This window comes from Rhinolophus sinicus, chromosome 15 (assembly GCF_057876585.1).
Source record: "Rhinolophus sinicus isolate RSI-liver-muscle chromosome 15, RSI-T2T, whole genome shotgun sequence".
NCBI classification, from domain to species: domain Eukaryota; kingdom Metazoa; phylum Chordata; class Mammalia; order Chiroptera; family Rhinolophidae; genus Rhinolophus; species Rhinolophus sinicus.
In genome coordinates this window covers 91,649,295-91,721,383 of record NC_142515.1, presented here as the reverse complement: position 1 = coordinate 91,721,383, position 72,089 = coordinate 91,649,295, and the positions used below count along the sequence as shown (strand labels likewise).

Sequence of the window (72,089 nt, the reverse complement as noted above, 5' to 3'; positions counted from 1 at the left end):
GAAACCAAATATGTGAACAGCTGTGGGTAAGGCATATTGCAAAAAAAATACTGATCCACCTCTTACGACCTTGTATGCCTGCAGCCACGGCTGCCAGCTGCACAGTTGCAAGAGCCCAGGAAAGACTGTTGAGGTGCTCTTTGTTGTTTTTTGTTTGTTTGTTTGTTTGTATTCTGGAATATAAAGCTCTTTTCAATTAGAATATAGTTGACATACAATATTAGATTAGTTTCCGGTGTATAACACAGTGATTTGACATTTATATACCTCATGAAGTGGTCATCATGAGAAGTCTAGTAACCATCTGTCACTATACAAAGTTATAGCGATATCGACTGCATTCCCTGTGCTGTCCTTTACATACCTGTGACTTATTTATACCTATCGGTTTGTACCTCTTAATCCCCTTCACCTTTTTTTGCCCATCCCCCCACTGCCCCACCCTCTGGCAACTATCAGTTTGTTCTATGAGTCTCTTTTGTTTTGTTTGTTCATTCGTTTAGGTGTTTAGATGTCACATATAATGAACGAAATAAATCAGAGAAACACAAATACGGTATCATTTCACTTATAGGTTTGAGGTGCTCTTTGAAAGGATAACTTGGGGAACTCATCTGTTCATTCTTAAAATATGCACATGGATTTGGTTAGTTGTCTCCTCTTTCTGATCACACGCCTAAGGAAATTAAGCGTGGACTCTATGCTCTAGGGACCATTTTTCAGGTTTGCAAGATCCACTGCCAGACTAACTCAACAGCTGTCAATCGCAAGAAGAGATGGTGGTATTCAGAGCAAGTAATAGTCACCTACACCCAAACAAGATTAAGATTCCTCCAGCGCCTGGCAGCCAGTGGTAGCTGCCACCTGCATGTACTGAGATGGAAGGCAGGAGGGAGATGTCAGTGGACCAGTGCCTAAAGTCAGCTTAAAGCCTGGGCAGAATGGGAGCTTGCACAGACCCCTAGTCCAGGTGACCCAAAGTAGCCTTCTCGTATCAACAGTTTCCCATTGAAATTTTGCCATATCCCTTTTTAAGGAAACAAAATATCCCAGCAGGATATCACTTTAAATGCATAACTTTGTGCCAGACTCAATGTGAGCATAATCCAGAGCTGAACTGAGAACCTTCTGCCCTTTGCATTCTAGACATAAAGTACTGAAATTACTGCACCCCACACACATTGCATCACACCTCAGTTTCCAAGGTTTGGAGAAGTCTAAATTCTGTTTCCTATCCACTCTCCTCCCCAGGTTTCTGTGAAATCACATAGCTGTACGGTCTTCAGATCTGCCTTCCCATCCACCTGCAGGCCTTTCGCCAGCATCCACAGGAGAGCCCGTCACATTAGGCTTCTCCAGTTATTTGGGATCTGGGTAGAGGTCATCACCTCAAGGGCACAGCATTCTGCCATCATGCTCATCCTGTCTGCCAAGCTGGCTCCCTCACTCCATTCCTCACAGCACAGCCTTCCTTCTGAATACCCCATCCCCCAGCAAACCATCTTTCCCCTCTGTTATGCAGAGTGTCTTTAGCCTTCAGAAACCTCAGCACCAACATGTAGGCCCTGAACGTCCAATTTCTATCCCAAGTGGGCTAAGAAGGCACTTTCCTAGAAAAGGAGCTGAGACACAATCTCAGAGGAACTACAAAAGGGAAACATCTCCTTTTAATTAAAGGAGGAGCATCTAGTTCAAGAAGCAGGAATCAAGTAACTCAGTGTTGAGTTTCTACTAGATGCAAGGTGCTTTGGTGTCTGGAGCAATATACAGTATGCCTGCCCTGGAGATGCATATAGTCCAGGTGGACAGAGTCAAAACAGGAAGAGGTCAGTTCAGGCTGTGAGCTTCAGGATGAGAAAAGGTTGACTACAAATGTGCAGAGGCCCAGGTCAGAGTGCCAAGCCAGGTAGCGTGGAGCTATTCTCAATTCAATGCTCATTATTCCACACATAGGTAAGCAAGCAATATGTTTCTCCTTAATGAATCATTACCATCCTTCAAAATAAATGTGAATGAACTTGGCAGTGAGAGGATGAGAGACATCAGAGCTGAAAAGCAATACCAAAGGTCAGAGGAAACGGTAGTTAAGAGTCCATGAGTAAGCTGACACAACCTCCCTGGAAAAGGACCAATAGTCAGAATAAATGACTCCAGAGGTAATTGAAAGATCCGAACACGCTAGGAGCTCAGGCTCCATCTAGAGGAGTGTAGCATGGGAGATGAGGGGGTGGCTGAAGTTAATGAGATATTGCCCCCCAGCACAAACTACAACTGAGAGCAGCAGGGATGGAGTTAGCAGGAACTACACCAGATCAATGACTTCACATGCATTATTTAATTTTCACCATCCATAAGGCAGATACAATTACATCTCAATTTACAGAGGTTCAGAGTGATGACATCACTTGCCCAAGATCACAGGGTTACCATTTAACAAAGCTGTATTTCAACCTTGGAGCTGCTATCTCCAGGGCCTTATAATGTGGTAGGAGAGACAGATACATACATGAATAACTCAAAATCAAGGCAGACCATCCTAAATATGTAACAAAAGAGTAAACAACATGCATGAAGACTGTAGGAGAGGGAATTGTTCATTTTGCCCTTTCTCTGCCTCATTGAAATGTGCACCGACCATGTCACAGGGACAAGACCTACAGCTAGCGAGGAAGAAGAGCAGGGATTGGATCCACACTATCAAAAACAAAGAGCGAAGGGTAGACATGTGAGAGACATCCAGATCAAAACTGCAATGAGACTGGTCTCCCTCCTGGTAGGTTCATTACTCAAAGCAAAAAAATAAGAAGAAAATAAAACATCCTCCGGTACATCACAAGGAATGAGAGAACTTTGGACTTGGACTAGGAGTTAGGGAAACTGAGTTTTCAAGTTCCTTTTCCATCAACTTGAAGTGTGGTCCTGAGCAAGGTAATATGATGTGTCAACTCTCTAGGCCCATGTCTTCACCTGAGGAAAACTGGATCATTCATGAGACTGGATGATTTCCATGTTCCCTTGGCTGCCATGAGCACCCAGGGTTTTCCCATGACAGTAATGCACACAGCAGGGACTATCCCTGCATATGTACCCAGAGAGAGGAGCTCACAGAGCATACGCCTCCTGCGTTTTTTCCATCTGACCACATCCTAGTGGGCAGTAGTGCTATTGTCAGGTTGCCCATCAGATAGAACATTCCACCTCACAGGTGGATGCATTTCAGTGAGTTGCCAATAAACTGCAAATAAATCCCTACCTCTAGGATCAGATAGTCTAAAATAGCAGAAGTATTAACAGACTCTTAATGTTTCATGCAGCTCCCCTACGGAACCAAAAGCAAGCGAGAATCCCCTTGCATGTTCAGCTAAGAGTCCCAAGTTTGGTATTTAAACTCCGGAATCCTCTGTGGCCTGAGTAAATGTAATTAAATCTAGGTTTTCCCCTACTGGACTTAATTATCATTAACTCGGCGATGGCAATAATATAATAATAAGTTCTTACGTCAGTACTTTTCAGCTTTCAAATGGCTTTGGCATGCTTTATCTTGCTTGAGTTTAATAATAACCATGCAGCATAAGTAGGGCAAGTATTATTATCTCCATTAATACTAATAATAGCTAACATTTAGGTAGCCTTTTGCATTCACAAAGTGCTTTCATACGTATTTTCCCATTGTGCTGGGGTTGAGTTCCTGGACACCTGCACATGTCTTGCTCATCTCTGTACCCTGCAGTGTATAGCACAGGCCCAGGCACACAGAAGCCACTCGGTATATGCATGTGACATTTAAATTAATTTGATCCTATGAAACCTACATCAGGTTAGTAGGCAAATATTTTTATCCCTACTTTTCAGATAGGGAAATTGAGGCTCAGAGAGTCCTAATGACATACCCAAAGTCTCACAGAGTGTCCAGACCAAAAAAAAAAAAAAAAAGTAGTTTCTAATTAAGTCCAAAATGTGCTCCTTCCTCCATACCAGTGCTTGTCAAACTTTAACATGTAGCAAGATCATCTAGAAATCTTGTTAAAATGCAGATCTGATTCAGTGGGTCTGGGGCAGGGCATGAGATTCTAAATTTCTAACAAGCTTCCAGGTGATGTGGAGGCTACTGGTTTGAGGATCACTTTTTCTTTCTTTTTTCTTTCTTTTTTTTTTTTTTTTAGTTTTTGTTGCATTTTTTTTTTCACTTCTCTATTTTCTTCCAGCTTTATTGGAATATAATTGACACATATCATTGTATAAGTTCAACATATACAACATAATAATTTGATATGCTTATAAATTGTTAAATGATTGCCACAATAAGGTTTATTATAAGATGAATCTATTGTACAGCATAGTGACTATAATAACAATACTGTATTATATACTTAAGAGTTGCTAAGAGGGCCGCTTTTTGAGAAGCAAGTGGACATAAGAAGAACAATTAAGTGACTTTCTGAAGGTCATCTTCTGAGTAAAAAGTAGAAACAGAATTAGGAGCTATTCTACTGACCCTCATGCTACCCTAAACTTGTTCTAGACATGTATCCTCATGATTCAATAAAATGGCACTCAGAGAGTGTTTCCCCACTTGCTCTCATCCCATTCGGTTGGAAAAAATTTCTGTATGTCTCACATTTAAAAATACTGAGTTTTAGGATTTAAAAAAAAAATTTATTGTTGTTTAAGGCGACATACACCAACAAGTGTGACTGGGATGAAAACTGCACTTGAGAAAATCCGGGTGGGTTCTTGTTAGGCCACTTGCACTGGCACCCTTCAAACCCTAGTATTCTATTCATTTTATCCTTTTGTGCCACGTTCCAGGACCATTAGGCAGAGATTCTCTCCACCCCTTTCGTCAGAGAGGCCCAGATTTCCTAGTGACCTAGAAAATCCCCCTCTGGGAGACATGAACAGAACAGGACCTGGTCCTAGGTAAGGTCATGCTTGAGTACCAGAAATTTTGATCCTGCCAAACTGGAAACACAAGACAGGAGTTAGTAACCAGGCACCAGACCAGGCTATCTGAGCTGGCTGAATAACCTCTCTGTGAACTTCACGTCTTTATCAATCATGCTGACCCATCACCAGCTCTCAGGCAGAGAGGTCAGGGTTGGGTTCCCCAGAGAAACAGAACCAATGGGATGTGTATACACAGAGAGTAGAAGATTTATTATAATACATTGGTTCACACGATTTTGGAAGCCAGTAAGTCCCGAGATCTGCAGGGTGAGCTGGCAAGTTAGACCCAGGAGACCTGATGGTTTCTCGTTCCAGTCTCAGTCAGAAGGCCTGAGAACCAGAAGAGTGATGGTGCAGTTCCAGTCCAAAGGCCAGTAGGCTCAAGACCCAGGAGAGCCAATGTCTCAGTTTGAGTCCAAAAACAGGAAAAAGCTCATATCCCAGGTTGAAAACAGACAGGCAGAAGGAATTCTCTCTTACTCAGGGGAGGATCCACCCTTTTATTCTGTTCAGGCCTTCAACTGATTTGATAAGACCCACCCTCGGTACAGACAGCAATCTGCTTGACCTGTGCTACCAATTTAAATGTTAATCCTATCGAAACACACCCTCATAGGAGCACCCAGGACAATGTTTGACCAAATATGTGGGCAAACCCATGGCCCGGTCAAGCTGATACATAAAATTAACCATCACAACAGGGCACCGACCACATCCACATGCTGTTCCATTACAGAAAGTACCAAAAATCCAAGACACCTTGATACCTGACACCATGCATTTCCTGTTTTGTAGGATTTCCCCCTCTTCCTGAAGAAATTTTCTCAATGTGACTACCTAGCTACAGTCTGTGGGTCTGCTAGTTATCATTGCCCAAGGCGTATTCAGCAGATACTGGCTCTGAAAGAGACCCCTAGGCAGCAGGGAGATGGGGCGACATGGCACATGCTCAAGACAGGGTGGGTGATTCCAGTATGAGATCCTTTCTATGTCTTCTTTACACTTTGGTAAGTGTACTAGTCAGTATTAGTTTCTCCAGAGAAACAAAACCAATAAGATTAGATAGATGATAGATAGATAGATAGATAGATAGATAGATAGATAGATAGATAGATAGATAGATAGATAGGATGAGATGATGAGATGAGATGAGATGAGATGAGATGAGATGAGATGAGATGAGATGAGATGAGATGAGATTTACCCATATTTTAAGAAATTGGTTCATGCCAGTTATGGGAGCTGACAAGTTTAAAATCTGCAGGGCAGGCCAGCAGGCTGGAGAACCATAGAAGAGTTGATGTTGTAGCTGGCGTCCAAAGGTCATCTGGAGGCAGAATTCCTTCTTCCTCAGGAGACCACAATCTTTTTTCAATTAAAGCCTTCAACTGACTAGTTGAGGCCCACCCACATTATGGAGAGTAATCTGCTTTACTCAGAGTCTACCGATGTGATCTCATCAAAAAAATGCCTTCACAATGACATTTAAACTGGTGTTTGACCAAATATCTGGGTACCTTGGCCCTAGTGAAGTTGACACATAAAATCAACCATTAAGTAAGGAAACCAGGAATACTTCTTATCCCTCTAATCCTGCCTTCTCTGTGTGGTTGTCTCAGCTTCCTGGGGAGTTTGCAGCCTGCTTGGAGTAGATGTTTGATCTTCCGAGAAGAAATATTAAAAAACAAGCATTCCATCAGTCTAAAGTGGTACCAGATTTTCTGTCTGAACAGGAAAATCTTCCCTGTCTTCCTAAATCCACTCTTTTCAAGGCTCATACCAACTATACCTCTTCTATTTGAAGAGTGGTCTCAAGGTTGACCTTGAGAATCCACCTCTTGCAGACTCACTGCAGGTCTGCAACAGGGCAAAACATCTCACATGAAACTCCCGCCTTTAGGGCTGTGTTTTGGTTTGGTTTGGCTCACAGATATCTGAAACAGCTCTCAAAACTTCATTTAGTTTATAATTCACTGTGGTTTGACATCTTATGTGGGGGAGAAGGATGACTTTCATTTAATATTAACCGAGCAGCTTTCCACCACTTCCTCTTTTCTATTGTTTCACTTTAATAAACATTGAATTTAACAAGTTGTTTAAAGTCGGCTGGGCTCTGAAGCATTCTTCTAAGTATTCTGCCTCACACATGACCTGAAGATTTTACTCAACATCTGTTTAGAAAAACACACACACATACCAAACACAGAAGACCCAAACAGACTATGCATTGTTTCTAATGGTCATAACATACTTGATGTTTCTGGAAAGGGAAACACTAAGCAAAAAATAAATAAAATTGTTTTCCCAAAAATTATTCATGCTGAACAAAAAAGAAAAAAGGATTGAAGTCAGAAACATTAACCCACAGCTGGTAACTCCCTTTCTAGCTGAGGAAGGATCAGTGATAAAAAACAACCCTTAGAATTTATTGGTTAAAATGGTTCCCCTCTCTACCAACTTCACACTAAAACATCACTAAGGGTACAGATAAATATGAGAACTTACTACACCAAAACCTAACGCTTAGAGACAGTATAATATCAGATTCTATTAGTAGTTTCCACTGAGTAGAGGTGGACTGGAACACCCAGTCAAGACTACTCCACATGGCAAAACCAAGTTTCACTCTTTGAAACAAGTAGGAAAGATATCGTACAGAAATAAATGGGCTGATAGAAGGAAGGCAGCAGTTCGTTGCCTTCCAGGAGTAAGCCTAACGCACTGTGTACTGGAGAGTCCGGAGACACCCTACAAGCGGAGCATGCTGGAAAGTGCTGTGCTTCCCCCATCCTCTATCAGTTCTGAGTACAAACCTAAAACACAGTGATCTAGAAACTTCTAAAATAAAAGAATAAGCAAAGATATACCAGGTGAATGGCAAAAAGTAAACTAGGGAGAGCTATGTTTATAGTAGAAAAATTAGAATTCATAGCCAACAGCATAAAGCTTTCTAAAGGAAGTTTTGTTACAGTGTTAAAAGGAAGCATTCACAATGAATATGTAAATGGTTGCTAGGTGTTTAGTGTTCAGCTGGACAATAAAATACTTTAGCTTCTTGTCATTACATTAAAAAGAAAGCCTCCTAGACACAAAAAAATGACCATTTCTTAAAGCACCTAAAGAAATATTCCAGCTTTACACTGAGAAAGGACCTCAGTGTTTCTGATCATTTAGTAGGAGGAACTAGGAAAAAAGTTGCTATCCTAAGACACAACAACCATGTTTTCTGTGATTCATAGTTTGAAACCTAGGATCTATCTAAATAAAGGGCAGATATGTTTTGTTCTGGAAGGCATCTCAAGGTGAGCCTCCTTCATCGTGCATATGTACTTTATTAAAGTACCTATTGTTTCACCACAGAAGCTCCAGATGCTGGTGAAGTCATCACAGTTCAAAAGCTGCAGAATGAGATGTCAAATAATCTCTCCAATATTGCAAGAAGCCATCTATTTCCACGGGGAAGGGAGAATGTGCCTCTGGATTTGGTCTATCATCGTAGAGCAGGAGTCACACCTGCAGGTAACTTACATAAATTAGTGAGCCAGATGGGACTTTTGGAACAGGCAAGACATAGCCTTCAGAAGGAGCAGCTAGTACTCAACTACTCATTACTGTGATGTGATGTGGTCCCAATGCTATATTAGATCCTCCCATGTATAAAGGAAGCCACAAATCCAGATTTTTATGATAATTCATTTAAACTAAGATGCACATTTTTTTCATATTTTAACATTTTTAAAATCAGGATATGTCTTACAAGCAATAATGTCTTGCAATTATAACTGACAGCATTTTTTTCTTCCTTAGTGCTATATAAAATAATGATACATCTTAAAATCAATCCTGGCATTTTACACATCTTAGATTTAATGGAATATGGGACATAAAATCTCCAGATATATAAATGTTGGAAACTAATTAATTCAAGACAAAAAAAAAAAAAAAAAAAAAAAACTGTGAAGGCCAAACAAAAATAACTGTGGAATGGATAAACAAGTTACCAGTTTCACAGTCTTTTTTTAAAAGACATTTTGATGTTCTCCCGCAATTTCTCTGAAGGACAGCTGGCAAACATTTTATTTGTGCTAAATTGTTATAATTGATAAAAATGAACTGATTTGTCAGAGACTGAGAAATTTGACCACTAAAAAAGTTAAAATATTCTAAATTATACGTAATAAGATTTAAGAGATCAAATTTTACCATACTTATATAGAATATACATTCTTGTCAAGATATCAGGGAATATTTATAAAAGTTAATCATACATTAAGATTTTTAAAGTCATTAAATTGCAAAACTCAAAAGTAGTCTAGACAAGGGGTCAGCAAATTATAACCCACAGGCAAAATTCAGCTCACCATCTGCTTTTGCAAACAAAGTTTTATTGGAACACAGCTCATTTTTTTTTCACATACTGTCTGTGGTTGCTTTCCTACTACAAAGACAGCGTTGAATAGTTGCCACAGAGACAGACTATACACCTGCAAAGCCATACCATCTGGCCCTTTACAAAAATTTGGTTATCCCAATCTAGATCAAAGTCTATCATCACAATATTATTTCTAAAAAAGAAAGAAAATTATAGCAACCATTTTAATTCATGGGGAGAAACCAATTTAAAAACTAGAAAACATTTTAAAGCAATTTTTGTATAAAATTGGAAATACAAACTACAACCACAAATTATTTGGAAAAATAATAAGGTACAAGAACTACACAATGAAACAAAATTTGGGGCTAACGTTGTTTTCAGAGTAAAATTTATACCATTAGAAGCTTTTCTGAGAGAACCCAAATCAACAAAATTATGAATGAAAGAGGAAACATCATAACAAATATTACAGAAATACAAAGGATCATCAGAAACTACTATAAACAATTACATGCCAACAAACTGGACAACCTAGAAGAAATGGATAAATTCTTAGATACAAACAACCTACCAAGAATAAATCAGGAAGAAATAGAAAATCTGTACAGAATAATTATTAGTAAGAAGATTGAATCAGTAATCAAAAATCTCCCAAAGTAGAAAAGCCCAGGACCAGATGGCTTCAGTGGTAAATTTTACCAAACATTTAAAGAAGAAATAACACCAATTCTTCTCAAACTCTTCCAAAAAATTGAAGAGGAGGGAACACTCCCAAATTCATTGTATGAAACTAGCATTACCCCGATACAAAAGCCAGATAAGGATACTATAAGAAAAGAAATCTACAGACCAAAAATCTCATTAAAATACTAGCAAAAAAAATTCAGCATCACATTAAAAGAATCATTCACCATGATTAAGTGGGATTTATTCCTAGAATGTAAGGATGGTTCGACATACTCTTTTGTGCTGGTATCAGCCTATTCATAGTGATGCTATCAGCGAGAAATTTCTGGGAGCACTCACCTGGGTCCACAGCAAGCCTCCACAGACATTTTCCCTTTTGCCACCAAAGTTGTGTCTGCACCAGCCCTGTGGTTCTTATCATGACTGCAAGACACACTTCAGCAATAACCATCAGGGAACTTTGGAAATGTGAGACCACAGCAAGGTCACAGGGTGGTGGCGGGTGTGGGGGGAGAAAGTGAGAGATAGAGAGAATGAGTCTAGGATTCTGCTTTTATTGAAATCGAGTGTAGGGTGTCTAGAATTGGACAGGTTCACTCATTATTGGCAAATTTTAAAAATCTGAGCAGAAATTAAAGGAAAAACCAGAAGTCAAACATTCAGTTATCTAAGTCAACCAGAGATCTCTAAAACAAAGGGAACTTCGGAGATGGGGTAGCCTGGTTCATTATCTAGTCTTGTGGCTGGCAACATATTTATTGATATATGTCAATAAGATAGCTGTCTTTGAAGTGGATGCCTCAACAATCAAAACTTTAAGGTCATGTACTTGCATTACCATGAAAAAAAACCTGTCAGGCACTTAACACTAAACACATACAAATCAATAAACGTGAGATAGCACATTAACTGAACCAAAAAAAAATCACATGATCATCTCAATAGATGCAGAAAAAGTTTATGAAAAATTTCAACATCCATTCATGATAAAAATTCTCAACAAATTACGTGTAGAAGGAATGTACCTCAAAATAATAAAAGCCGTATATGACAAGCCCCCAGCTAACATCATACTCAATGGTTAAAGGTCGAAAGTTTTTCCTCTAAGATTAGGAATAAGACAGCATGCCCGCCCTCACCACTCCTATTCAACATAGTACCGGAAGTCGTAGCCAGAGCAATCAGGCAAGACAAAGAAATAAAGAGCATCAGAATTTGAAAGGAAGAAGTGAAGTTGTCTCTATTTGCAGATTACATAATTTTATAGAGAGAAAATTCTAAAGACTCCATTAGAAGCTTTCTTACTAAATAATAAATCTTTCAGAATTTCAGGGAAAGATCATTCCTGTACTGTTTAATATGTACTAGACCATAGAAAACAATGGAAAGTTACTTGGTGATTTATTTCACCAAGTTTTACTTATCCTCTCTGACATCTGACCACTCAGAAACAAAGCTGAAAAGCAATCTCTTGGACAAAATATATAATCAAAAATCTAGAATAGAGCAGCAGTTAATAAATCCACCAATTATCAGAAAAATTCTTCTCTTAATAAAACAAGTATTATTCCAGGAATTTAAGAATGATAATAATATTAGAAATCTATTAATAGAATCCAGACTATTGATAGAGAAAACCAGAGTCTCTGTACATTGTGGACAGTGGTTTTGACTTAAGTACCTAAATAAGCTCTTACTCTTAGGGGAAAAGAGAATGCAATGAATTTAGATGACATAACATGAAGGAAAAAAAAAAAAAAAAAAAACAGTAACCTGGTAAATAGCTCAGAAGGGATATAAGGAAGAAGGATACTTTAAATATTAATAGTGTACTCTAACTAGATTAGGTTTGTACGGCAGGCCCTTCATGCTCACTTTTCCAATTCCATCAATCACTACTTCCCCACACCCTCATCTTCTTTTTCCCTATATTCAAATCAGACTAACCTACTTGGAATGTGCCATGTTCTTTTCTACAGCACTCTGGATTTTCCTTTTCAGAAACCCTCCTTTACTTCACAACTTGGTACTTACCTTTACCACTCAGTTGATATGTCACTTCTGGGAAACCTTCCTGCCCCTCTCCAAGGACATGTCAGATGTTCTTCTAATGGCCAGTTATGTCATATGGACCCCTTAACAACTTATCACATGTATTGTAAATGTCTGTTTCCCTCGTATACAGCTCTTGCAGGTGGGTACTTACTCTCATTCAGTGTTGTCTCCCCAGCAGCTAGCATTGTAACAGCATAAAAGAACGTATGGAATCAATAAAGTACCTTTAAGTTCTTTCTTACCCCTATGCTTTCATTGTGGCAGTACCTTCCATCCCACTTCATAGCCAACATTCTTATTTGTGCTTAAAAAATGAACTTCTTACAGATATCCCAGATGTTTACAGACAAGACCAAACTTTGGGCCTCTGTCCATCATTCCCCACCATCCCGAGCAGGCTGATCCAAACTGTTCCCCAAACACACCTTATACTTTCCTGACTCCACACCTTAGCTCCCATCATTCTCCCTTCCTCAAATATTTTCTGACCTCCTATTCATTGATCCAATTCCTCTCCATCCTTCAAGGACTAGCTGAGTTCCTAATCCCTATGACACTTCCTTGTACTCTTGTTTTTCTCAACGCTTTCGTTAGTTTATATTGGTATCACTTGTTAGCCACTTAGCTTATACAGACACACATACAAAAAAAATAATAATTTAAAATAAAGGTGTGTAGTCTCTGCTCTCTACATTATGTTCTCTATATTCATTCATCCCAAAGCTCTCTCTGCTAGGCCCCAGGGATACAGAATTCAAATAAGACTTGGATCCTTTCCACAAAGAATTCAGTCTGGTGTTGAAAAAAAACCATATAATTTGGCTATTACACTACAATATAAGAAAGACATAAACCCATAAACATGCTATAGCAGCCCAAATTGTGATACTAGATGATTGATAGATGAATAGGTAGAGAGACACATAGCTAAGTTCTTTGGAAATTACCTCTGTTAAAAAATGACAGAGAACTGGACACACAATCAACTAACACTAACTGTTGGTTATCAAAGAGGAAATAAGAAATCGCCATGGAGAAACCAGTAAGTCATGACTTTGTTCTTTAGCTGAAATCTCCAGAAATCTACTTTTTTCCTTCCATAGAATGCTTTCTTCCCAGTATTCTCAAGACAACACTCACCCTGATATATGTAGGTAAACAAATACCTCTCTATTTCCTGCATACATGCCTGGTCTCAAATCATATAGCTACCTAACAGTTTTCACATTTTCCACAAATAATTCTCTTTTCACTTCATATTAGCATGCTTAAACCCAAGATTGTCACTGTCAAAGCTTTTACTGTGACTGTGGCTCTACTTAAAGGTCAATGAAAAAGTTCAAGAAAAACAAACTTCATGGAAAGAAGCTCACCAGCAACTTCTGTAACATTGTGCTTAGCTCCTCTGAGGCTGGTCTCAGAAGGAGAATACGCACAAGGACCTCTGTCCGCCACCACCTGCTGTACTTGGAGGATGGGAGTTTAATGTTTTCAAGGGAGCCCATGACTATTCAGTGCTGCAAAATAAGAGATCTTGGGAAAGTCACTTTGAGTAAATAGAACTGAATTGTCTCAAATAAAAATTAATGGGATAACCAGATTAGTGTCCCCAACATAATGCTGTAAGAGTAAAGAGAAGAATGAAACTGAGGCTCACCAAGCTCACCTGAGGACCAGGTAAGGAAGAAAGTGGGTACGAGGGTATAAAAATTGGCCTCACCAACAAAGGGCTACCTACAGTCATGATACGTTCTTATATTGATTAAATCTTTGTCAAATTAGACCCATACAGAGTCAAAATGTAGATTGCCTTCTGCTGTTCTATTATTTCTCATCTTGAGCACTGCTATGGTCTGAATGTTTGTGTCCCCTCAAAATTCAAATATTGAAATCCTAATGCCCAAAGTGACGATATTCATAGTGGGGACTTTAGCAGGTGCATATTCCCTCATGAATGGGATTAAAGAGTTATGAAGGAGGTTCCAGAAAGATCCCTCGCCCATGTGAGGACACAATGAGAAGGAGCTGGCTGTGAACCAGAAAGAGGGCTCTCACAAGAATGAGAGCTCTCTCATGCTGGCACCTTGATCTTGGACTTCCAGACTCCAGAACTATAAGAAATAAATTTCCGTTTTTAACAAGCCACCCAGTCTGTGGTGTTTTGTTATAGCATCCCAAACAGACTAAAACAAGTACCTCACGATTAGGATTAGTCAATTGTAAATAAATTCTAAGCCTCTTTCTTCATTCAGCTGGCCCTCGTTAATCTCTACTATGACACCGTGATGCAGGATAAGTACCATAGCTAATCTGATACGATCTACAGTTCATTGGTATATGTTAGGGGTTACATTAACCTTGGAGCTGCCATGGCACATATTAGCATTTTTGCTAGAACTGTCTAGAAACAATTCTTTACTCCACCATTTCTCAAACTTGAGTAATATGCACTAGTCCTCTTGAAAGCACAGGAGAAAGGGAACACCATTCCAAACGGCTGCAGCCATGGGATGGGGCAGGCTGCCTGGTGGTGTCAGCAGAGACATGGCTCACAGGCACATGGAGAAAAGCATTGCATCCAGAGTTGCATCAAGATGACCTCATCCTTTTCAGTTCCATCATCTTGAACTTCTGCCTCGTACCCACTGCATCTATCCTAAACGGTGATAGTTAACAGTAGCAGTAATTAGAGAAAATTGTGTCATTGATATCATTAGCATCAAAGAGAAGAAACTTGCCCCCCTGGAATTATAGTCCTAGAGCTAAGCACCTTCAGTTCTTACATAAGGGTCTACCATCATCTTATTTTATGTATCACGGTCTGTGTAGAGGGTTTTCAAGAAGAACTTTCCACAAAAGGATGGGATATGAGACTGCAGCCCTCTTTCCTCAATATTTCCAGAAATGCTGGTGCAGCCGCTATGGAAGGCAGTGTGGAGGTTCCTCAAAAAATTACAAATAGAATTACCATATGACCCAGCAATCCCTCTCCTGGGTATCTACCCAAAAAATCTGAAAACATTTATACATAAAAACACGTGTGCTCTAATGTTCATTGCAGCTTTGTTTACGGTAGCCAAGACATGGAAACAACCAAAATGTCCTTCGATAGATGAATGGATAAAGAAGTTGTGGTATATATACACAATGGAATACTATTCAGCGGTAAGAAAAGATGAAATAGGACCATTTGTGACAACATGGATGGATCTTGAGAGTGTAATGCTGAGCGAAATAAGTCAGACAGAAAAAGCAGAGAACCATGTGATTTCACTGATACGTGGTATATAAACCAAAAACAACAAACGAACAAGACAAACAAATGAGAAACAAAAACTCAAGGACACAGACAATAGTTTAGTGGTTACCAGAGGGTAAGGGGGGTGGAGGGTGGGAGATGAGGGTAAGGGGGATCAAATATATGGTGATGGAAGGAGAACTGACTCTGGGTGGTGAACACACAATGGGATTTATAGATGATGTAATGCAGAATTGTACACCTGAAATCTACGTAATTTTACTAACAATTGTCACCCCAATAAATTTAAAAAAAAAAATGCTGGCAGCCAGGTTCTTGGCTTCCCTGGATAAAAAAGAAAGTAGGGGAAACCCCAAAAGCACAGACCTGGGAGATGGCAGTGTAGGTAGCTCAGCTACGACATTTGCTACTGAGCTGACCAGGAAGCTAGAGGTGAACATGAAACACCCAGAAAGCCAACTGGTCCAAATTCAACTGCAAAAGTAGGAAAGAGGTCGAAGGCATATAGGCTGTTTCCCAAAGATCCAGATGTGGTTTTGGATGAAAGGAATGCACCGGTCATTCTATATGGACCTGGTGACCACATTGGCTATGGCCCATAGGCCATTATTATCCTGGGATGTTTGATGGCCTATTCAGGTGAGTGGAGCTCCAAATGACAGCTTCGTGGGTTGAACCCCATTAAGAGAAAACTATCCAGAAAGAAAAGTTGAAAGCTCTGGCAGAGAAAAACCAAATGACAGCAATCTCATCAACTGAGAAATACAAAGTATAAAGCATCCACAAACTCAAACTGCCTCATGAGCTAAAAGGGGATTTGTATTATTTATTCACTTTTCAAGGTGGAGGGATTATATAATGATAAACATCACTTGTTATTGTTTGTGGATTTCCTTTTTAATTTTGCAAATGTGATAGTACTAGATTAGAAGGGCAACATCTATATCATCACAGGAAGTTGTTAAAAATTGGTTGAAAGAGAGGAACAAATACCTATATTTTATCCAAAGGCTTTCTCTTTTTCTAATTTTACTTTATTGTGATAAGAACACTTAGCATGAGATTTATCCTCTTAATACATTTTTAATTGTATGTTACAGTATTGTTGGCTATAGGTATAATGCTGTACAGCAGATCTCTAGTGTTGAAACTTTATACAAGTGTTGGCAAGGATATGGAGAAATTAGAACCCTTGTGCACTGTTAGTGGGAATGCAAACTGGTGCAGCTGCCACAGAAAAGAGTATAGGGTTCCTAAAGAAATTAAAAATGGAACTACCATACGTACCAACAATCCCATTTCTGGGTATTTATCCAAAAGAATTGAAATCAGGATCTCAAGGAGACATTAGCAATCCTATGTTCATTGAAACACTATTCACAACAGCCAAACCATGGAAACAATCTAATTCTTCAACAGATGAATGAATAGTGGTAGATACATACAAATATCATTCAGCCAGAGGCTTTCATATACACAAACAACAACCAATTAGAAGATACAGTAGAAAAAATTACGTATATAAAAAAAAATTCACAGCAAAGGTATACCAATATGTGAATTTAACAAGAAACGTGCTACTGAGGGATGCAAAAGAATGCTTAACTAAAATGGCAATATAAATTCTTGAATTGAATGACATCACAAAGGTAACAATCCTTGCTAAATTAATTTATAAACCAAATGAATAATGACATTTTTCAACAGTATGTTGATTTTAAAGTTGATATGAAAATAAATAATCAAGAAGAGCTATTATAATGGTGAAAAAGAAGGTTAATGAGGAGGAAATAGTTTTACCACATATTAAAATGCATTATAAAATTATAATTAAACAGTGGTGTACCAGTATGTGAACAGATAGTCTACTGAACAGACTAGAAAGTCAAGAAATATATTCAAGTACTAAAATACAATAAATTATATGAGGCATTCAAGTAAGTGGTTAAAAAATAAGGATTTTTGAAATAAATGCTTTGAGGACTACCATCTTGAGGGAAAATAAAATTGTCTCTATATTTCATAGCATACATCATAAAAGTAAATCTTAGATCAGAGATTAAAATCTTTAAAAATTAAAACCATAAATACTACTAGAAAAAAATATGAGGGAATTTTTTATTATAATCTCAGAATGGAGAGAGTTTTTCTAAATACAAACCAAAACTGAGAACTCATAAATAAGAAGACAGATCGAACCTCTGCTTCTGGCCATACGGAGTAACTGGTACTACACTAGTCCCTTCACCATTAACAACTAAAAAGCTGGACAACATATATGAAGCAATTCTTTTAAGGCCTTGGATAACAGAGAGGATAAGATTGCAATTTCTAGGAGATGGGAACCTCGGGCAATGAGCACAAATTGGCAGTCCTGCTGAGCAGAAGAGACAGAAACCCAAGTTCATATCAGTTGAAATGATGGATTCTACAGGGAAAGACACAAGAGAGAGGGAAGATATATAGAGAGTGGGCCTCTGAGAATCTGTGCTGGGTAACTCCATGATGATGGTTAAGCTGTACCTGCACAGAACAATTCCATTCAAGACTTACCAGATAGCAAGTTGCTTCAGTTGAGAGTAGAACTGAGATTCTGGAGGTTGGATTCTGTTGCAGTAAGAGCAGTACCAGGGAGTTCTGACCCTGCTGGAGTGTAGTGTCCTCATTAATAGCCACCATCAGGCTGAATTACCCAAAAAGCTTTCTTTAGGAGAAAGGATAATGCCCTAATGTAAGACTTATTCTAGGCCTTCCTAGAACCAACAATGTCTTAAACAAAGCCCTGACAAGATCTTTATGGAAGTGAAAGTTTGGAAGTTTAGATCTATATTGTTATAGGTCGGGACTGCCAAGACTTCTTGGGGCTCGGGAAATATCCACCCAAATAAAGACTAAAATCAAGCTTACGCAAATTCAAAAGGATCAGCCAGTAATTTCACTGCCTGCTAAAACATGCCTCAATAATCTGCACAGAAAGATAATAGAATACAGAGTCTCTACAGTGCATTGTTCTAAATGTCTAGCATTCAATTAAAAACCATTAAACACAAAAAGAAACAAGAAAATGTAACCTATCACCAAGGAAAAAAGGTAATCAGTAGGAACCAAAACCAAGATTGCCCAGATGGTACACTTGCAGGCAAAGACTCTAAAGAAGTTGTGACAGACTGTATTTTCTAAAGAATGTGACAACAATATCTCCTTCCTACGTGCTCTTCTTCAAAGTGACTGTGCTACTCTCTCATGGTCTGACCTTAGAACATCTTGACCAATAGAATACAGTTGAGGTGACATTATGAGATTTCTTTGGAAAGATTATAAGCCCTACAGCTCCTAACTGTGTCTCTTCAAACACTCATGCAGCTGCCATGGTATGAGAGTTCAATCTACATGGAGAGGTCACACGTAGGTATGTTTGACAACTCCACCTGTGCTTCCAGCTGACAGCCAGCATCAACTATTAATCAAGTGGATGGGTCATGTTGGATGTTTAGCCCAGCCCATCTAGAAGACAGAGTAACAGAAATTATTTAATCTATGGGAGAGTGAAAAAAAGATTGGAGAAAAATGAACACATCCTTAGGGACCTGTGGGAAAACATAAAATGGTCTGACATGGGCAATAAGAATTCCAGGAGGGGAATAGAACCAGATGAGGAAGAAAAAATATCTGAAGAAATAATGGCTGAAAATTTCCCAAATTTAATGGAAAACACTGACTTGCAGATCCAAGAAGCTCAGTAAACTTTAAGCAAGATAAACATAAAAAGAAACACTCTCATGTGGGCAGGTGGCCCACACTGCAATCTTCCTTAGAGAACTCTAGGGATCCATGGGCCCCAGGCATGTGGCAGCTGGACACAGTGTGCTCTGTGCTTTTTGATGAGCAGACCCAAGCTTACCACAGGCACCAAATCTGAATCTGCATTAACCTGCTGGACACCATTCTCCCCAACCTGGTGACTCCTTGAGACTTGGCTTCACCCAACTCGCATACCACCCAAGGCTCTTTCAGTAGCTGAGTCTTACAGGCAGCCTCAGGTGGAAGCAAGACCTAGGGGTACTCTGGGCCTCTTGCCAAGCTGCCCCAAGCCTGTACTGGTGACAGCTGGCCATGGTTTGCCACATGACCTCACCCATGCACTTCCAGGTCTAGCAGAGGCAGCTATCAATCACAGATCACTTTGTATCTCCTATAAGGCTAGTCACAGGCAGCAGCTGACCTTGGCCTACACTGGAGCCCCTCTGAAAAGGCCCAAGAATCAATATACCCAGTGCACGGCTCAGACAACAACAGAGCACTACCCAAATAGCCCCACAAGTGGCACACCCAAAAGGTGGTCCCACAGGCCTGCTGGGGTGAATCCTGCTTTATGGGTCAGCTCCAGAAAAACAGCCCCTCTACTATGATGGTCGCCAATCTTCACAGCCAGTCAACCTGAGGGTTAATCCCATCCACTGATGTGCAAACAGCATGCAAGTCTCAACTACAACAGGAGGTACACACAACCCACACAAGGGACACTCATGTAGCACCTGGCTTAGGTGATTAGGGAGACTGTGTCACTGAGCCCCACAGGACACATACTATATAAGGCCACCCTGCCAAGACTGGGAGACATAGTAGATCTACCTAATACATAGAAACAAACACAGAGGGGTAGCCAAAATGAAGAGACAAAGAAACACGTCCCAAATAAAAGAACAGAACAAAACTCCAGAAAAAGAATTAAACAAAATGGAGGCAAGCAATCTACCAAATATAGAGTTCAAAACATTGGTTATATGCTTGCTCAAGGAACTTAGTGAGAACTTCAAGAAAGAGCTAGTAAGCATAAAAAAGGACATAGAAACCATAAAAACCAGTAAGTCATAAATGAAGAATACAGTAACTGAAATGAGAAATACAAGAGAAGAAATAAACAGCCGATTAGATTAAGCAGAGGATCAAATTAGGATTTGGAACAAAAGGTAGCAGAAAACACCCAATCAAAACAGCAAAAAGAAAAAAGAATTTAAGAAATGAGAATAGTTTAAGGGACCTCTGCGACAATATCAAGCAAAACAACATTTGCCTCATAGGGGTACCAGAAGGAGAAGAGAGAGAGCAACGGATTGAGAACCTATTTGAAGAAATAATGACTGAACTCTTCCCTGGTGAAGAAAATAGACCTACAAGTCCAGGAAGCGCAAAGTCCCAAACAAGATGAATTGAAACAGGCCCACACCAAGACACATAATTAGAAAGGCAAAGGTTAAAGGCAAAGAGAGAATCTTAAAAGCAGCAAGAGAAAGGCAGTTAGTTACTTACAAGGAGCTCCCATAAGACTGTCAACTGATTTCTCAACATAAAGTTTGCAGGCCAGAAGGGATTGACCGACCAATTACTACTAACAAAATCAAATCCGTAATAAAAAACTTTCCAACAAACAAAAGTCCTGGACTGGATGGGGTCACACGTGAATTGTGCCAAACATTCAAAGAAGAATTAACACCTATCCTTCTCAAATTATTCCCAAAAAATCAAGAGGCGATAAGGCTCTCAAGCTCATAATACACAGCCACCATTACTCTGATTCCAAAACCAGACAAAGATATTACAAAAAAATAAAATTATAGGCCAATAACCCTGATGAACATAGGTGCAAAAATCCTCAATAAAATATAAGTAAACCAAATTCAGCAATACATTAAAAAGATCATATACCATGATCAAGTGGGATATATTCCTGGGATGCAGGGTTGGTTCAATATCCACAAAGTAATTAACATGATATATCACATAAAGAAAATGAAGGATAAAAATCATATGAACTTATCAATAGATGCAGAAAAAGCATTTGACAAAATTCGCAACAATTTATCACAAAAACTCTCAGCAAAGTAGGAATAGAGGGAACATACCTCAACATAATAAAGGCCATATATGACAAACCCCCAGCTAACTTCATACACAACAGGGAAAAGCTAAAAGCAATTTTCTTAAGATCAGGAAGAAGACAAGGATGTCCACTTTTACCACTTTTATTCAACATAGTATTGAAAATTCTGGACATAGCAATCAGACAGGAAAAAGAAATAAAAGTATCCAAATCAGAAAAGAAGTAAAATTGTCATTATTTGCAGATGACATGATACTACATATATATAGAACTCCAAAGATTCCAACAAAAACTATTAGAACTGATAAATGAATTCAGTAAAACAGCAGGATACAAAATTAATATTCAGAAATTGGTTACATTTTTATACACTAATAACAATCTATCAGAAAGAGAAATTAAAAATACAATCCCATTTATAATTGCATCAAAAAATAAAATACCTAGGAATAAATTTAACCAAGGAGATAAATGACCTGTACTCAGAAGAGTATAAGACACTAAAGAAAGAAATTGAAGAAAATATATACAAATGGAAACATATCGTGCTCATGGATAGGAAGAATTAACATCGTTAAAATGTCCATACTACCCAAAGCAATCTATAGATTCAGCGCAATCCCTATCAAAATACCAATGGCATTTTTCACAGAACTAGAACAAATAATCCTAAAATTTATATTGAACCATAAAAGACTCCAAATTGCCACAGCAGTCTTGAGAAAGAAGAACAAAGTTGAAGGTATCATGCTACCTGATACAAACTATACTAAAGGGCTACAGTAATCAAAACAGCATGCTACTGGCATAAAAACAGACACATCAATCAATGGAACAGAATAGAGAGCTCAGAAATAAACTCACACCTATATGGTCATTTAATCTATGACAAAGGAGGCAAGAATATACAATGGATTAAAGACAGTCTACTCAATAAATAGTATTGGGAAAATTGGACAGATACATGCAAAAAAATGAAACTGGACCACCTTCTCATGCCATACACATGAATAAACTCAAAATGGAATAAAGACTTTAATGTAAGACCTGAAACCATAAGAGTCCTAGAAGAAAACATAGGCAGTAAACTCTCTGATATTTTTTTTCTGATATGTTGCCTCAGGCAAGGGAAACAAAAGAAAAAATAAACAAATAGGACTTATACATCAAACTAAAAAGCTTTTGCACAGCAAAGGACTATTGGATAAAGAAGATGTGGTACATATATACAATGGACTATTAGTCAGCCATAAAAAAAAAAAAAATGAAACCTTACCATTTGTGATGACATGGATGGACCTAGAGAGTATTATGCTAAGTGAAATAAGTCAGAGAGAAAGACAAATATCATATGATCTCACTTATATGTGGAATCTACAGAACAAAATAAACAAACAAAACAGAAACAGACTCTTAGATACAGAGAACAAACTGATGGTTGCCAGACGGGAGGGGAATTGGAGTTGCTGCACGAGAAAGGTAAAGGGATTAAGAAGTACAAATTGATAGTTACAAAATAGTCACAGGATGTAAAGTACATCATAGAGAAGATAGTCACTAATATTGTAATAACTATGTATAGTGCCAGATGCATACTAGACTAATCGGGGGGATTACTTCATAAATTGTATAAAAGCTTAACCACTATGCTGTACACCTGAAACTAATATAAAATAATATTGAATGTAAACTGTAATTTTATATTACATTAAAAAACAGTGGAGGTCAGAATTTAATGGAATGACATTTTTGAAGTGCTTAAAGAAAAAATATCTATATCTGGAATTTTATCTTCAGAAAAAATATTCATCAAATATTCTAATATGTTGTCCTCCAGAGTGTTAAATGGGAAAAAAAAAAAAGAGAGAGAGAAAGGAACGATATATATATAATATGCTACTGGCATGAGAGGAGGCACAGGGTGGCAAAGGGGGGATAGCTTTGAAAGGATACACAAGAAGTTGATTACATCAGTTTGCAGGAGGGAAAGGGAGAGTTAGAAATGGAATGGGAGGAAAACTTTTCACCAAATAACCTTTTTTGCCTTTTAAATTTTGAATCATGTTTATGTTTTATCTTTCAAAAAATCAAAATCAAAATAAATCAAAACAAAAAACCCACAACTGGACAAATTTAACAAAACTTCAGATCTCTAAAATAAATAGGAAAACCAAAATGTTCCAGAAAAATTTTTTAAAGTAGCTTATCATCAATTGAATAAAAATTAAATAGGCATCAAAATTCTCACCCACGACACAGGATGCTAAAAAGTAGTGAACTATTGTCGTGATCTAAGAGAAGATTATTTTGAATATAGAGTTCTATATCTGACCAAACTAAATATGTTTTCAACATGTAAGATCTCAGAAAACTTACCAAAGACCCTCTCTGAAAGAATGACTTAATATTTCATTTGCTCCATTAAAACAAATGAGCCAAGTAAATGTAACTAAAAATAGAAAAACATGGAATATGTAAATAGTGGTTACTAGAGAATCCAATTTTAACAAAATCTATAGTTAAAGCTAAATAAGTATTGATCTGTAACTTTAAAATATTAATATGAATCTGTATCTAAAATCCCAGATGATAACAAACTGGGATGTGGTAAAAGTGAGAGAAGTAAAAGTTGTAGCACGCTAATATTCTTGAGGAAGAATATTCACTCTAGCCATCACTATAAAACATGAGTAAAAATATGCTTAAAAATATTAATGCTACCAACAGTAAAGTAGAATTGATCTAAATAGTTATTTTTAATGGGACTCCAAAATAAAATTACAAATTATTGAGGAAAAAATGATATATGAATGTACCAGATAACAAAATTTTGCAATGTGACCAAAATAGCTTTCAGGGAAATACACTTAATGCATTATATAACAAGACTTTTCAAATAAATAACTAAACTGTGAATCAAAAAAGCGATAAAACTAACAGCAAAATAAGCATCTTAAAAGTAGAAAAAAAATAATAAAAATAAAAATGAATAAACTAGAAAAAGCTAGAAGACAATAAAACCAAAAAAAATGGTGCTTTGAAAACAATATAATGAGCAAATCTTTACCAAGTCTGAATAAAAAACAGAGCAAAGATATAAATAAGCTATGTTAAAAGACAACAAATGGTCTTAGTCACAAGTACAGGGGAAATTTTATAAATTCAAAGGGAATGCAATGGAGAAATTTATATCAATGTAATGAAAATGCAGATGAATGACTTTTTTTCTGGGAAAAACGTAATTTGCCAATATTCACTCAAAAATAGTAGAAAATTAAAATAAAGCAAAAAAAAAGAAAATAAATTAAAAATAGAGAAAAAGATCCACTTTAAAAAACATAATAATCTAGGGTATAATTAAAATGACAATTTGACTTCACCAAATATTTTCAGACTGTTCAATGAAGAATGTGTAAAGAAGGATGCTTTTTCAGCCTCCATAAAATTTTATGTGCTTATTCTTTGGCCCAGAAATTTCACCTTGAGGAATATTCTACAGAAAAGGTTAGATGTGTCCAAAAGGCATTTACAATGATGTAGAATAATTTGTAATATTGAAGTACTAGAACAAGCAAAATGTCCCCTTATTAAGGGTTTGGTTACATATTTTGCACACTCATCCTGTGAAAATGTCTGTGTAACCTTAAGTGAAAGTGTCTATAAAAATTTTTAAAGAAAAAAAGGCAAATAATGGAGCAATGTGCGCAATGTAATCCCATTTGAATTTTAAAACAATGAGAACATTGTATAGATCATTGTATCTAGTAGAATATTCACCAAACTCTTAAGAACAATCACATTGGGAGGTCAAGGTGTGTGGAAACTGTATAGAGGGACAAAGGTGAAAAACAAAACAGGACTTTTAATTTTTATTTTCTGATCTTGCAAGCTACAAATTGTCACAATGTGAAAATGATTATCTTAAATAAAGTAACTTAACATTTTAAAAAGAATTGTTAAAACTTGCTGACCGGAGAGCTATTTCCTTTAGGTGGGTGTCTAAACTTAATGCATTTTTTCAGTCCCATTTTTTAATAACCAATAGGAGACCTAAAAAAGAAGAAAATAAAAGAAATCCAATGAGCAAATCTCTAGCCAGAATGTAGAATAAAAGAGAAAACACATAGGTAACCAGTAACAGCAATGAGAGAGGTTATAGCGTTACAGATTCTACAGATATTGAAAGGAAATAAGGGAAAATTATGAACAACTTCATATCAATAAATTAGGCAACTTAAATGAAAGGGATAAATTCCTTAGAAGACAGTGTTTGCCTGAGGACTGGACAAGTTGGGAAGGGTATAATGGGAAGATGGGGGAATGATTTCAAAGGGTCGTGAGAAAGCTTCAATGATTATGGATACGTTCCTCATCTTGATTGTGGTTATGGTTTTATGGTACACTTCTAGATTTGTATGATGCAATGTATGCCAATCATATCTAACTAAATATGTATACTTTTTTAATTCTAATGTACAATTTTCTGCCCTTGCTTATGTAATATAGTGGACACTGATGGTTGCCCAACCTATATCCGTTCTTCATCATTTCCAAAAGAACTCCAGTTTTGTGCCTCAAGAGAAGAAAGCTCCATCCCTATTTCCCGGAATGAGCCTCATTTTTATTTATCCTCACCCTCTTAGCAATAATAGTTTCAGCAAATAATACTTAAGTCATTAAATGCAAGGTATGTTTCTGGTCAGGGTTTGGTTCAGAATTTGGCACGTAACTCAATTCAGTTCAATAAGACAAAAGTGCACCAAGGTCTTCTGGAAAATGTTTTTTTGCTCTCAACAGTGAGCAAGTAGCAGAGACAAACTCTTACCTCTGGAACCCAGGACGTATTGGTATGAAGCCAAAAGCAACTACAACCATTTTGTCTCCATGAGGGAAACAGTCTAAAGAGAAAAACAACCCACAGAAGAGGGTACACCTAAGGGAATCCAGAGTAATGAAGGCAAAACCAGTAGAATAAGGTAAACTTGAAGGCTTGCATATTTCTAAAATTCCGGTTAGAAGAGTCAATACATATCCAGGCTGTTTAAGAAAGTTTGAATCAGATTCTGTTATTTGCAGCTGAAGGTATCCTACCTTATACCCTTAATCTCTCAACAGCATTTGACAGTTAACTATTTCCTTCTTCATGAAACATCCTCTTCCCTTGCTTTTGTCAATTGCACCTTCTTATCCCTCCAGACTCACCTTTTAAATCTCCTTTGTAACCTCTTCCTCTACCCAAGCATTTCATATGTGATTTCCACAAATCTCTTCTTTTTTGGACTTTGATACTAATCTAACACTTTCTCCCTAAATAGTCTCATACACTTTTCATGGTTTCAACACCCTGACAAGGACCAAATGTATAACTCCAGCTCAGATTCTCTTCCTGACCTCAAGACCCATATATAGATCCAACCACTTCCTTAAAATCTCCCATTAGATATCCTAACATCTTAATTCTGTCCAAAACTGAAGTTAGCATTTTGCATGCATACACAAAAAAACTCTCTGCCAAATGTTCCATATCTCAGTTAATGTCACCTTTATCTCTCTAGTTTAAGATAGACACCCAGAAATTATCTTTGAACCCACCCTCCCCCTCACTCTTCCCCTAAACATCAATCACCTGGTCCCATCAATCCAATACCATATACTCCTATGTCTCTTAAATTCGTTCATTTTTCTCCATCCCCACTATCACTGTGGTCCAGACATCATTCATTTTCATTCATGTCCTGCTGGTGTACCTATTCTATTTTAGTTCTCAACCAATCCATTCTTCATATTATAGAATGAAATATACACACTTTTTTAAAATGCAAATCTTACCAACAACACTTGCTTGTTTAAACCACTTGAATGGCCTCTCATTGCTCTTAGGAAGGAGTCTTAACATAGACCACAAAATCATGCTTAACCTCGTCTCATCCAACCTCTTCAGTCTCATCTAGTGTCACTGTTCCTCTCCCTAAGTGTCACCATATTGGACATCCTTCAGTTCCTTGGACCCACCATACTGCATCTCAGGTCAGCATGCATGCTTTTCCTTCTGACTAGAAACCTCTCCCACTTCACCTGCTTCCACATTAGAGTTAAATAACCAGAGGTCATCATACATAGAGCAAGTAGGCTATGACTGGTGATCCCTAGAGTTGTGCAACCCAAACACTTTCCCCCCTCCCCATCCCCACTATTGCTTAACTACATCTTAGTTATTGTTCAGATTTCAGCTCAAACACCTCCTCTTCTAGGAAACTTTCTCTGACCACCCTCCCCAGTTTATTCTAATTATTGTCTTGAATTTTTGAGTTGTAACATTTAGCACATGTATAATTACCTATTTATACTAGCCTCTAACTGCCACTTAACCAAACTAACAGAGGATGGAACATAATAGTATACCTAAGATTGTGGTTGGACTTTTTCCCTTATAACATGTCAAATGCCTAAGTAATACTTAACACATATTTTCCCCCATCCCTGCTGATGTTCTTGGTTTACAAATAGTGTGAAAGAAAAAAATAAAGTAACATGGATAATCCTTTCTGTTTCAATAATTTGGCTTTAAAATTGCCATTTCACACAGTTATAAAGCCTGGAGAGTACATATGTGCAAATTTTGATTCCCTCCATACTTACTCCCCTAAAAGGAAGCAAGGAAAGGCTAAAACTATACATAGCCTTGTAAACCAGCCCAAAGACCTCACTAATGGAGAATCAATTATTTAGATGGCACACAGATGTCCTTCTATGAAAGTGGTACTTTACAAAATTAGATTTTGCAGCCTTTACCAGGTGTACACCCACTCCACTCCACACAAATGGGGAAAGGCAGTAGCCCAGAATTTCCCCAGAAGGGAGCAGCAGTGATACTTGTAGCCCTAAGTTCTTCAAGTAGAGAAGAAGCCAAGCAATCATTGCCCTCTCCCAGACTCATCCAAGTAGTCATCGTGCTCTTCCTCCCCATTTTTAAGACAAAAAAATAATGCTCAATCAGAGATGGAGCCATTCCATAGAGAGAGGCAAGAGCAATTTTAATGGGACAATGAAAGAAACACAGACAAGGGCAACCCAGATTATTTTGTTTGGCTGCCAGTAGCAAACTCAGCAATGATGACTAGAAGAAGCAGTGTGGGGAGACAGCCAATGAGGCGCTGAACCCAGCTGAGAAATCCCAAAAGAATTTCTCCAAAAGAGAAATTCCAAAACTCCAGAACTCCTAAACATCTGGGTCCTAAACAGCCTGGCCTGACAACCCTGACTCATTGGTAGCAGGAGGGAGAATTTTCTAAACTGGAAGAGAAATACCATTCAGGAGAGCCTGTGTCCCTGCCCTTCCTGCTTTGCTCCAACAAGCAGTTTGGAAGAATTTTGTCCAGTTGAAGGTAGAGTTTTCAGGAACATAAAGAGAAACACATGCTTTCTATTGTCTTCCTAAACATACGTATATCTGAATTCTTTCAGTTTTATCCTACAGAATACCATTCATTAGAATCATGCACTAGAGTCAGACAGACCCAATATTGAACCAAGACAACTTCTCAATGACTATGTTTCTTTGAACTTTGCTTTATTTGTCAGTACAGTATGCATAATAATACCTGTTACACCACTGTTATGAAGATTAAATGAGATATGTCAAACACTGAAAGTCCTATAGACATTCAGGTAATAGGAAGTCTAATTAGGAGTACGGCTATAAAGAAGGGAGCTTGAGGCTGCGGGGGTAAAGCTGGTTCACAGCAGAACCAAGGGAAACTCAGATAAGGTGGGTGGGAACTAATCTGTTTAAAACTAGCATTTCCCAAAGTTAGTTCCAAGGAACACTAGTTCTGTAGGATCTTAATAAGCAGTACTCATTTTTTTAAAGGCTGTTGGAATAATACATTTAAGAAACATTGGATTAAACAATTTAAAAGCAATTTACTGGTCAAGATGATGCAGTAGGTAAATGTTGTGCTTACCTTCTCTCACAACCACATCAAAATTGCAACTAAACTACAAAACAACCATCATTGAGAATTGCCTAAAATCTGAACTGAAGCGCTACAACTAAGAACATACATAAGAAGCCACCTCGAGGCTGGTAGAAGGGACAGAGATGTGGAACGGGCTGTTCCCACAACTGTGTGTGACCATTAAAAATTGGGAGGGATATCTCAGCTGCAGAGGTCCCCCTGAAGGAGTGAGAGTTCCCAGTCCCTGTCCAGCCCAAGGTTCCAGTGCCAGGGAGAGAAGTCCCCATAATTTCTGAAGGAGCTGGTGGAAGCCATTGTTTCTTTGTTGAGCCCTTCTCTTGTGCAACACAGGCACCCATCATTTCTGAGTCTCCATCAAGCTGGCTAAGCCATTCATTCACCACACCCTGGATTGGAGACCCCACCCCGCCCAACTTTCAGGCACACCCAAGCCACTTCCAGTGTCTTTTTTGTATAAACCACCTGCCTTGCCTCATGCTACAGACTTTCCTAGGATCTCTCGAAAGTTTGATACCAGAAAAGCAGCATCTGGCTTGAGCATGTCCCTTACCTCTAGCTGAACAGCCCTAAGCCCAGCAGTAGCAGCAACCGGCCTTGGTTATCAGCTTGACCTCTCAAGGCACTTCCAAGCATTGCACAGGTGGTGGCCATCTTCAGATTTATTTGTGACACCTGTCAGGTAGCCCCATGTGGGGCACTGGTTGCGGCTAAACTTGATCAGCAGCGGGTCCCCTCCCAGGTGGCCGTGGTGCTGGCACCCCCAGTGGCCAACTTCAAAACTAGCTGGAGGATCACCCAGCTGCCTCCAAGGATGACACAACCAACAGGCAGATTGGGTAGGCACGAGAGCCCTGCTGAGGCAGATCCTGCTCTGTAAGGTCAGGCCCTGCACCACAACTCCTCCACTGTAGTCACAGCCAGTCGTCACAACCAATGAGCCTAAGGGTCAACCCCTCCCACTGATGTGAAATAGCAACCACAGCTCAACTACAAGAGGAGGACACACACAACCCACACAAGGGACACACCTGGAGTACATGGTTCAAGTGACCAACAACACTGAGCCCCACAGCACACCTACTACACAAGGCCACTCTACTAAGACTAGAGACATAGCATCCCTACATAATACATAGAAACAAACACAGGGAGGCAGCCAAAATGGGGAGACAAAAAGACATGTCCCAAATAAAAGAATAGAACAAAGCTCCAGAAAAAGAACTAAACAAAATGAAAACCAGCAATCTACCAGATGCAGAGTTCCTAACACTGGTTATAAGGATGCTCAGTGATCTCAAGGAGTACTTCAACAAAGAGATAGGAAATATAAAAATGGAGCTAGAAAACATAAAAAAGAACTAGTCAGAAATAAAGAACATAATAGTAGAAATGAAGAATACATTACAGGAAATCAACAGTAGATTAGATGAAACAAAGGATCAAATCAGAGATTTAAAAGATAAGGTAGCAGAAAACACCCAATCAGAACAGCAAAAAGCAAAAAGAATCCAAAAATTGAGGAGAGTTTACGGGGCCTCTGGGACAACCACAAGCATACCAACATTCTCATTATAGGGGTACCAGAAGGAGAAGAGAGAGAGCAAGGAATTGAAAAACCTATTTGAAGAAATAATGACAAAAAACTTCCCAAACTGATGAAGGAAATAGATACACAAGCCCAAGAAGTGCAGAGAGTCTTAAACAAGATGAACTCAAAGAGGCCAACACCAAGACACCTCATAATTAAAATTCCAAAGATTAAAGACAAAGAGAGAATCTTAAAAGCAGCAAGAGGAAAGCAGTTAGTTTCCTATAAGGGAGTTCCCATAGGACTAGCAGCTGATTTCTCAATAGAAACTTTGCAGGTCAGAAAGGATTGGCACAAAATAGTTAACATGATGAAAAGCAAGGACCTACAACCAAGATTATTCTACCCAGCAAACCTATCACTTAGAATCAAAAGATAGATAAAGAGCTTCCCAGACAAGAAAAAGCTAAAGGAGTTCATCACCACCAAACCAGTATTACAAGGAATCTTAGAGGGGCTTCTTTAAGACGAAAAGAAAAAGAAAAAGAAAAAAATAAAATATATATATATATATATATATATATATATATATATATATATACACACACACACATATATATGAGTAAGAAAATGGCAATAACTACATACTTATCAACAGTTACTTTCAATGTAAATGGATTAAATGCTCAAATCAAAAGATAGGGTAGCTAAATGGATAAGAAAACAAGACCCTTATATATGCTGCCTACAAGAGACTCATGTCAGATCGAAAGGCACACACAGACTGAAAGTAAAGGGATGGAAAAAGATATTTCATGAAAATTAAAACAAACAAACAAACAAAAATCTGGGTTAGCAATACTTATACCAGACAAAATAGACTTTGAAACAAAGAATATATAACAAGAGATAAAAAAGGGCCTAGTAATCCCACTTCTGGGTATTTATTCAAAGAAACACAAAATGCTACTTCAAGAGGACATGCTCATCCATATGTTCACTGCAGCATTATTTACAATAGCCAAGATATGAAGGCAATCATGATGTCCTGAATGAATGAGTGGATAAAGAGGTGGTACATGTATACAATGGAATATTATTCAACCAAAAAGAAAAAAAAAAAAAATGAAATCTTGCCATCTGCAACAACATGGATGGACCTAGAGGTTATTGTGCTCAGTGTAGTAAGTCAGACAGCGAAAGACAAATGTCATATGATTTCACTTATAAGTAGAATCTAAAGAACAAAATAAACAAACAAATGAAACAGAAATGAACTCATAGACACAAAGAACATTTTGATAGTTGCCAGATGGGAGGGGATTTGAGGGTAGGTATAAAAGGGGAAGGGATCAAGAAGTACAAATTGGTTGTTACACAGTCGTCATAGGGGTGTTTGCTACAAAACGCATTAGGGCGTATTTTCAGGGGAGGTCTTATTTTTTCATGTACACCAATCTATAGTCATTCAAATACAGTCATGTCATCTTCTTCTGGAACATCGTTATAATGTACTAAATGCATCTGTTTAGCAGACGATCTTAACTGGGGCTTATTTGGGGGGGAAACACAATATCTATGGTATCAGGTAGGTGCTAGCTCTATCGGGGTGATAGATGGAAGGGGAGTTGGGGACAGGGTGAAAAAGGTGAAGGGATTGAGAAATACAAATTAGTAGTTACAAAATATTCATGGGGATGTAAAGTACAGGGAATATAATCAATATGGTAGTAACTATGTATAGTGCCAGGTGGGTACTAGTCAGGGGGACCACTTCCTAAATTATATAAATGTCTAACCACTATTGTGTACACCTGAACCTAATACAAAATAATACTGAATGTCAACTCTAATTGAAAATTTAAAAAGGGGGGTGAGATAAAGAAGAATAAGAGGTTCAAAGTTACAGATATATAAAACAAATAAGTCTTGGAGATGTAATATACAGCATAGAATATAGTCAATAATATTGTGACAGCATGATACGGTGTCAGATGGTTGTTGGACTTATCATGATGATCACTTCTTTAGCACAGGGAATATAATCAATAATGTGGTAATAAATATGTACAGTGCCAGGTGGGTACTGTTGAATAACTATGATGTACCAATAAAATGTACTACTGAAACTAATAAAATATTGTATGTTAGTTATACCGTAATAAAATCTTTAAAAAAAATTGAAAAGTTTTCTTTGCAGGATTTCTGGGTAACTTTAATATGCTGATTCTCATGGGGAACCAACACCCATCTCAACAAAAAAACAAAAAAAAATGAATTTGAGCATGGGGTCCTTTTATCTTGGTGCATTTCATAGGACTGTTACCTTTTGAAACACACTCTAGGAACTGTTGCTTTAAATGAATGGCTCTCTGGGTCCTGTCTGATAACTCCTTAAGCCAAAAACTCAGAAGCAACTTATTCATTAGGCACTACAGGACTGACGACCTAAGAAATGTCCAAACCTGTAGAGAACGTTTATGAGTTTATTTGAACTAAACTGATGAGAATTGCCATGAAACAAAAATCTCAAGGGATTGATAAAATGCTCCAGAGAATGGCAGTTTTGCAGCTTATTTCATATATTAGAATAAAAGGAGGAGACGAAAGAAGGGTTACATGAAATTCATTAGTAGTAGATTAAGGGGGCAGGAGAAAGCAAAGCGGGGGAAATCTCTGAGATTGGATAAAAAGGCAAAATATTGTAACGCATACTTCTCATACATTGGCAGGTAGTAGATAGTTATTAATTAACATTTATAGCACACAGAGATGGTATGAGGGGAGCAAGAACAATAAGGGGTTCTGTGGTCTCCTGCTCTGGTGATTGTGCCTTCGGGTGGGGTGGGGGGATGCATCTGGAAAAGAAGATTACTGTGACATTTCAAAGGCATATTATCTTAGATGCAAAAAGACAATAGACAGGCTCACTTAAGCTAAAGATTGACCTTTGTCAAGGAAGCTACAGGTCTAGGATGTGAATACTCGCCATGACCTGCTTTTAGTTAGGAATTTGTATGTTCAGACTGTTTTATGTGGTTACTTTGGTCTCTGTGTTTGTAGAGCCCACCATGCAGGCCTCCCCTTGTCAGGTTAAGTATGGGGCCCCTTTTCCATCCACAGTGGTACCCAGCTACTATGAGCTCTTCAAGGGCTTAAAGATGATTGAGAACTGGGAAGAGAATTTGCTGGTTCTAAAAGAAAAAAATTACAATAATAAAACTACAGAAATTTGAAACAGATATTTAAGCAAATGTCTACAAATGTAACATTACGCCAACTAGTCAACTGCTGTTCTACACGTCATATATAATTACATAGAAATACACTGTGCATGGAATGTGAGTACAACAAAATACATTTGCTATGCTGTGATTCAGGGGCTCCATGCAAATGAGATCCTAGAGTTTGGAAAGGCTATTGGTTACCTTGATAAGGACCATACCTTTAAACCATGTATATACACCATATGAGGTACACACACACACACACCTTGAGGCTGCAGAAATTTCAATTAAGAACCAAAATTATAAATCAAGCTCTTAACATGAGAGCAGCAGTCAGATTCAGTCACTTAATAGTTAGGTAGGTTGGTGGTCCACACACACACACCTTCCAAAGGACTCAGTGGATTTGGATTCTCAACTACGTAGCAAATCCTTTTTGGCAATAGCCACAGAATCCTGCAGCGAGGCACAGCTCTTTCTCAGTAAATCTGCCCCCCACCCAGTGCAAAGCCATTCAAGGTACCTATTTTACAGCCGATGGCTTTGCACTCCTGGCTTCTAAAAGGAGCTGTGGGCTTTTAGTCCTTCTTTCCAATTCCTAGCAAAAGGCAACCTTTTAAGGAGTGAGTGGGGGAAGGGGTTTGAGAGGGGCTGAAAGAAAATTTCACAGCTTCTAAAGGTCTTCTAAAGAGATTTCATTTGTTTGAAAGGAGATACATAAGGAGAGGTACAAATTCTCAAAGCCTTGTGACTGTGGACAGAAGGCAGCTCAAGTCAGGTTCTTGCTCCGCCTGGGTTGAGATGAGGAGTGTGTGCATGAGGATAACTAAGTCCTAAGAGAAATGATTCTGTATCACGCACCTTTCTCCATGGTCTGGAAAGACATCTGGACTCAGAATAAGTCTCAACTATCAGTCTGTCCCTCTACTTCTTTGGGAGGGAGGGAGGGAGGGAGGGAGGGAGGGAGGGAGGGAGGGAGGGAGGGAGGGAGGCAGGGAGGGAGGCAGGGAGCGAGGGAGGGAGGGAGGGAGAGAGAGAGAGAGAGAGAGAAGAGGGGAGCTATGACTAAAAGGAAGCCCAAAACACTGACCCTTCCTTCAAATCAATCTGTTTTTCAAGGTCTGTTTAATATCATGTTAGGAAATAGTCTTCTCACTTCCAATGTTTGACTTTAACAGTGTGGCTCATTTCTCATTGTTTTCCATATTCCAAAGTCTGCTGTGAGTGATTTAAACACCAAATGAAGAATAAAGCACGCCCACCCCCACCCAACACACGCACACACATACAACACACAATATACAACACACACACACACACACAGGAAACTGCCCTTCTTTGTTAATCTAACAAGAGAAACAGTAGAGACAATGAATTACAACTATGTGAAGAAACGATTGTAAGTACAAATATGAAAAGGAGCAATGAAAATATTATTAACACTTGCTGTATGAAAAGAATAATATTCCACTGCTCCACACTTTTTTGAGCTCAGTGTCCCTGTCTTAGCACAGTAATGCCCCTGATGACATTGTTGCCCTTGAGAATTTCACCACTTCCTCTGAAGCTGTAACTTTTTCTCTCTCTCTTCCTCCCCTTCCTATTATTGTCACTAGAGAGTGCGGAATGATATGTTCAAGAAAACGCTTGCCTTGAGGCCAGAGTGTGTTTCCTTTGCACTTGGATTTCCATTTATTCCACTAAATTTCCTTACAATTAATTTTTAAAGGGGCTGAGAGAGTTCATTTCCCAAACAGCTGACAAAAACCATGTTCCATGAAAGCAAACAAAATGCCACTTGGTGACCATTTTTGGTACCATTATAAAACCCTTACAGCTTACATTCTGACTCTGCATTCTTCACTTTATTAGTCTGATAGAGTAATCAGAATATGTTGACACTCCCATGATACCCATCCAGGGCCAGGAACTGGTTTATCTTAATTGCACTTTAGCCTAAAGCATATGAAATGCAACTTGATTATAAAATGCATTTGAATTGCCATAATAAACTTCTTGGCAAGATTTCCAAACATCAAGTAAAGAAATCTATAATCTCCTAGTCTGGCCCCTTTGCTGACTTGCCAGGTAACTTTGTATAAAAGCTGCTCCCTCTCCATATCCCCCCATTCTCAGCCAATAAACTAGTAATAATAGATTTGTCTAGCACTCGGAAATGGCTGCAAGACACTTCTTTATACTTGGACAGCATTTTGTAAACGACAAGCGGGCTTTAGGCTACATATGTCAGAACGATGCTTCAGCACGGGTTGTTGAAGTGGATTTTTTTTTTTTCCATTTCTGTTTCACAAACTCATTGGCATCACCCATCAGACGCACTCATTAAAGCTCACAGTTTAACACTGTGTGTTTGCTGCCTTGTGGTCAGGTCCATGCCACCATGCCTTGCCCCACACTGCGCTGTCTGTGCTTTCACAGCACTGACACCACTGCAAGCACGGAGGGCGTAAGGAGTGCGTATATGCCAGTAGATGGGTCGGTCGGCTGCAAGTAGTAAGTCCTGATCTCTAAGTGGAAGGGTGCAAACATTAAGCGTGTGGGTGAAAGGCTTTCCCAGATGTTGTACAGTATGACAGGCCTGCCCCCAGCCCTCGGGCATTCCAAACCAGTCCCTGCATCTAACAGAGTTCGGATGTCTTCTTCACAAAAATGTTTGGGGACAGGACCAAGAAGCAGGAGACCACTCACACACAGGTATGCCCCCACCTCACCTCCCACACTCCCCTGGAAGGTTTCCCAGCAGTAGGATAGGCGCAAAAGAATGTCAGAAATAGAATGAAAGTTACTCAGCCTTGACCTCTGTCTGCAGACCACTGAAAGAAAGAACGCTAACTAGAAACACGGGTCAAAGAAATTTTGTTTTCTCCACCAGTGAGGAACAATGCTCACTACTACCTTGAAATAGGATCTCTTTTTACACAAAGGAGCTCAGAGTAACACATGTGTGCTATCTGATGCATCCTCTTATCTGCCGTGAACAGTTAGATACAGATATGATCCTTCCCCTTAGCACTGAGGCAGAATATTTAAGAATTTGCCTGCAAACCGTGTCCCTATCAGGCAATAACAGGATGGCATACAGAACGTTATATACAGCAAAACTTCCAAATATGCAGAACCATGCTAGTCTGTAAGCTCACCACCTAAGTTATAGGTAAGTGACCTAGACCACAAACGTAAGTTTCCCCCCCTAAAAAGCATCCTGAAGCCTGAAACAGGGGCCCTTCTAACAAAGCTAGGATTCACTTTTTTTTTAAATGGAGAAGAAACATCTAGTTGGTTGGTTCGAGCGCCCTCATGTGTCTCTACAGAGTAATGTCATTTTAGGTCTTGGAAAGGGCTATTCGTAATGGCAGATATAATGACACACGCATCATGTCCTCTTCGAATTTGTTTCAGGAGCCTTGTGTGAAACTGAAGGTGTCCAGGCTGCCCTAAGACTATGAATTTGTCCTCCCTGTTGTAAAGTGACATCAGAACTTACACCTGAAGGCATGCGAAACCAGTGTTCACAGGAGTGGAGGCTAATTTCAACTTGCCTGTTCTGGTTTAAACATGTTAAGTCATCCTGTCTTTTTATTTTTCCCTCCTTCCCCACGCCCACCCCAAGGGGCAAAGCTCTAAGCATGTATACCAACCCCCTCCACTGCAGTGGTCACACAACTGAAGGAGCCAAACTACGTCTATAATAAGCAAATCTCAGGAGACCTGGCTCCCCCATCCACTCTACGACCACAGGTAAGCCATTCTTCTCTCCCTCTGGGTCCTGGCTCTTTCTGCAGGAAGAGAGGGTAGCCGTTCTTCTCTCACAGATAAGAAGCATCTGGAGCAATGCCTGGCATAGAGTAGATAGACACCCAGTAAATGTTAATTGAATCCAAACCTGTAAACTCTATTCCAACCCTCTTGCTGTATTATATTTCCAGAAAACAGATATGCTTCCTCAAATACAACATTCATGCGTTTAGAAGTAGCTTGGGAATTCATGGAGCACAGGAAAAGGTCAAACATTTCTCTGCATTTCTCACAACACCTGACCTCATGCCAGGCACAGAGTAACCCTCCATAAACCAGTGGGGGTGGGGGGTAGAGGGTGGGGAGTGTTTGCCCTCTTAATATATTCTTTCACTTTCTTTCTTTGGCAGAGTTTAAAGCCATCAAAGACAAATAAAAAGGCAAAGACTCACTCAGGAGTTTGAGACTGTGCACACAGAAAACGTGGTCTCTTTATATGAAGACAAAAATAAAAACGTGTCCCCTCAAGTTTCTCCTTTCCCCTTCCACCTTAGTTTGAGGTTAGGAAGGCATGACTCAACATTGAGCCCAGAATTCCCAAACAAGAATGACAATGACACTCCAACCTTGATCATGATGTCAGTTCAACCTAGATGGGTCTTGTACTCTGGGTAACAACAAAAGGAACATTTACCAAGAAATGATGCTTCTGGGCTCCTCTCACCAAAAAGGCAAAGAGCCGTTCACTGCCTAGCTTTAAGCTAGCCAAATCCAACAAAGCCCCAGAGATTGTTGGCTTAATCTTTCACTGAACTCATGCCAGCCCTGCACGGGTACAGCCAGGGCATCATCACCCAGCCTTAGGTGTTGGCAGCTTCTCCCACCCACTTCTTTGCACTTTCCCTGCTCCGGGGAGATGGCAAAAGCTCCCCTCCCCTCCCACCCACTGCACCTGGGGGCACCTCCAACTCGTGTAGACAGGCTTGGGAAGGTTTCTTATCTTTCTGAAGCCCAGTTAAGTCATTCTGTTAGGTAAGTCTACTACCTTAACAGAATGCCAGAAAGTGGCTGCCTGTTGGAAAAGCTAGATAGTCTTGTCAGCTAAAAATGATAACCAATAAATGGGGAACGAATGTACATGATCTCCATTATCATTAAACTGGGAGACAGGTTTTTTTCCAATGGAGTTCTTAGGTTAACTGAAAGTTTCCATTTTATTTAAAATATCTCTCATATTTTTCTTCTGTCCCTTTCCTACTGCGACCATCGTCCAGGACCTCATCCACACAGACTGGTATTACTACCTAGTCTTACAACCTTTATTCTTTTCTTCCTCCAAACCATCATAAGTATGATGGAAAGATCTTCCCCCAAACACTAATATCAACACATCATTTAACAATTCCTACTCAAGAACCCTGAATGACCCCTGTGGCTTGCAGGATAAGATTTAAACTCTGAAATCTGATATTCAAAATCCTCTATCTTCCCTCATATCCCCCAGAAGAAGTTACAGAGGAACTGGACATCACCTGCAGAGTTCCCAAGACACTTCTACCTTTGCTATATAAAGTTCAAGACAAAAGCACAGTAACAGTGGACATTCAAATATCCTTGAACTCCTGGGAAGAAACTTGACATTGGGTGTTTCTATTTAGTTCTACTTCAGCTCTGTCCTTTGAGGTCCTCAAATGTATTATACTAACGCTCACATTAGTTATATGCAAACCAAAATAGCTGACCACTGTTACATTTCTTCAGATGACAGCTTATCTGTCATTGTGAGATACTTTGCACACCCAGCAAGGAACATCCAGACACATGACAGTAAGGGAGCAAAACAAAGAGGAACAATAAATCAACATCAGAGAAAACACAAAGCACTTCCTTACACTTATTGGGACACTGTGTTCTGCTGGAAGCACCAGAGAAAAAGAATGTGGATGATGGGAAGTACACCATCATCATCCCCAACATGGGGAAAGTCCAACAAGAGAAACCAACAGCACTACATTTAACAATGAAGAATGGCTAAGGAGGTAGCCAATGCTGAGGAACAGAAATCAAGATCCTTGGGGAGAAGATGCATGTATCTGTCCTCTTGTCCTCCTTCTAGAACAGAACACTGAACTATACATTGCCAGACATCTATCAGTCTTGCCTGAAGCAATAAAAGCAACCTCTCAACTTTCCAGAACACAAACTTAAAAAAAAAAAAAATGAAATATCATAGCGTTTGCCTAAATTCTTGAAAAGCAATAACAGCAATTCACATCTTTTCCTCCCTGATCCTTCCCTGAAGATCCTTCCATGAAGCCTTCCCCACACCCCTAGCCAGTGTTGACCATGGCCTTCTCTAACCATGCAAGGTCCTGACATCTGATCCTTCAGGAAACATGACTGAGGCTGACCATCTTCCCAACTTGACTTTCCAAGCTCCTCCATGACAGGAACCATTACTTTTCATTCTTCTCTTTTTATCCCTCCCTATTCATCCCCTAGCACCCAACCCAGATGATACGCATACTTGAGGAATACCAATCACGTCAGTTAATATAAATTGATATGTACTTATTATTTCATGGAAATTTGCACATTTCTTTCTTTTCCATAGATGTTTCCTTTGTCCTTTATTTCCTCTGTTCTTTTTCTATTAGGTTGGTGCAAAAGTAATTGTAGTTTTTGCAATTATTTTTAACCTTTTAAACCGCAATTACTTTTGCGCCAACCCAATAGCAAACTTCATGCTTTCCAAACAACATTTATTTTCAAAGGGGGCCTGTCATCACTCAGCAAGTCCACTCCTCACACACATATACAGCTGATTCTTGGTTTGTGGCTAATGGAGTTGTCACTCTTTCTTCAACGTTTGTCTGAAGATTTTAGGATTTAAACAGAAACCACTGGCTGCCTCTGTTTCTTTGTAAGATCATCCTATCTGTGTTTATATGAATCTCCAATGACCCTTTCTCATTTACCTCCTGCAATTTTTAAGGTTCTTTTTTTTTTTTTTCCTCTTAATCCTTTCATTTCACCCCAGCCCTTAATGACCACCTCTCCACCCTGATAAGTCCTCTCCTGGAATATTACCCTCCTTCACAAATTGGGGACAAGCCTCAGTGTTGCCTAGTCAACTTATAAGAAAATACGAGCATCTACACTAGGCATAATCTGAAATTTTCCCAGTAAGTCTAGAACTTATCAGTCTCCTCTCCTACACATTCTGGGCTTTTCCTACTTCTCTTTCCAGTCCTGTGGGCCCCTCCTCTCCCCTGCCCCCCAAGAAATGAACTGGTTTCCCTAGCAGGTTTAGCCTTGCTTTGACCAGCTTATTGTTTCAATGTGATTATGAAGTTGCTGGGCTTGAATGCGCAGTTTATGAATTTCCAGGCATTTATGATGTCTCCCTGTTGAGTGCAGTGTGTGCGGGGCTGCACATGTGTCCCTATGGTAGCTAACACTCCTGGACTTTGCAACCCTGCTGGTGCCTAAAAAGATGGAGTCAAGGTTCATTTGTGTTACCAGAGAATCACAGTGTGAGAGGACTAAGGAATGCTAGACTCCAACCTTGATATTTCACAGCTTTCAAAACAAAGGTAGAGCGAGGTAAAAGGACTGGACCAGGGCCACAGAGCTAAGCAACAGAGGAACTGGGGCCACAGCCCAAAGCTGCCCTGTCCCAGTCCATCAGGGCCCTTCTGCTCATACATGGCCCCTTTCAAGGGATCACATGTGTGAGAACTCAGGATGCCCACATCCAACCAAAATGCATCACAGACCCGTGAACGTGGATATGCTGAGGAGATGCTGAGGAGATGGGGAGGCACTGTGCCCGCCTGTAGCTTACAACACAGACAATGTGCTGTTAAAATTAGGGTCAAACTGCTCTAATGAGGTTGAATTCTAATGCGAAGAGACCACACTATCCATCCTGCCAATGCTGCTGCCCATTCCCTGCCCTCTAGCTCATTTTGTAAAAAGATGGATAGCTTCCCAAAGCACCTCGTGGAGATTGTCATATGATTTTCCTTTCGTTCCATCGATGCAAAGTTATCCTTTAATTCTGTGAAAAAATGGCTTTTTCACACATCTATGCACACACAGTCACACACACATATGAAACATTGGCAGCAGGTACTTTTAATTTGCTGGAAAATATTTCTAAGAAGTCAAACAGCTCCAGCCCAATGAGTGCGCCCTCTGATTGGCTACCCAGACCAGTTGAGGGACCTGATTGGTCCCTGATCCTAAGGACCGATAAGAAGGCTATAAAACCCCTGGGTGCAGCTCTTGGGCCCCCAGTTTGCAAAAGCAAGAGGTGCAAGAAGCAGCGACTGCAGCAGCATAAGCAGCAGCAGTAGCAACAGCAGCAACAGTGTCAGCCAGAGCAGCAGCAGCAGCAGCAGCAAATCCTCAGCAAATCCTCACCTAGGCTTTCAGTGTATCCAGATCCACATCTTCCCTCAAGCCGGGAGAGGGAAAGAGAAAAGGGGGGAGGAAACAGAAAACCCCGACAACTTAGCGGAAACTTCTCAGAGAATGCTCCAAAACTCAGCCGTGCTCCTGGTGCTGGTGATCAGTGCTTCTGCGACCCATGAGGCGGAGCAGAATGATTCTGTGAGCCCCAGGAAACCCCGGGTGGCAGCTCAGAACTCAGGTAAGCGGCAAACCCAGGACCGGTTTCTCCCCCCAAAGAGCTGTCCTCATTTGCCTCTCGCTTTTGCAACTGTGTCTGTGACGGCTGATCTTGATAATAAATGTGCTTCATGCCTGATGGCAATAAACTGCCAGTGTAATCCAATAGCCTTAGGAAGGGGAGCTCCTTTGTTTAATAAATTGCACGCAACTAACGAAGACGCTGGGCGCTCTGCTGAGGGTATTTCATTGCATAAGCCTAGCCTGATTGCCTGAAATCTGGCACGTACCCTCTTGGGGGGGGAGGGGCGGGGAGAAGGCTTGAATGTTGGCATGCTTCAAAGCGCTCTCTATACTTTCTAGAAGCTGAAGCTTGATCGTAAGGTGAGACATTATTTGGCTGATGCCGTCCCTCTTCCTTCACCCTTAAGACTTGACTTCCCCACCCCTTCAGAGAACACACCGAAAGCACCCTCTGCAGACTGATTTACGGAACCATAGCCCTCAAGTCTCACAAATCCAGGACAGATTCAGAGAAAACCCTACACATCCCACCCCCACCACTGCTCCTTCTCTTCCATCCAGCTTTCTCTCCGGCTCCATTCAGTCGCCCAATGCAGCCCGTGGCTAGAGAGCCCCTTGAAAAGGAGTATTTGTGAAACGTAGCAGCTGTTTCTGCAAGGGGAAGGTCTCACTCCAGTCCTGACTCCTGGAGCAGTTAATTGTGTATAAGCTTAGCCTCTAAAGGAAAAGAATCCTGAGGAAGCCAGCACTGACACCTCTGCCTTTTGACTTTGCTTGTCCCCTTTGCTCCTCTCCCATTGCTGCCCTGGCTCCCCCAACTGTCAGCAAAGATGGGATCGCAGGTGTCCAAATGCTGCAGACCATGCTTCCCTCGGAAGAGTAGGTCCCTGCCAAGAGAAGGGCTTTGCTTCACTTCCTTTGGTACTTAGTTGCTATAGAGATGCAGTGATTCACAATTCGAGCTTGCCTAAAACAATAGCAACCCTAATGCATATTAAAACTGCTTAAAGCAAAGTTATAATTTGAACCCGTGGAAATATATAATTAGGGAAATGACTTGTAACATCCCAGAGGCTGCGGGTGGTGGGAGGGGGAGGGGAAGCCTAACCGAACCAGGCTTTTGATCTCAGAGGAGAATCCTATGGTATGAAGGCCGAAGCAGATCATTTTGTGTTGAGCTGCCTGCCAGGACACCCCCCGTCTGTAGGAGAGAAATTATTTTATGGGAGATCTTATCCAGAACGTAGAAAGCCTCATGCAAGTTCTTTGCGTTTTTCTTCCAGTCTTGCACAAGGGGTGTCTTGGCCTTATTATTCCACACCTGTGTTTCTCTTTTTTTTTTTTTTTTTTTTTTAAATGGCTTTTAATATGAGAGAGATTATGCATACCTCTAAGCACTGTCCTATGGTGGGGGGTTGGGGTGAAACATGAACGGATCAGATTCCTTTCTGCCAATATGAAGGTAAGTTAAAAGCCCTAATTCGGAAGGGACTCCTGGCAAATACTTCTCTGCCATTTAGACTAAAATTCCATCCTTATTACTCTGGAGTGCATTTTCAGGAGCCAAATGGACTCCTTCACCTTTCCACCTCCTAAACCTGACCACCAGCCACTGCTTTTGCTAGCCCATGCTTTCAGGCTCTAAGTGACGCCCTTTGGCTCTGCAGAGCTGCTTCAAGCACTGTGCATTCCAAGGACTCCAATCTTACTCTCCAGCCCCCCAAACTGTGTGGTAATGGTGAGACCAAGAGCCTGTATCTCAGAGGAGAAATGCATTCTCTCTGATCCATGTGCTCTGGCTCTTATAAGCCAAAGGGATCTGCCCGTCCCCTCGCTTTCTCTACTCCCCTCTGAATGGGTCTATTTACTGACCCCATCACAGACTTCTAGGTTAAGTTCTTCTGACCCCATGTCCTTGAATTTTGCCACCACACCTTGATCCTTTGGAACCAACCACCCTCACTATCTGACCTAGATTGGATGGACTTGTCTCTTTCAGCTGAAGTGGTTCGCTGCCTCAACAGTGCTCTGCAGGTTGGCTGTGGGGCTTTTGCATGCCTGGAAAACTCCACCTGTGACACAGATGGGATGTACGACATCTGTAAATCCTTCTTGTACAGCGCTGCTAAATTTGACACTCAGGTAATAAGACCTTGACCCTGACTCCCACTGGCTGCTTGTCTTTAATGTTGTGTTAGACTATCATCGTTCTGAGGAACCAGTCTTGTAGGGAACCAGCTCTCCTCATCATCCCCATTCTAAATTCTCATCTCCAATGTTTGTACACGTACACACACACACACATACACTTTTGGCCTGGAAATAGATTCTGTATAAGATACTCCTCACCCACTCGAAGGTAAAATTGTAACATGCTGCTGACAGAGGCTGTCTTGTAAGGGAGGAGTGATGAGCAGAAAATCTTTGCCTCTTCAAGGAGAAATAAAAATGTTCTTCTAGCAAAGAAGTTACTCTCACTGTTATGACCTAGCCTACTAGCTTGTGGTTTGAGTTATCAAAATCGCAATCCCAAGAACACAAAGCCACATTTTGACTATTTTTAAGCTGCAGGGTGGTTGATTAAGGTTCACCTCTTTTTTCTTTTGTCCCATTTCATTTCTGTGGAGCTTGGTTCTTACGGTAATCTTAGGGAGTAGGGACATTTTTTATCCCGGCCACAGCATACAATTTTCTCATTGCAAGGATATGCAGATGGCCATGATACAGTGCCAAGAGGCCCCTTAAGTTCCACACATTGTATGCCCTGTCCTCTCTTGTCAGCTTGAACTGAAGCTTTTCCTCCTACCCCCTTCCTTGGCAGGGAAAAGCATTTGTCAAAGAGAGTTTGAAGTGCATCGCCAATGGGGTCACCGCCAAGGTCTTCCTCGCCATTCGGCGGTGCTCCACTTTCCAGAGGATGATTGCCGAAGTGCAGGAAGAGTGCTACAGCAAGCTGAATGTGTGCAGCATCGCCAAGCGGAACCCCGAAGCCATCACAGAAGTCGTCCAGCTCCCCAATCACTTCTCCAACAGGTACGAAACAAGTCCACTTTTTTGCAATTAGGGTGGAGTGAGGAGTGGTTGGCTGACAGAGCCAGAAACAGAAAGGGGGCAAAATTGCCACAGTCATGCTCTTATTTTAGCTTGCAGTCTTCCCAGCTTTTGTAGGGAAAATGTTTGTGATTGGTTGTGACAGCTTCAGCAGGCTGGGATTTTTTTTTTTCGTTCCCCCACTGTTACAGGAAAAGTCTCCCCAAGCAGCTAATAGAAAGCTTCACTTGCAGCATCCCCGGGTGCATTTTCATTGTCACTGTCTTGCCATAAGCCTGAAGGGAATTGTGAAGTCTATGGAAACAAGCTTTTGAGACATCAAATTTAGCAGAATGACTATGCACAATACAACAGGCCGTTATAAAAACCCTGATCAAAGGTTATAGAGCAGTCTTTTAAATCTGCATGGATTTTGAGACAGCCCCAAGCCCAATCAGATATTTCACTAGGTAGCCCAGAGCAAGCCATCTCACTTCACTGGGACTCACATTTCCTTTGCAAAAAGTGAAATGGCTAGACTAGAAGATGCCCATATTCTCTTCCAGGCCAATGTTATCCCATTCCTCTACTCCTAGATTTCCTGGAATGAGGTTCTGGTGACAGCCCAGATCACATTCTCATCTTAGTAATCTAATGCCACCCAAAGCCATTGAGCTGGTAATATCTGAGCATCATGCCTTATTGTGCCCCTGACTCAAGGTCTTCACCAGCCAGGAGTGGATACCTAACACATGAGAGGGCTGACATCCTTGTTCCATGACCTAGAAAGGTTCCCAGCAAGACCTGGGCTTCCCCATCTGTGACCAAGTTAAGAGAGGTGCTGATGGGGCTGGCATGGAGGTATGACCAAGGCAACGCAGACTTCAGCCTTCTGTGACACCCCACAGGCTAAAACTTGACTCTCAATCCTTAAATGCTGCGATTCGTTGACTCTCCAGCCAAAGCTGGACATATTCACAAAGATCAGTCCTATTCATGTTACTCTGACCACCTGGGAGCTAATGCAGACTTGCCTGATTAATTTCCTAACCAGATGCAGCCACCCTTCTTCAGATAGTGGCTACAGCCTTGTCCTTCTGGGGTTTCCCAGTGATTCAGGCAGGTACATAAAGGCAACTGGGAAACGGGAAAAGTAGCTCCTCCTTAGAGAAAGGTTAAGACCCCTGACATTAAAATTTTGTACAAGTTCTGATTCACTCTTAACTGTAGGTCTGTCTTCAGAACCTGGTGTCAATTTATGAACATCATTTGTTCGGTCCTTGGAAGCCACTTTGTCATAGGTCCTAACTGATTTACTCAGAACAGGAAAATCAAATCCAGCATTTATCTCAAATGGCCTATCCCTTTGTATTGACCTTGGTCTTAACATTTTCCTAGGAAGATTCTTATTACATCTGGCGAGAAAAAGAACCTGGCTAATTGTTGGAGACCCTTTACCACAAGGAAGAGAAATAAAGAATTCTTAGTCTGACAGGGGCTAGGACAAAGGATGTATTAGTGTGGTAGCTGGAGGGCAAAGGGTATGTTAGTTAAGCAATTATTATAAGTTTAGACCTTTAAGGAGCCTGTCACAATTCATGATCTGTAATATGGCATGTAACCAACCAATTTTGAGGCAATACTCATCATCTCTCTATTTCAACTGAGGTAGCATCTTCCATTATGAAGAGAGATGTCTTATGGAAAGGATGACAGATTCTGGACTCGGTGAGCCGAACTGTGTAAGAAGAGACTAGTAATAGTTCTAATCAGGCCATTATTCCTTTTAATAGGTGCCTTCTTCTCACCTCCATAAAATGATCGCAAAGAATTTTGTTATCTCCTTCTTTCATCGTAGGGGAATCACATGTATTAGGAAAGTGGGGGGAAAATGGCCACCCCTTGAAGACCAGAACCTTCCATGCAACTCTTACCTTTCTCCAATTATTTCACTTCAACTAGCTAATATTATTCCTGCTGAGAACTGTAGAGGTTTCCGGTTCCATTCTGGGCTTGATTTGCTCTATTTAAGCTCCTCATTCTCCTGAAACATCCTGCTTTCCCAGCCTCTGTCCCACCATAGATTCACGCTAACTTGTGCCAATTGGCACAGAATTGTGAAAGGAAGTAGTTACAGGTTCATTCCACCTTCCTGTGACTTATCTAGCCTGAGATTTGGGCCTGGGAGAATCCAAAAGACTGGACCAGGAGCCAGGACAGGGAAGTTTTCCATGAGAGAAATGCACTTAGAAGTGGCAGGATAGCTGGAGTGTTCCCCTGGCTGAATTTGCAAACTAATCTTTCAATCATGAGGGAAGGAGGCAAAATTGATCCGGCAGGCTGGACAGTTATGGGGCTTGGGAAGGAATCTGACCAACCCAGATCCAGAATGGGAAAACTGACAAAACTTCCAGCTCTCTAGGGCATGGATAGGGAACAGGAAACAGAAGAATAATATTGATCAAGGGAAACAAAGGACTATTTATAAACCCTCACACAGTATGTTCCTAGGCAGTATGTGTGTATTTGGGTAAGCATGGCTGAAACAGTAGCTATGGAGAATATCTGATCTTATTCTTTTCCAAGGAAAAAAAAGGCAGTAATGGAATTTCCAAACTGGGAAAGAAGAAAGATGCTTTATAAGGTCCTTCCAGGCTGGGGGATCAAAACGCTTAGTTCACCAAGTCTTTGCAACAGATCCCCACCTTCATAAAGATGAAGACAGAAATCTTAAATCTTAAGGCCCATCGTGTAAAGGATGGGACTTAAGCAGAGCTGCACTATTTTTTTGTTAAATTGAGAAGGGACATATGTATCAAATCCCTACGAACACAGAATGTATAGGTGACCATAGAGGTTATCTAAACTAACTGCCGCATTTTACTGATTAAAGAACAAAGGCCCAGAGAGGGTGCGACCTGCTGAAGGTCACACAGTTGGTAAATGACAGAGTTGAGCCTAGAACTCGCATGGCCTCAAGCCAAGCTATTTGATTTCTACTTCAAAAATGGCAGCCAATAAAACCTGCAGGATAATCCAAAAATAGAATACCAACCAAGCAGAATTGAATAAATGTGCCCCAGGGTGATCAACAATTAGATTTGTGTAAATCCTCTCCTCAAAGAGAAGGCACATCTTACCAATAGCTATAGGAACATCAAGACTTGGTACCAGATGGTGCTCAATAAATATGTGACAATTGCTAAGTCATCTTTTACTGGAGATCTAATCTCGTAAATAATCTCAGTGACTTATATATAGGAAAAATCTGTCTCATTAACTCACACAATCCCAGAGGTCAATGCCATATTCCATCCCTTAATGGAGATGCACAGAATTAGCTCACTGCTTGCTCTGGCAAATGGTATTGACATCAAGGCAGCCTGTCAGGTTTTCTACTTGGAGGAGCTGCTGATGGAGCCATGAATGTTTTCTATTCCAAGGAGCTCTCTTGGCCTACCCTTGTTGAGTTACCAAAGCTCCATGAGAGAAACTAAGGGTAGGTTTGGGTTTAGTCACTAAGAGCAGGATGGCAAGGTACCAAGAAACACCAAGAACAGATATCCTATCTAGGCCAGAAGAGACAGCCAACAGTAAAGGTGGGAGCCCTCTGGGAAAGAAAGTAGGCCCTCCCTTGGACAGAGTGGGCCAGAGGGACACACCTGGCCTTAAAGAGTTATGGCCAGCTACAGAAGCTGAGTTACCTTACTGGCGTTAGACTTCTTCACCCAGGCAAGAGCTTTCAATGTTGATTTAAGGAAAGACTATCTTCTCCAGCCCATATGGGAGGTCATCTGGTATAAATAGTTCTTTCTAGAGGTGGAAGTGTTAACTTCTAAGTTATAAAGTCCTACTGGAGAGGGGAGGGAGGGTCAAAAACCTTATTCTCTAGGATCTAATCACCCTGTGAACTGGATACAGAGATTCAGGGGACCCATGACCTAGCAGAATCCACAAGTAAAGAGATGCCTGGGGATCGATGTGGGTGTGTAGACTTCTGAAGCCGTTGGTACAAGTAGCTTATTCTCAGTTTTTCCAAAACCATTTTTCTCCCTACTTCCCTATCCAAGAGAGATCTGCTTTGACTCATGTGCTTTATAATTCCAAGGGGTTGGAAAATGTGTTTCTCTGCCAAAGAATCCCAATTTTAACAACAGCTGGATATAAAACCCCCCATCCTCGTGGGAGAGATGGAGCCAAGGCTATGTCTGAGACCCAGACAGGCCACTGGTCTTTCAGTCCCCAAATTCATTCTGCTCACTCACAGAAGGGTGACTGCTTTGCTTCATTACCCACGTTCCACACTATTTACTGTACATCCTTGAAAGGACCTCTCTGGGGGGTTAAGTTATTCTGGAAAGATGTTTGATCCTGTGCTCTGGGAGGTGAGTTAAAAATAAATAGGTTTCTTTTCACGGATGATCTTATGGCCCTGTCGATCCCCAGGCTCCTCTGAGGAAAGGGTCTCTCCACATAAATACTGCAGAAAACTGTCCTCAGGAGAGTCTCTTAATAGTGAACACAGAGATAATGGCTTTTCACAACAGTCACCACCTCAAAATGGAGCAAACGCATCCCTACTCAAATCAGAAAATACCTGAACTGTCCTCCCAAAGAACAGGACAAATAACTTCTATGTATAAATATTAGACAGTTTAATCCTTTCTGAGCCATAACACTTATCTGCAGTGTTTTGGATGTTTAAAGGATTTGCACCAAACATGAAGGTAGTTCATACAAAACACAAGGGTTTTTTTGTAATCCCACACCTACAGATAATTCTTCTGATGGGAATCATGACTTGTGGGAGAGAATTCTATTTTTAAAGCTTCATTTCCCCTGTGGCCACAAAATAAGTCAACAGTGAATGGGTGATATTCCCCTATGATACTAGCACATGAGGGATACAAAGAATAAGGACACAAATCCTGCCTTCAATAAGTTTAGCGTCTAGTTCAGGAAAACAAAACCATCACTAACCACCGAATGCTGTCCTATGTGATGCTAACCAAATATCTATAAAATGTCCAAAAAAAGGAAGAGGCCAGAAAAAGCTAGAGCAGTGAGAGGCTTCCTGGAATTACTGAGGCATGAACCATTAAAGACCATGAATTGTTCCATGTAATATCCTCATTGCCTGGCATTTGGCCTTCTCACTACACTATATCTTTGGAGTATATTGACCCTGAAGACAGGAGATTCCTTTACAAATAGATGTTTAGTCAGAATATGTACTCATATGCATGGATACCTACACACACATAGCACCAAGAAAAAGGAAAGTTGCACAGAGGCATCAAAATAACTGCAAATCTATGTGCAATAACTATTATTATAAGTCTCAAGTGTTGGGCTCACGCCATGATATTTGACTAAGTCCCGCTTCTGTTACTAACCCATTGTATGACCTTAGAAAAGTCACCTCAGCTGTCCCACCTTAGTTTCTCCTCTATAAAATGAGATGCCGAAATAGTCATTAAACGGTCTCTGCAATTTCATCTAGCTCTATGATTCTGTTTCTAGAACTTTTACACATCACTGTCAGCCTACCACCCAAAGTAGATCCCATGAGCTCTAAACACGAAGGCAGACCTGTCTTGCATTGTGTGCTAAATCCTGGAAGCGTGCGTGCTCAAACGAAGAAGACACTGCAGGAAGGCTAGAAGCCAAAGCAACTGTCAGCTGATGAACTCTGGGTTTGCACAGTCTGGCCATTCGGGACCAGTGTTGGCTGGAGCCCCAAAGAAAGCCCGCTCTGGCTTTGTTCTCACTGAATGACTGTCTCACGTGTTCTCTTTCTCAATGCAGATACTATAACAGACTTGTCCGAAGCCTACTGGAATGTGACGGCGACACCGTCAGCACCATCAGAGACAGCCTGATGGAGAAAATTGGGCCCAACATGGCCAGCCTCTTCCACATCCTGCAGACAGATCACTGTGCCCAAACACACCCTCGAGCTGACTTCAACAGGAGGCGCACCAGTGAGCCACAGAAGCTGAAAGTCCTCCTCAGGAACCTCCGAGGTGAGGTGGCCTCTCCCACCCACATGAAACGCACCACACAAGAGAGTGCGTAACCGGGGAGAGGTGTTCACAACCTCACCAAACTAGTATCATTTAAGGGTATTCACCCACCAACTTTGAGTGTACTGTGCCTGGTTTGATTTTTTTTTTTTTTTTTTAAGTAGTTTCTATCCCCCCCTTAAAGAAAATTGCATGAAACTAGGCTTCTGTAATCAATAACCCAACATTCCACGATGGCAGTATTCCCACAAACAGAACATGTGTGTCTTTCTGCCTCTCCTCAGGAGAAAGGACCCTCTTTTATCACTTTCCTCTCCCATGTCTTTTCCCAGCTCCCCTCAAAACTACTCTCAAAGATAAAACATTCATGTAATTCCCCAGTCATTGTAATTTGAAGAGCCCTTTAGAATGGTTGCCCCCAGTAGAGTTAGCTGATAAGAAGCAACTTAATTTAAATGCATGTCTTAAATGCTCATAAAGATGTTAAATGGAATTCGTGTTATGAATCTGTGCTGGCCATGGACGAATATGAATGTCATGTTTGAATTCTTGATCTCTCATGAGCCAATGTCTTATGGTCTTGATCCTCCAATGTCTCATTTCCTTTCCAACACATTTACCAAATTGCTCAAGCCTGGCTCTCCAACCAGACTTTGAGCCTGCCTCTTCTTGCATCTAATGAAAAACAAAAAGCTAACATCTTTATGTACTGTAACTGCTCAGAGCTTTAAAAGTTATCTTTAACAATTGTCTTAAAACCAGAGAATCTTAAGGTCTAACTGTGGAATATAAATAGCTGAAAACTAATGTACTGTACATAAATTTCCAGAGGACTCTGCTTAAACAAAGCAGTATATAATAACTTTATTGCATATAGATTTAGTTTTGTAACTTAGCTTTATTTTTCTTTTCCTGGGAATGGAATAACTATCTCACTTCCAGATATCCACATAAATGCTCCTTGTGGCCTTTTTTATAACTAAGGGGGTAGAAGTAGTTTTCGTCAACATCAAAACTTAAGATGGGCCTGTATGAGATAGGAAACACCAACAGGTTTATCTGAAGGACCCCAGGTTACGATTTTAATCTCCCAGCCCACCTCAACCCAGAGGCGACTCTGACTTAGACCTATCCTGAAACAGTTCTGTCACATCCAACTGGAAATGACAGGAACCAAAAAGAGCATCCCTTTGGCTTGTACCACTTAGAGTGTGATAAGGCCGATTACACCTTGGGAAGTGGCAGTTCTTGACTCACCACCTTTCTTCGGTGCTTGGTACACCTGCAAACGGATGATGGGTGGGAGAGTTTCATGAAATCAATCAGGAATGAGTCAATCAGCCTTTGGGTCTTTAGTTCAGGGGACTTGGGGCTGAGGGGGTATAAACAACCCTGGGATGTCCAGCCTTAATAGACTTCTCTTACATTTTTGTCCTGTAGCACGCTGCCTGCCAAAGTAGTCCTGGCAGCTGGGCCATCTCTGTAGGATTGCAAAAAAAAAAAAAAGAAAAAAAAAAAAAGAATGAGGGAAAAAAGTGCTGGTGGTTTGATCATTTCTGCCGTGATGTTTACAAGATGGCGACCACCAAAGCCAAACGATTAACCTATCTATGAACAACAGTAGTTTCTCAGGGTCACTGTCCTTGAACCCAACAGTCCCTTATGAGCGTCACTGCCCACCAAAGGTCAATGTTGAGAAAGGAGGAGGGAGGAGGGGTAGGACTGTAGGGGCCACTCCAAACTTGCTCAAGTAGAAACTATTGGTGCTTGACTCCCACCAGGCTAAACTCAAGATTTGACCAAATCGAGTGATAGGGATCCTGGTGGGAGGAGGGAGGGCACATCTCCAGAAAAATGAAAAGCAATACAACTTTACCATAAAGCCTTTAAAACCAGTAACGTGCTGCTCAAGGACCAAGAGCGATTGCAGCAGACCCAGCAGCAGCAGCACAAGCATTGCTGCCTTTGTCCCCACACAGCCTCTAAGCGTGCTGACATCAGATTGTTAAGAGCATTTTTATACTCAGAACTGTCCTATCCCCAGGTCCCCAAACATATGGACACTGCCTTAGCCTCTTGGAAATCAGGTAGACCATACTCTAAGTTGACTCTCTCCCTCCCTCCCTCCCCCACCAGGCAAGGCTGAATTCCCCGAACCAGAAAAGCTATTAAAGTGTGTGTGTTGTGTCCATTTCGCAAAACCCACAAAACCAGGACCCCAATGCGACAAGTCGTTCATGAGTATTCCTAGCAAAATTCTCTCTTAGTTTAGTCCAGTAGATTCTCTTTTTTTGCTGTGACCTCTTCACATCGTGGTACCCCCCTTTTCTCCCCACAATGATATTTATATATGTATCTGTAATACATATATCTACACATACGGAAAGAAGCAGTTCTCACAATGTTGCTAGTTTTTTGCTTCTCTTTCCCCATCCCACTCCCCCAACTCCCTCAAACTTCCAAAGCTTCGTCTTATGTTTCCTGCACAGAGTGATTCCAGCTGACCTAGAACAGTTTGCATGATTCTCCTATTGTGATTTGGTTGCACTTTAGACATGTTTGTGCCATTATATTTGCATTATGTATTTATAATTTAAATGATATTTAGGTTTTTGGCTGAGTACTGGAATAAACAGTGAGCATATCTGGTATATGTCATTATTTATTGTTAAATTACATTTTTAAGCTCCATGTGCATATAAAGGTTATGAAACATATCATGGTAATGACAGATGCAAGTTATTTTATTTGCTTATTTTTATAATTAAAGATGCCATAGCTTAATATGAAACCTTTGGTGAATTCCTTCTAAGATAAAAAATAATAATAAAGTGTTACGTTTTACTGGTTTTTTTTCCCCAATGTCTTTCATTGTTATTCTTTAAAAACTTCTTGAATGAGACTTTCTGAACATGAAGTTAATGGCTGATTAGTTTCTTTTAAATCACTAATTGACACTAATTTAGTGTCAGTATGTAAGTGAACATAGTTGAAAAATCAACATTTTCCAAATTTCTGTAAAACCATTTAGTGGCTCCCATTACCCTCATAGTAAAATTGCAACCCAAATTCATTACAAGCTCAGAAGAAGCTTTATGGTCTCTGCTCATTCTCAAGACTCACTTTTCCTCCAGTTTAATGAACTCTACACCCCAGCGGTGCAAGAGCTCTAGAAAGGATTCACGCTCTCACCTTGCAGAATTTTATTGATGCGCTTCTCACTTTCAAGAAGATCTTGTCCTTCACCCTTCACCTAGACCAGAAGCCCCTTTGCTTGTTCACCAACGTGTTCACAGCCCTGAAGCAGCACCCAACTTGCAGGATGTCCTCAATAATACTTTAAATGAATGAACAATTTAAAAAGAGTCGGAAGAGGGGACAATTGCATCAATGTGACAAGGGGGGGCAGATAGCTCTGTGATGAGATGGGTCCAGCTCTGGGTCTAACTTCTGGGATTTGAATTCTGGCTCTGCCACTTACTAACTGCATGTTGTCAGATGAGTTACTTAATCTCAAAATGCATCAATTTCTTCCCATAAAATGAGGATAGCGACAACTATCCATAAGGCTATTAGAAGGAGATAAAATAAGTGAAGTGCTTACATGCCCAATACACTGTAACGCTCAATATGTTTCAGCCATTATCATCATTACAAGTAAAAGGGTTGAGAGTAAAAGGAGGGAACTCCCCATCTCACAAAACAGGGGCAGGATTCATAGCAGAATGCCATTTAGCTGGGTCTTCAAAGATGACCACAAGTTCAGTCACAGAAAGAAGGGGGCTTCTATGGTATAGTTTTTTCAACGAGTGGTCTTAGTGTGTTTTTTAATTAGTGGATTTTTCTCATACTTTAGATTCAAATAGGGGACATTTTTCTCAGTATCATTCTTTTCTAGCTCCAAATTGCATTTTCCCAAGTTCAGATATGAACAGGACAGTTAATAAGCACTACAAGGGTTGTCACTGCAAGGCCAAAAATGTATTGCATTTGCTTTTCTCTGACCTGGCCAAGGAAAAAGAATATATTTATTTCATTACAATCCTTCATCCTCAGTCTTCTTCTGTCTATGTCTATCTATACAGAGAGGCTATATATTACACTATAGTATAGTGTTTAAGAACTTAGACCTGGGATTTCCATGAACTGAGGTCAAATCTTCATTCCTCGACTACCTCTGTGGCCTTGGGCCAAGTGTTTGATATCTTCACACATTAGTTTTTTTACCTATGAAGTTATTCTTATGAAATAGAGAATCCTACCTCCAGAGGAATTGTGAACATTAACTGAGTTCTATAGATAGCATTTAAAACAGTGTCTAGCAAATAGCAAGTGCCCCCAAAATAATATTTATTGAGCACTCAACAAATGTTAACTATTCCCATTTACATGGATACTATCGCCATCATTTAAATTCTATTTCCACCCATGACATGGGCCTTGAGGCACCATTTTGGATGAAGGTTCTTGTTCTTTTGTCATTTTAGATCACTAAACATTACTTTTTAATCAAGATTTTATGAATTTCATAAAATACTGCAAACTATCAAAAATGGCAAATATATGAACATCTGCATCCCATCACTAAGCTTAAAAAATGAAACAGCACAGATCTAAAAGTCTCTTTTGTGCACCTCCCTGAAATCATTCAAACATTAACAATCCATGACTCAGCTGTTTTTGAAAAGTCATGGCTGAAGCAGATAGAATTTCTCATATACTTTAATTTTGTTTAAATTTCTATCAGCCTTTCAAAACTGGGGTTAAAAAAAGATCATGGAATGGTCTGTAAATCTGGGATACAAGAGAAGAAAAAAGGTCAGGCCATCCCTCCATGGGACTTACACAAATACCATAAGAGCTATCAGTGTAGCTCCTGTATCAGTGCTTGTCTGATTTACCACGCACACAAATCACCTGAAAATCTCGGTGAAGCGATTTGGTACTTCTGGGTGAGGCCCAAGCGTCTGCATTTCAAACACACTCCCAGGTGATGCTGATGTTCTTGCTCCACAGAGGATGCTTTGAGTAGCAAAGCCCCCAACTGTTTCAACATGACTGAATCAGTTCCTCAATCCTAAAGACCTCCACACAGCGACTAAAAGGTTGGTCCTCAAGTGCAAGTATGATCATTTCATGTCCTTGCTTTAGTAGCCCCCCATTGCCTAGAAGATAAAAATCAAGCATCTCTACTTCAAATATAAGCCCCTCAAGATCTGGGCCCTTCTTTCCAGCATGCACCCTTGATTCTGTTAATGCTAACTTCTCATTTATCTCCAAAGACACCATGACCCTTTCTGCCTCATTACGTTAATATATCACCTTCACTCTATCATTGCTTCCAATGAATATTTTTCTGCCCAAACTTCTTTTCATTCACCAAAGTCCATGTCACCTGGGAAGCCTTCTCCAGCATTGCCAAGCTTTTAGCAGACTGCACTGCAGACTGCCTGCAAGGAGAGAGGACGTAGTCATCCTGATATCCCTGCGGCTTAACACAAAGCTAGCATGTGCTAAGCATTTGTACGTGGCGGGAGGGAGGGAGAGAGGGAGGTGAAAAAAATCTTTCCACCAACAAATAATCCATGACTTTTCCTCCAGGAGGATGCTGGGACCTTAGCAGCAATAACAGGGAATGCTAGAGAATGGAGGTTGCCATGGTGAGTAGAGAAACTAATCTATGAACCAGGAAGCAGCCCTTCACCACACACCAGGTCTGCCAACAGCCTTCCAGCCTCCAAAACGATGAGAAATTCTGTTGTTTATCAGCCACCCAGTCGTCTATGGTATTCTCTTATAGCAGCCCTAAGGGACTGAGACATAGGCTCTCTGGCTATAGCACTTTCCTCTTTTCTTTTCTTTTCTTGTCTAGCCCAAAAATACCTCGTAATGATTGTGACAGGCATTGCCTCTCCTTTATCAATGCTATTGGTAAGATGCTCATGATTTTCCTTGTCATTCTCAAGTCACATCATTAGTATGAACAGATTTAATGCCTATGGACATGCTTCATGCAGCACAAACTCTTCATCTTTCCTCAGCCGCACCCCATATGCACACCACATATGGCTGTACGTGGTTTACTCTGGCCATTGTCTGTGTCAGACCAATGAAATGTGTTAAATATTTCCCTTTTCTGAATCTGGTACAATTCGGAAATCTGAAATCCAAAATTCCTTCGAACTGCACCATCCCTTCCAACTCTCCTACTGATTTATTTGCACTATACCAGTTCTTTAACCTTACCCCCATCTCCAGGCCCTTCACCCCTCTACACTCTCCTGCTCTTTCAAATCCCCTCCTATCATCATCCTCTCCCTGCCCAGACTTGAACCCATGGTTAATCACTTCAACCATGCAATTGCATTGCCCTCAAAGAGTTTGCCCCATCAATCTTCTGTCATACTCAACTGGAAAAATCCCAACCCTGAGGTCTACCATCTCAGCTAGAGAAAGGAAATCATAAAGCCATGCCCAGATCTGGTGTCACTTAAAATGTGTCGGTTTCAAGCCCAACAGGACCCTCAGTGCTGCCTGGTGATCTTATCCAATCCTGTTCAGCTCCCTTTTCCACTCTCCATAGCAACAATGAAAACCTTCTCCCGTTTATTCAAACCTCCCACCCAGCCACCTCTCTAACACCCAGCAGAAAATCTTGCCCCCTGCTGCACAGACAAAATTAAAATCATCACATGGGAAATCCCTCAATTTTCTGCCACCATACCCATCCACACCTATCCTTTTTTATGTTTCCTGCCACAAAATGTACAGAATCTGTCTTCCTATCTCTGGATAATTGAATTCTCCTGAGTGCTAGATCCCAACCATGTCTACCCTAATGTGGGATCTCTGGCCTTCAGGAGGTCCTCTCTCTCCTCCATCAGCAGCCTCTCCCTCTCTGCTTCCTCTCAGAGCCATCTCGTGTTTCCACGACCACCCTATTTCTCTCTTCCCTTCACAATCAATCTTCCTTAACAAAATGTCTGCATTTATTTCCTTCATTTTCTCACCTTCTATTCACTCTTTTAATTCTTTATAATCTGGCTTCCACCTTCACTGAAATGACTCAAAACGAGACCAAAATACCTCTTGCTGCTAAATCCACAATCCTTATCTTATGTTGACTAATCTGCGCCATTTTGGCACTGATGAACATCTGTCCTCCTTAAAAGGCATTCCAGGACAATGCTTTCTCTGTCTATGAATACTCTCAGTCTCCACTTCCTTTCTCAATCCCTTAAAAATTGGAGTTTCTCAGCTTTCTGTCCTGGCCCCTCTTTTCTTCTCATTCTATATATTCTTCTTTGGAACTATCATCTACTCCCATATTTTATTAATAATTCCTGTGTATGTGTCAATAACTCCAATTCTGCATATTCCTTGAAAACTCTATTGAGCTTCAGATCCACATATCCAACTGGAAAATTCCACTCTGACACATGATAGTCACCAAGACCAAAACATATCCAAACCTGAATTCTCCAAACTCCTTCATCCTCATTGAACAACACCTGCACCCCACCCCCCACCCCCACTGAAATATGGGTACCAGTTGACTCCTCTGTCCCCACACCTCTCAGGAAATAATAACCATTGATTCCCCCCTTAATTACCTCTCTAATCTGTCCACTTATCCACATTCACATTGCTACTATCTTGATTTGAACACCATTCTCAAGAGCTTCCTAAATTCTCTCTCAGATTCCAGGAATGCTCTGCCTTTGCCCACAAATCCATTCCCTACTTTGGGGTCAGAAGACTTTCCAGAGACTACACCTGAGTCTGTCATTGCACTGCTTGAAAACCATCAATCGAAGCTCTAAAACATCAGGAAAAGATGCAGACTGTTTAGTATGTAATATAAGATGCTACATAATCTGGCCACTTCTTACTTTTCAGCCTCATCTCTTGCTAACCAATTCAACCACTGTCCTCCTTCTCTCACTGTGAGCTCTAGCCACGTATGCAGTATATGCAGTTCCATCCATGCATTTACTTTGCTTCCTTGACCTTTTCTATTACTACCGTATTAATAATACAAAAATACTTCATTAGTATTATTCTCTCTCTCTCTCTCTCTCTCTCTCTCTCTCTCTCTCTCTCACACACACACACACACACACACACACACACACACTTCCATGTCTGGTTAACAGCTATTCATCCTTTGGGACTCAGTGAAATTATCCCTTCCTCCAAGAAGTCTTCTATGACTACCTAAGACTAAGTTAGGTACTCTCTCTACTGCTTCCAAAGCTTCAGTGCTTACTTCTCTATTAGAGAATTAAATTGCCTATTGACTTGTTTTTCTTTCCTCACTAGACTATGTGTTCTTTGAGAGCATGTCAGTGTCTTTTTTCCAAAGTGTATGCCTATTATCTAGCACAGTGCCTGGCACATACTAGGTTCTCAATACTCGTTGGATTTAATTGAATGAGAATGTGACGTAGTTAAATTAATTAAAAGCTGGTCATTCGCTTTCCAGGTTTTGCTGGGGGACAACAGCAAGATACATGTGAGACACATAAATTGTTCTTAGCGTCTATAGGCACAAACATTCTGGTAGGAAAAGTGGCAAAGGAAATGAAAGCAAGTTCCAAAAGGACAAATACAATTGGCTATTGCAGATGAAAAAAGGTTCAGGATATGTACACTTTCGTCTATAAAACTGGAAGGTTTTTGTAAATAATATTTTCCAGTGTTGATCAGTGTTTTAAGAAAACAAAACTGTCAAATGCTACTGATAAGGATCAGTAAAATGGAGTACTTTTTTGGGGGAATATTCTATCAATACCTGTACAGTGTCTTAAAGCTTTACAAAGCCTTTAAACTAGTAATTCCACATATAGAAATGTAGTGTAATAAAATATCCATATGTAATATTTTACTATGGCGATATTTATCACAAAAACTTTTCTGTTACCACATAAACAAAAATAATCTATGTATATAGTAAGAGATGATTAAAGAAATTGTGGCGAAACCATATTCAGTCATTAAAAAGGATACACAGCATATTTATAGACATAGGAAAAGGTTTAAAATATATAATTGAAAAAAAAACTTAGCAAAATGTATGTACAATATGGTCTCATTTTTGTAAAAAATATACATATATGTATATGTACCCATATATATGTATATATAAGACTAAAAGGTTACATAACAAAATGTTGATAGTGCTTGTTTTTCTTTCAAAGTTACTTGCCATTAGGCTTTGGTTGGGGGAGGAGGTTTAAAATATTTTTATAAGTTACTGTTTTTATAATAAGATAAAAATAAAAATTTAAAGAATTAAAATTAAAAAGCAGACCTTAAACAAATAAGTCACTTATTACTGTAAAACTACTCTATTTTGACCTTAAAGGATTCAAAATATTGATACCATGTTCTCACCATATATATTTATATAAAATATAAAAGGCCTCATTAACATAGCAAACACCCTTGCTATAGTTGATTACCAGCTGTTCATATTTACATCCAACAAGTTTAATATTTAAGAGACATGTGTGTTTTAAGAAAACATCTGATTCACACAACTCAAGGTCAAGGCAATTCATACATCATGCAGCATCATTATCCTGCTAGGTGCCAGCTCCTACTAAATGCCAAGCTCTGTACTCGTCATGTCCAGGACTAATAACACCCTTCACCCGTACAAAACGGTAACAGTTCATAAGTTTTGCTCAACTTTTATAAGTGAAAAACACTTCTTACCAGGGTACAAAGACACGCTTCCTTTCCATATAATGATGAGGCCATCAGGATGGCACAGACTTAGAGCGGTTTTCCCTAATGGGAAAATAGATGCACACCCAATCTTTGCCCCGCACCCCACTCTCTCTTTGGCCCTGTGATCCAAGGAGCCCATGTGTGAGGTAGCTTGCTGACAGGTAGGTTCTGCCTGTGCTCAGGAACCAGAGCAAAACCAACTGCCCCGCTTTTGATCAAACACATTCCGAGTGTTCTCTATTCTATTGAATAACAAGCTGTTTTAATATTCTAATGAACTAAAATGACTTGCCTTGTTAGACTCTAGAGGGGAAAAAAAGCAGACCTGGAAGTGAAGTTTTACAGGACCCAAAGCCACTATCACAAGCTGTTAGAGAAACAAAGCATTGGGGTCTCCATCCCCCAAATCAGGACATGTGGTTTGACAGGTGAGTTATGAAGTCAGTGAAGAATGACACTGGGAATCTGCATATCTCATAAAATCTGGACTGTAATGTTGTCACACCCAAAAGGACTATTCATACCCCATCCCCACCCCATCCGTCTTTCAGGAACATTCAGTCTCTAACAACAAGAAATAAACTGGTAAGGCCAGCACTCAGTGCAAAGAAATGGAATTAGCACCAGCTTCTTTTCTGAGTCTCCTGCCAGCGGCAGCAGGGCCCACACCTCCAGTTCACCCCCTCGTCTTTCCTGCGTGAGCCCTGCTCTGCCAGCACACGCCCTTGGCCGCAGGCTCCAAGACTGTGGGGTTAGTGTATATAATCTTCTATCCAACTTCTTTTGAACCTTCTGACCCTTCTCGGCAGGTCCTGCTGGGTTCCAAAGAAGGCCAATCCTGACCATCCCTACTGTCTATTCCCTTCCCTAATTTACGACCCCCTTCCCTAGTTTTCCTGGAAGATCAACACATTATATAACTTAACAGCGTTTCTGAATCTTGTCTGAACAATGGCAGACTCATTATACTCAGATAGTGGAAACGATCTCCCTGTAAAATAAATTCATGGGGCCATTTAACAGAGTAGCTGCAGGGGCCTGGCTGAGATCCGGCATCTCCTGCTGCCAAAACCTAGTTTCCCTTTATCTTTCCTTTCGTTCCAGTTTCTTTCATTTAAGAGTAACATTCCCGGGCTTCTTGAAACAGGTGACTGTAGCTATGTTAATAAAGCCAGGTGTGACGGCATCTTCCATGACTTCAGCTCTCAAACAGTGGGGAGAAGAGGGAAAAGTTCTTTTAAATGACCACATCCTCTTAATAACATTCCAAGGGAAAGACCGCTTATCTTGATTTTAATTTTTCAGTCTCCTTTTATCTCTTCCTCTAAAAATATGGCTCAGAGAAAGATCACCCATGAAGCACTTATCAAAAAAGCATTACTGACATTTAGTGGGAGCCAGCTGGAGTATGGGGCAGATTAAGAGCAAGGATTGGAGGGGGGAAAGTGACAATGGGCCTGAGAATACACTTTATTCCTTGTAAGCCCAGACATAATTCGTAAACACAGACTTGAACAAATTCAAATTTTAAAGTTACTTGAGCAAACAAATCATGGCCTGCAATTCACCTCCCTTAGTTTCCTCTGAATAAAAAGCTAATCGAGCAAAATGCATAGGATAGACAAACGTAGGGAGAGAATGTCTAACTTACTTAGGAAATTAGATTGTTTTCATTCCCTGAAGAAGCTCTGATTTAAAACAGGTCATTCTTCCCTGTGCCTTTCACACTCAGTTGGTCAACATGACAACATTTCCCTTGACATGGAAGTCAGATGTCTAGCAACTTTCGTATTGGTCAGGGTGGCTCAGAGTGAATGATCCATGAACCACCTGTGTCAGAAGCACGCAGAGTTCTAGGAAGGTCTAGGCTGCACCCCTCTCCCTTAGCTACCTATCACCCTAGCCCCTTCTCTAACAAAACTCTGGAATCAGAATCTCTGCTGGGGTTTAGAGTTTGAGGTGTAGAAGCATTTCTGGCAAGGTGTTTCTGGACAGGTAGGTGGATGTAGGTGGTCAGGTCAACTCTGACCTATAAAAGACTTTGGCTCCAGGGACTCAACTGAAAACTGGAATTATGGAATCCTGGACGTCCAATGTCACCGACCCAAGTATTGGTACCTGGACAATGATCTTTAGTAGCTTTAGTAACTTTCAGGTACTAAAGAGAAAAGATGGAGCCCAATGAGGCTTCTAGATCAAATAGAAGAATAAAAACTCAGGAATTGAAGACCAAAGACAATGGCTGCATCTTCTTAGCAGAGGTTCAAGTCCAAAGACGAAAATCCTAGAACAAAACTCAGAACCCAGCACCAGAGCAGGTGATCAATAAATATAGAAAGAGCTGTAGTTAGCAGCAAGATGGACATGATGGGGGGCTGCGGTCTTCTGGGGAAGGGGCTTGTGACAAAACATCATGGTTCTTGAGCCAATACAAGACATGACCGCATAAGCATGTAAGCACATCTAATTAACAAGAGCAAATGAGTACTAATTAAGAGCCCAGGCTACTCCCAACATCAGGTCACACTGAACTCAGTGTAAAGCAGGAGTTTCCATAACAATGCCTTGTATTAAAGGCACAAGGCCACCGATGCTAGAATTTGTCATCGCTACAGAAGAGGACAGGTTCATAGGCACTTGGGAGAAGAAGGAGCTGACATCACTTTACATCTCCAGGCTGAACTTTAACAAGGGCAAGATAACTCATCATTAGCCCAGTGTGCAAGTTCTAGCAATTGAGATACTCACGCCTGGGCCCAGGGGAACAGGCCCAACTGTAGAGGAAGCATTCTCATTGCTCAGCATTGAGCAATTGGTCAGACAAGTGTTTGAAGCAGAAACAGGAGCTCTTCCTTCTCTCCAGCTCTCACCAGCCTACCTAAGTAAACCAGCATTTCAGGCAGCATGAAATAAAATCCACAGGTTTTTAAGAACCTACTCAAAACACTGGGCTAGCTGTTTTCACATGCACTATTTAATAGTCCCAACAACACTGACAAGTAAGTTGTGTTACCTTCTATGACAGATAAGAAAGCCCAAGTCCGGGGAAGTTAAGGGATCTTCCCAAGAACCTTTCTGACAATTTCTCATACTCAAAGCACTAGTAATACATTTTTTAGAAGCTTGCTCTTTCATAGTAAAAAACACATCATACGGAGACTGTGCAACTTTTATAATGGAAAGGGGCTTTAGAAGTTAAATACAAACATGTCTATACAAACATGTATAACCACATCCTCAATCTTGTATTTAGTTTGGGGAAAGAGAAAAGAATTTCCTATGGATTTTTTTAGTGCACCCCTCTTGTTTGACCCAAACTCTGCAAGAAAACCACTGTGATAAAAACATACAGAAAGCCTGCATATGCGTTCCGTTAGTACCACAGCCCACATACACTTTGAATCCAGTTCTATCTAACACCAACCCATGCTTTTTTCGGTGACACCTGCGGCATTGCTCTTCCTCACTTGCGTTCCTTCTGCCTGAGGCCCCCCTCCCCCATATCCCTTTGCTTATTAGGATGCTACTCAAACTTCAAGACCCAGTTTAATTCCTACCTCATACAGGAAACTTTGTGTGACTCATCAGCTCGTGCTACCCTCTTCCTTCTAATTTTATAGCAAGAAGGGACAAAACTAAGCAGTCAAAACCGAGGGAGGTGTTTGAGGCCAAAAGCAGAGATGGCCTAGGCTGCCAGGAAACTAAAAGGAGGAAATCAAAACACAGTTAAAACAGCCAAACTAGAGCGGGGGCTGGTCCCAAGTCTAATTAACAGACAAGGCAACAGAAGACAATCGAGTTTTGAAGAAAAAACATTGAGGAGGAAGAGTGCACGAGTCAACCCCAGGGTTTGAGCTGGCCAGCGCGAACAGGGAGACCAAGTATGGGAGCCGGTGGTGACCTGGTCATTCCAGAATCAATTCCAAGGCTAGCTATGAGAACCAGACCTCTTCTGCCACAGAGGGGTTTGTATCCACCCTTAGAGTAAGACAATTGGAGACAAGAATCTGATGCCATGATTTCAACCAGTACGTCTCACCCAGAGGCAGGAATTCCCCATCTTTACAACATGATTTTAGGGACACAGGAAATGGCACTGCTGGTCACCAAAATCTCTACCTCCACGACCTCCACACCAACGTCTGAAATGCCTTCGGGTATAGAATAGAACTTACTGGCTGTTATGAATAAGGATGAGACTTAAGATGCTACCGACAGAGAGAGAAGAATAGAGAGGACTGTCCCCAGGAACAGAGTGAGAGAGGAAGGACCACTTGGCTGCAGAAAGGTTGTGGGCATCATGGAAGGTAAAGAGGTGTGGAAAGTGGAACAGAAGAAAGTTGGCTATTTCATAGGCTCCATCTTACCTTCATCAGTGCTGCTCCAGTTGGGCCCTTTCCTTCTCATCCAATCAAAACTGGATTGGGGGGGGGGGAGGGGGTAGTGGGAATGGTCAGTGGTCAACATTTGATAGAAGCTTCACGTGTGCCTTCATCCCCTGCGTGCTGCCCCAGAGGACTTAAGATACGCACAACCCAAGGGCAGGAGCAAAGACACGCACACCAGCACACAGTCAGCTGAGAGCAAGCCACCACTGAGTCTGCAACCTGGAGATGTCCATGTTACTCCTGGCTGTCACGGATTTTCCTCTGTGATGTTGGAAAAGTGCCGAACCCTCTCCGTGCCTTCATTCATTCATGAACAATATGTCTAATCTCGGTCTCATAAGAATGCTGTGAAAATTAATGACCTTATAAAAAACTAAACAAAACTGATGTAAAAGTCCTTCGTATACCCTAGAGATGCTATAAACACCAGGTGATGTTATTTAAAATACAGATGTGTATTTCCATTCATGTGAGCCAATATAAGAACATTCAGCTTGACAAAGTAATGGCTATTCTGGTTATTTCAAAAAGGAGGTTCCTATGCTGAAAACAGAATGTCCTATAAGTGGAAGAAAATTAATGTCGCATACTCAGTTTTACATTTAAATAGCAGTAACTTTTATTGAGGGCTTACTGTGTCCCAGGTGCCACGCTAAGCATGTATTATCTCATTTAATGTTCATAGTAACCCATTGAAAGTGTTCTTACTATCTCCCATTTCACAGCTAACAGAAATGCTGAGAAATTAAGTAACCAGCCAGAGTTTACATATCTAATCATTAGTGGAGACAAGACCTGAACCCCAGCACTGCTTGGTTCCCCACCCATTTCTCTTTCCATTAAACCACACTCCTCCCCAACTAATATGTAGACCCCATAGGACATGTGATGTCTGCTGAGTATTAAACACCAAAACAAACAAACAAGCCTGGCAGAGCCACTAAGGGAGACGGCCTAGAAATCTAAATGCCTATTAATGCTAAAAATAATAAATGAGATAAATTATCTCTAAGATTAATAAATCCATCGGAAAGTAACATGTAATGTGTGAAATTCTTATTTACATTTTCCCTCCCATTCGGTTCATCCTGGTAATGATATTTATGATGGAGGTTTCCAGGGACGCAGAATTCAACGGTTCCCTGTGGAAAAGGACTTCCCTGCTGGGACCATCTCCTCCAGTCCTAAAATGCTATACATCCTTGGGCAGGTCCCTTCTCCATAAAATTATGATTCAATAAACATTGACAGAAAGCCACTCAGCACCAGGCACTGGACCAGGCGGGCTCTTGCAGCGATCAAGTTTCACGGCTCTAGGAAAGCACCTCCAAAATGTCGAGTGCAGTGCAATTTGCCTGGTGTAAATTACAATGTTCAGATCTTGCCAGCATCTAACTTATTGCTGAGGACGAGAAGGTCGGAAAGTGACTCTAGCCGGTGCTAAATTGGTTCCTCATTGCAAACCTAACAAGCCCTGACTAACTTTCGTCTCTCTGCAGCCTGACATCTCTGCGATCTGATGATTAACACACCATTCTCCAAAGGGAGCCATCGCCTCCTGGCCCCAGGGGGAGTTGGTGACCTTGGGCTTCCTCCAGACCACGTGGTGTCCACCTGTTTCCTCTCTCTGAGCCATGCAGTTCTCAAGACACTGCCTAAAGCCCAGAAGCAGAGAACAGCACAACCCTGAGCCCTAGAAGTGGAGCTGAGATTAGTCAGCCATTCAGGGCAGAGCCGGAATCCTCCAGTTCCAGCCTCAGGAGCCAAGCCAGGGACCACTGGGGCCCCTCCAAGCCATCTGCAGACTCCATTTCACATCTCAGCCAGGAAGTATATAATGTTGGGCAGGGAAAGGGAGGCAGAGCATGCTCCCTAGAAAGGAACTGTAGAGGAAATCAGAAAACCAAAATGTGACTATATCACTTCTATAACTTTATCTGAAGCCAGCCTCAGACTTATGGAAAATAGACAGCTGCCCATTCAGTGGTAGAATTCTAGGGATATTGAAAAGGACACCCCCACCCCCCTGAATGAAAAAGACTGTCTTCCCTACAAATTTGCTAACGTCTAAGAGCCCAGGCCACCAGCTCTGCTCATGGGCTTACAGTCTTTGTCCAATTCTGCTGCACTGTCCTGGGGGACAGAGCTGAGTCAGGTGAAGTAGAACAGGCCCAGAGTGAGGGTCAAAGCATGGCGGCGGAGTACCCACCTCCGGAGTAGCCCCTCGCCAGGTCACCCTTCCCACAAACCATGGGACCCATATATACAAAGCTTCAGGCACTCCAGCTTCATTCAGTGTGATTGTCTCCGACTTTCTAGTTTGATCCTTGCCCTTTCTGGGGTTTTCTCTGGCTGCTCCATTTCAATGTCCACTCAACTTCTAACCCTTTTATTTTTTCCTTTTCATTTTTGGTCCCTTCCTTGCTACCTTGATCTAGACAATCGGATTCTGCTTCCGTGGTATTCGGGTGGGGGAAATATCACACATAGGCTTTGCAATCAGACAGAGAAGGATGGAGTCCCATTTCTGCCACGTATTGGCTGTGAAAGCAAGTTCTTTTAAACTCTCTGATTCTCAGTTTCCTCATCTGTAAGAGGAGGTCACCAATACCAGCCACATAGGGTTACTGGAAAGATGAAATGAGACGAAGTATGTAAAGTCCAGATGCTGGTAAGACCTCAGGAATGGTCACACTCATCCCCTGGGTGTTCCCCATCCCAAGCACTTTAAGTAGCTGCCCTGGCACAAGGCAGCCCAGCCCAGTCCCCCTTCACATCCAGGCTCATCCTGACACAGCTGGGGGAGGGGGCAGAGGGACAGGACAATAGCCAGGCAGTGCCAAGGAAGAGACAGATGCAATCATCAGATCCAAGGGCAGTGCAGGCACAGAGAGAGGAGGAAAAGCCAGACCCAGTGCCGAGAGGGTCCACGACTTGGGTTCAGAACAAGGTGGGGGAACTTAGGCACAGTGGTCCTGACTACATACTTCTTCAGGGAGGCACAGGAGTTCCAAGTGAAGCGCTAGATAAACATGCTTAAAATAACATCCGGGCAGGGTCATTGTTTATGCCCGCTCGGTTATGTACACCTCAGGGTTTCCCCTCCTTTCCTGAGAGCAGAATGTTTGACAGAGGAGAAGCACGGGTGAGGGCACTGGACCTTGAAGGAGAGAAAGGAGAAAGGTATCATGGAGCAGAAAGTCCAAGAAAGGGGAGGATATAGTCCCAAAGATAAACCGGCAGATTCTTACGTAGTTTTCTATTCCTTTGGAAAGAACTACCCAGTTTCTTTGGTACCGTGCAGTAGGTACAGCTGGTGTGCCTTGTACCAAGCACAGGGGTTATGTGGATGAATAAATAAATACCATTTGCTTTCAGACTCTCAAGAGACTCTGTCTACCCCATCACTGCCCTTCACACCATGCCAGCATCCCAGCACCACGCCCCATAAAAGCCAGTGTGGGCAGCAGCACGTAATAGAGGCGTCAGCCAGGCTCCCCCACTCCATGCCCCTCTAAACCAACCACTTAAACCTAGCCTTCCTTACTTTTTCATTCCCTGCCTCCACACGCCAACGCAAGAGGCAATAGTTGGTATAGTGGTTGGAAGTGAAGATGCTGGAACCGGGATATTTCAGCTCCAATCCTAGTTCTCCTAATTACGTGAATTTGGGCAAGTTACGTTATCCCCTCTGAGACTCGAGTTCTTCATCTGTTTAGAGAGGAGATGGCAGTTCCTACCTCATCAGTTTCTCCCGAAGGTTACATAGTTTAATACATGCAAAGTACCTATTTGATAGTAAGTACTCTATTAATATAATAGATAATATATAAATTATTAATATCTGCTTCCAACCCCTCCCGTGGCCTGACAACCCATTTTAGACTCTTCTGAATGCATCTCCCCAACAGATTGCATGGTCTACATACCACTTCATTGCAACTATCACCTATTGCTTTAGATAAGAGTTAGTGCCTCCACCAGCTCTGCATTCCCACCCAACCAAGAACCCTGACCTAGCAGGCAAACTCCAAGGGCTCCCTACAGAAGAAAATGTGTGAACAATCACCATGGTGTCACAGAACACCTTTAATAAGCTTACTAATAATGGTACCTTCAATAAGGGAACATAAATTACACTGTAGGCAGCAAACATTCCCCTGAAAACTACTGCATGCAGAGCACTTATACTCAACCTCGTCAGCTATAGTTTCTTGATCTGTAAATGGACGCGTTGGAGCGACCAGTGGTTCCTAACCTTTTCTGCATTACGTGTACCTTTGAAAATAAGATGAAAGCTGTCAACTCCCTTAGAGTCTATAGTGCAGATCCTAGGCTAAGAATCCCTGGATTGAATGATTTCTGAAATAGATCTTTAGTTCTAAAGCTATATAAAACATACACATAGAAATAGGTTGAAATAATCAGACAATCTGGAGAAATGACATTCATCTGGTATACACTGTTATGTCTCTGCTGACTCTTAAAGTTTTGAAATATCTTTACTCTGGGTGTTAAATGTCATCTGTCCCAAAGCCCTCCACCTTCGTGCTTCTGCTACTCTGGCCGCTCTGTCCCATCCTCTAGACCCCAAAGACTTCATCATCTAGCAATTAAAGAGAGGGAGGGTCCTTAGAACCCTGTGCCAGTGCCATTTTGATCAATTAGTGCCCACTATCTTGAATATCATTCCTGGCATATAGTAAATCTTCAAAGAATGGGGCAGACAAAAATGGCCTAGGAGATCACAGGATGTCAGACAAGTTTCACAAAGATGACATCTGAGTTAGGCCTTGAGATGGTGTAGGATGTAGACAGCATGGAGGCAGACGCCCATTCCAGAAACAAGGTCAGACCCAGAGGAAACAAAGCATGAAGAGCGTTCGGTGTGCAGCAAGGGAAGCAGTCTGGGGAAGCAGGTGATACTCATTAGGAGTAAAGATGGAAAAGCAGGTAGAGATCACCTTCGGGGGGCGGGGGGGGGGTGTCTTAAATGGCCAAGCCAAGGAATGTGGAATTTGCCTTGTAGAGGAGAATCGGGTCTATCCTAAAGGGATGAAGACCTAGACTCTCAGCTGGGATAGTCCCACCTACCTAACCCCACCACATTATTCTGAAACTTCTCAGCTTCACAGAGTGAAGTGAAAAATTAAGGCAATGAAAGGAAGTACATTATCACAGCAGATTGTCATAAAGTGCAGGGGCTTTGAGTTTTGCCTTGAGTCTACCCCAGTCAATATCTCAGAGTCTACCATGCCCTTTCCGACTCCAAAGTTACTTGGTACTAAGAGAATTTGGACACCCTTATATCATTTTCTCCTAAAATTTTCAGATTTGGAGGTCAACACAGGAGTTTCTTTGACTAGTATACAAACGATCACCTCATAACCCCAATTTGTTATGTATATGTAAGTGTCCATAAAAAATTCCAATTCAAGCAGCCACTGTATTCTATCCTTAACTGAAAGCAGGTGATAAAAATGCATTGCTATAGGTACATCTCCAAGTTTGGCTTAGTACTGGATTTGGGGCACAATGGATATGAAATGAGAAAAAGTGAAAAATATTACTGGAAGGAGTTGTACTTTCCATACCGTAGTATGTTCCTGATTTCCACTCAGATGGCTCAAGATTGAATTGAGAAAGGCCAAGAGAGAGGCAAAGAAAGAAGGTGGGTAAAGAGAAGGCAAAAAAAGAGAAAGAGAAGGAAAATAAATTAATGAAACTACAGTATTCAATAAACATTTGCTGGCGGCTTAAGAGGTAAACTTCAGGGGTCATATGCTCATGACCCCGGGTTAAGTGAACACTTAGAGCCAGTTGCCATGAAGTCTCCTGCCTTCACCAGTGTGGACTGTGTCACAGCACTCCAGGCTAAGAGGTGGGTAGACATCACAAGTCTCAGAAATGGCCAACAGACCAGTTTGCAGAAGATCTCTAGCTAATTGGCTGCTTCCAAAGCACCCTGTCACAGATCAAGATTACTACCCACCTGCTTCTTTCAGATGTCCAACCCTGGTGAGAATGTCAGCTCACCAAGTCAACAGCAGGCTGGGGTCCAGTCCTGGGGGCTGGAGCTCAATCAAGATGGCAGAAACAGGACATACCGGAAGGTGAGAACAAGTCAAGCTGTATCTAGAGGATGACAGCTATGAAAACCAAGAACGTGAAATCTATCTTTGTGGATCCAGATATGGGAGACAAATCCAAGGGCTGTGAGGCAAAGAGAGGCCATAACAGAGAGAGAAAGAAGAACAGAAATGAAGTGAGCACCACCAAAAGAAATGCCTTCACCAGAGCTGTGATGTCCAAAACCGAATTTGATTCAGTTTCACCTATGAAATGGGGGTGGAGAGGGTAGCCTACTTTAAACTCACAGGATTGGGTACATATGAAGCAGATTAACTCCTTTCTCCCTTGCTAGGAATGTCAACACATTCACAATTACTTGTCTGTGTACACATACGGACATGGACACACACACACACACACACACACACACACACACACACACACAGTCTGAATCTTGGCACCTCTATGTTAAGACTATCAACTCC

The 72,089-nt window shown here is 40.9% G+C and overlaps 1 protein-coding gene across 1 annotated transcript; it reads left to right on the top strand.

The window, feature by feature from the left end:
* Positions 1-41,992: 41,992 nt before the first annotated feature.
* Positions 41,993-52,932, top strand: STC1 (stanniocalcin 1). Its single transcript, XM_019714825.3, has 4 exons — positions 41,993-42,351; positions 44,353-44,495; positions 45,175-45,386; positions 51,192-52,932. The coding sequence occupies exons 1-4, from the start codon at positions 42,234-42,236 to the stop codon at positions 51,460-51,462; spliced, it is 744 nt and encodes a 247-aa protein (XP_019570384.1). The 5' UTR covers positions 41,993-42,233; the 3' UTR covers positions 51,463-52,932.
* Positions 52,933-72,089: the final 19,157 nt, after the last annotated feature.

What these genes read in the sequence shown, in the direction of transcription:
- STC1 (XM_019714825.3), top strand. Translation starts at nt 42,234, where the DNA reads ATGCTCCAAAACTCAGCCGTGCTCCTGGTGCTGGTGATCAGTGCTTCT. An exon ending in GGTGGCAGCTCAGAACTCAG is followed by an intron (nt 42,352 to 44,352) that starts GTAAGCGGCAAA and finishes TGTCTCTTTCAG; the next exon opens with CTGAAGTGGTTCGCTGCCTC. An exon ending in CTGCTAAATTTGACACTCAG is followed by an intron (nt 44,496 to 45,174) that starts GTAATAAGACCT and finishes CTTCCTTGGCAG; the next exon opens with GGAAAAGCATTTGTCAAAGA.